Source organism: Mesocricetus auratus, unplaced genomic scaffold (genome assembly GCF_017639785.1).
Source record: "Mesocricetus auratus isolate SY011 unplaced genomic scaffold, BCM_Maur_2.0 Super-Scaffold_100042, whole genome shotgun sequence".
In the NCBI taxonomy this organism is placed as follows: Eukaryota; Metazoa; Chordata; class Mammalia; order Rodentia; family Cricetidae; genus Mesocricetus; species Mesocricetus auratus.
The window spans coordinates 9,029,322-9,101,410 of record NW_024429219.1 but is presented as its reverse complement, the minus strand read 5'-3'; the positions used below and the strand labels follow the sequence as shown (position 1 = coordinate 9,101,410).

The 72,089-nt window shown below is 41.8% G+C and overlaps 1 protein-coding gene across 2 annotated transcripts; it reads right to left on the bottom strand.

Annotated features, from left to right (window-relative positions):
* Nucleotides 1–50,262: 50,262 nt before the first annotated feature.
* LOC101841377 (arylacetamide deacetylase-like 4) lies at nt 50,263–68,067 on the bottom strand. 2 transcript variants are annotated; one of them, XM_040734859.1, is made up of 4 exons: nt 67,900–68,067; nt 54,484–54,700; nt 53,731–53,794; nt 50,263–51,082 (listed from the first exon to the last, which is right to left on the bottom strand). In XM_040734859.1, the coding sequence occupies exons 1-4, from the start codon at nt 68,065–68,067 to the stop codon at nt 50,308–50,310; spliced, it is 1,224 nt and encodes a 407-aa protein (XP_040590793.1). In that variant the 3' UTR covers nt 50,263–50,307. The 2 variants fall into 2 exon arrangements, with proteins under 2 accessions (XP_040590793.1, XP_040590794.1); XM_040734860.1 differs by having other exon boundaries at nt 54,529–54,700.
* Nucleotides 68,068–72,089: the final 4,022 nt, after the last annotated feature.

Sequence of the window (72,089 nt, the reverse complement as noted above, 5' to 3'; positions counted from 1 at the left end):
GAGTTTCTCTAGCACCACGTTTCTCCCTAACCCCATGGCTCCCTTTATCATGATATCATTTTCATTGCTCTCCCTCTCAATCCCTCCCCAACTTGGCCATCTTGATCCCTCATGTTCCTATCTCCATCCCCTCCCTTCTACCCCCTCCCAGTTTACCCAGGAAATCTTAAATATTTCCCCTTCCTGGGATTTTCCTTGCATGTCCCTTTTAGGGTCCTCTCTTTTACTTAGCTTCTTTGGGGTTATGGATTATAGCCTTGTTATCCTTTGCTTTACATGTAATATCCACTTATGAGTGAGTAAATACTGTGTTTGTCTTTTAGAGTCTGCGTTAGCTCACTCAGGATTTTCTTCTAGTTCCATCCCTTTGCCTCCAAATTTCATGATGACATTGTTTTTACCACTGAGTAATACTCAATTGTGTAAATGTACCCCATTTTCTTTATCCATTCTTCAGTTGAGAGACATCTAGGTTGTTTCCAGGTCTTACTATTAAGAATAATGCTGATGTGAACATAGTTGAGCAAATGTCCCTGTGGTGTGAATGCCCAGAGTGGTATTGATGGATCCTGCGGTAGGTTGATTTTCAATTTTCTGAGAATCTGCCATATTGATTTCCAAAGTGGCTGTACAAGCTTGCACTCCCACCAGCAGTGGAGGAGTGTTCCCCTTCAGACAACTTGGAAGAATTCAGTAGAGGTCAAGGGAGAAATTTCTGTATTCATTTATAGGGTAAAGCAATGCCAAACTAATTAGAAAGCTTGAAATGGACATAGTAGTGCACACATTTAATCCCAGCACTCTTGAGTTAGATAGAGTCAGGTGGATCTCTGAGTTCAAAGACATCCTGGTCTACATAGCAAGTTCCAGGACAGCCACGGCTACATAGAGAGACTATGTGTCAAAGGAAACAAAGGAAGAAATAAAGGAAGAAAGGAAGGAATGAAGGGATGGAAGGAGCCAAAAAGAAATAATTCTTTTATCTCACTTTCCTTGTTTGTCTACTTATTTTTATAATTTAATCTTCTATCTAATTATGTTCCTCTATGTATTACTAGAATAGGTGTACCATGCCTTGTATAGGTGCAATATAATTAATGGGACTTCTCTACTTACCATAAGAAGGATGAAACAATAAGTAGGCTTTCTATTGTTTTGTTCTTTTTAAAGATTTTTTTAAAAATTTAAATTAGAAACAAGGTTGCTTCCCATGTCAGTCCCAGTTCCCTCTCCTTCCCCTACCCCACAGCCTCCCACCAGCCCCCCCAGACCCTTACCCAATCCCCACTCCATTCCCCAGGGAGGGTGAGGCCCTCCATGGGGGATATACAGAGTCTGTCATTTCATTCAGGGCAGGGCCTAGGCCCTCCCCCAAGAGTCCAGGGTGAGAGATTATCCCTCATTGTGGGATGGGCACTCAAAGTTCATTTGGATGCCAGGGATAAATACTGATCTACTACCCAAGGTCCCATATATTGCCTAGGTCTCTTTACTGACATCCACATTCAGGGGGTCTGGATAAGTCCCATGCTGGCCTCCCAGCCATCAGTCTGTGATCCAAGAGCCCCCCTTGTTCAGGTCAGCTGTCTCTGTGGGTTAAACAAACCCAATCTTGACCCCTTTGCTCATCAGTCCTCCCTCTCTGTCACTGATTTCCAGGAGTTCAGTTCAGTGTTTAGCTGTGGTTGTCTGCCTCTGCTTCCATCATTGGTTGAAGGTTCTAGGATGGCAAAAACGTAAGCAGTAGAACTCATTATGAGGGAGGGGCATGTAAGGTAGTCTCTCCACTATTGCTTAGTTTGCCAGTTGGTGTCATCCTTGTAGATCTCTGGAAATCTCACTAGTGTCAGATCTCTCCTCTATTATGGTATCTCTCATCCTGCTCTTCCCTATTCTTCCCCTGACTAAACCTTCCTGCTCCCCCATTCTTTTGACTGGCCTGTTTGTTTAACCTGTCTGTACTTGGGAAATCATCTTTCAAGATAAAAGGCAATTCTTTCATTCCCCTGAAAGTTTATTGGTCTGATTGCTCTTTATATCAGTCTTCTCCACCCTCTGGTTTGTATGAAAAAAAAAGACCTCATAGCCAGAATTTCTTAAACCCTGACTGAAGCAGAAAACCTTACACTATTAAATATGTCATCTCAATCCATGGCTCCTTCCAGAACATGACCACGCTGATCATTTGATTTCATGGTGTTTCCTAACTTTACTATCAGAGATGATAAGAGACCCTCTGAATTAGAGCAGTCACCTACAACTTCATGCTCCCTGTCCATTGTTTTCTCTTGATGCCTCCATGGGACAGCATGAGTTTTAACAGATTCTGTGAGGTATGAAGGTGCCTATCCAGACACTCTCAATGTTGCTACACTTGAGAGACAATTTGGACTACCATTTCCCACATACAGCAGTTCAACTGGTTTCTGTATAAAGGTAGGGTAACTTTACAAGGGTCTTATCTCCCAGAATATCTTGACCAAGCCTATCAATGATGACAACCACATCCTCTATTTGTGAAGTTTATGAAAACATCAATATTTGGACTATTCAGAATTTGTATTACCTCACAATTATGAATCTTTAAAAGCTTATAAAGTGACTCTAGGCCCTTTAGAACATTAACCAAAACCTCAGACCATCAGTTACTGATCCCTCATTTGGGTCAATCTTAAAAGCTTTGTCCAGACACCTATTCAATTTTATGAGACTTTGTGCATCCTTCCAAGACACATTCTTTGCAGGGGATTTTAAGAAGCTATGGGCTATGTGTGTTTAGACTGCTGGAAAATCAGGGTCAGGGATGCTCACCTCTTAGAAAACCTCCATCAATATGTCAAACATGTTCCACTAGTCCTTGTCATCTCTCAGTTCAGTCAAATATACCATTAAATCCAAATGGCACAGTAAGTTAGCACACCCACTAAGGAAAACAGTATGGTGAGTCATCCAAAAAGTCAAAACTGCTGTGTAGTCCATCTGAATCAATCCTAGGACTACACCCAAGAGAAAGTAATTTAGCATATAACGAAAGATATATAACTAGGCATGTTAATTGAGGCAGTCTTCATGGTAGCTAAACTATGGAATCAGCATAGAAGCCTGTCAACAGATGAATACAAAAAAGTGATATGTCTGTATACAATGGATACCTACACAACCATAAAGGAAACTGTATGGAAAATGACAACATCATGTATATTGAAAAAGCCAGACAACGATAGGTATTGTCTGTTTTCTCTCAAGAAGAGGTAACCTAGATTGGTAGTAGCACTATACAGAAGAGAAAAGAGGAATATAAGGGGTGGAGAGAGAAGGCAGCATAGGGAGTTGGGGTAGTGGGGAAAGTAAATGCCACCAAATCACAATATATTAAAATTGAGATACATGTTAATTAAAGGTGATAAACAGGGAAAAATCTGCCTACATTCTCATTCTAAACCCTTCTATTTTTACCATATTTGGGCAACTGGCCAGGTCTGTCATGGGTTACCCCAACCTGGACACTTGTATCTTTGTAGACATGATTAGTAAGTAAATGCTAAAGATAATCAGCTGAAGATTTCCCCAGCCTCTGGAATGAGTTAAATCACAGTTGTTGAGGAAAGTTTGACAGAAGCCATGATAGTGCAGCTAGATGGTGGAGCATTAAGACAGCCCCTTCTCCCAGGGTTTTTCCTGTTTGTGTCTTCTTTGGAACAGAAGTACTGATGACTTTTGAGCCAGGCTCTTTGCAAGGATGAGAACCATCACTTGAAGCTATAGATGGTGCTTCTTAGAGTATAGTTACCACCCAGTATGACACATACCAGGGGAAAGGTTATGCAGGTGTATTTTCTTGCAAAAGATGGCAGTTCCCTGAGGTCTGGTTTTATCATCTGTGTTGCAAACATTCTACAGACTTCATCCTCTTTAGTATCTCTGTGTCCTCCCACTGGGACCTGAAAGTCAAGAAGACTGGTACCAGTCTATACTTCATTCTGACTACTGAGTTATAAGAAAATCCTAGAAATGGCCACCATGACTTCTCTATTCCAAGGATAGTTACAAATATGGGATGGTGTAACTCAGTAGTTTTCAAGAAGACTTAATATTTTAGCCATTTCAAGGTGGTTGACAAGCCCTTGACATGGTTCTCCTGTGTCACCTAGAACACAGTTTCTTGATGGAAGGGACAAGGAGAATATTGGAGATGGGGTTCTCTTCCTGACTCTGGTGTGTGTATTCCTCATGCCAGACACCTTAAGTTGATAACTTGCTAGCACTGGCTTCACAGCATGCAGTTTCTCCAACTCAAAGGTGTGGGTTCCCAAGCCAGATTGGAGACAGTAGAGCATTACCCATATGCTGGACATCTCTCAGACAGCACAGCAGGAGTGGGGCCACACCCTATCCAAATCAGGCTTAGGACTACTCAACTCCATAGAGACAAAGGCTACATCATGATAAAGTCAATCAAGCTTCTGGCCCCCACTAGCTTCTCAGAAATCATGTGATTGGCAGCCTGCTAATATGTTTGGAGAGCCTCTGCCCCTGCTGCAGCATCCCCCCCCCTTGACCTCTTTCCTCTCCTCAAGCTATGTATGCTAGTCCCTGTATTTCAATAAGCAAGCTGTCCTCCCAGTGTCCCTGGTCATTTACCTGTAGTACTCACTGTCACTTGAGACCCTGCCCCCCAGCTCCTCTGCATCCTGCTGCTTCAGGTGCACAATGACCTATTTGGTCAGGGGACATATACAAAGGTCCTGCTATAAATGGTTCCTTCAGTGTTTGGCTTCTGAAGTACACAATGATCCTTGGGCATCATTAGCTTCTCTTGGTACCACTTGGCCAGATTTGCAGCAGAGCAACAAGACGCTTTCCATGGTACATCTAATATTCAATTGCATGCTTTCAAGTTAGCTATGGTCATACGCTCCAACATATAGTTTTGGATACAGAAATTGTGTGTATGTTTCTCATATGTATGAATGCTTTTTGCTCACTGTCTTCTTTTTAGTCACTAATTACTTCAGCATCTAAAGTGGTATTTACAGCCTTCTAGGCCATATGATCCAATCAGCTCAAGATCATCAAAAGAGGAACAACTGTGAGGTTCAGTGGACTTTGTGATCATAGTATCAACCTGTTATTGTAGGGTACAAAGAAGAACAGACATAGACCTGAGATAATACTGCAAGAATGTGTCACTGACCCGCCCACACAAAGGCAGATGTTCCTGTCCTTACTAATTGAGACGGACAAAAGGACAGGTCAGTGTTCGCTTGCCAGTGACCTAATGCTGTGTTTACTTGTTCCCTTAAAGACACCCACCACAGCTGGAGAAGTTACTGAATGATTAATTTCAGGGTCACTGACAGTCATTTCCCAATATCTTCTTGGCTTCCCAACTGTTTTAGACAGGGCAATGAAAGCAGAATGAGAAACTCTTTTGAGTCTTATACAGAAACCTAGGTCTTGTTGCAGTCTATGGGGGTACAGTATTTATTCTTTACTGAACTGACAGGAAAAAGGCACAAGGACTTCCTCCTATGGCCCCTCCCACCACAATGACCCCTGCTCTATGATCAGAGAGCAAGTGAGTGGTTTCTACCTGTTCCCCGGTATACCTGTGCTGTATATCATTGTGGCACAGAGATGTAAGAATCATTTATGAGTGTTCCAGTGGGGTCATTTGAGGATAGATGTCAGCTGTGGACAAAACTTTAAGTTTACAAGGCTAATGTTAACAACGTTGGGTGTGGGTGAATATTTCCTTTTCTTCTGGGCATATCTGATCTGGAAAATGGCCTCCAATCTCCTCTGTCAAAGATTTTTTTTGACTTTTTGAGACAGGGTTTCTCTGTATTGTTTTGGAGGCTGTCCTGGAACTCCCTCTGTAGACCAGGCTGGCCTCGAACTGACAGCGATCTGCCTGCCTCTGCCTCCCGAGTGTTGGGATTAAAGGTGTGTGCCACCAACACCCGGCACTCTGTCAAAGATTTTAAGGTGGTCTTAAGAGACTGTAAGGTAGGTAAAGGCTCTTACTATCAAATATGATTACCTGAATTTCATCCCTAGGACCTATATAGCAGGAGAGAATGAACTCCTGTAGGTTGTCCTCTGACAGCCACACACCCCATTAACTAAAAAAGTAATAAAAGTTACATACATAATATACTATGTTATAATTATATACTTAGAGCAAAATTCAAGGCCATTCCTCCAGTGGACACAGCTTCTACTTTAATCTAGAGGCTTCAGAGTTGTGAACAAAATTGGGCTTTGGAATTGGGTGAGAAAGCATGGCTTCTGTCCTCAGTGACTCAAATTAAGCATCTGGCTGAGATGCTTTCCCTGTTATATGGATGAAGCAATTCTATAGTAAGCCACTCATCCATTTCATTCCTGTGATACCATGGTAGATAAGCAATGATCAGCCTTATAGGCACTGAAATGTTCTCATGGAAAGAACAGTTCTCCTGCCTGTGGTTAACTGTGCACCTTTGGGTCTACCACACTGGCATTTCATGAACCTTGTTGAATTCAGAAGATCTACATAAATATAGTTAATTCTCACTGTCATAATTGCACCAAGATGCATCATTAACTTCTGCATTTAAGCTCCTCCAGTGTCCTTCCTATAGCTGCAAGACTTAATAATTCTTTTAGGATTGTTACGGGATCAGTTGTCACTTGAGCAGAAAGGCAAATGACTGAATATTTCTTTTGCTCAAGAGTTTGAATAAACCAAGAAATCAGGTATCTTCATACCTGAAGGGACCTACATATTGTGGGGTGCTCCCCTCTGGACCCCAGATTAGACACGGACCACACCCAAACACCAGTTTCCACACACAAACCAAATGCAAAGAGATCTATCAAACAAGGCAAACAGACAAGGTGGTTGCATCTGTATCGGGCCGAAACAGCATCCGAAGTTTTGCAAGTGTTAATTTTAAGAGGAAAACAAGGAGGATGTGCTGGTAAGTTCTGATTGGGTGTTTTAATAAGGTTAGAACTCCATTTATGGAATTCTTAATTTGTCTAAGTAATAAAAACCCAGAGACAGATATAGAGGAAAATGCTGAGAGGTCAGAGAGAAGGAACAAGTCACTGCCACACCTTATCTCCTTCAAGTCTCAGCAGACAAAAGAGCAATTTCCTGTTTCTCCCTGCTTATATCCTGTTTCTGCCCAGCCATCTCATTTCTGTCTGTCTGTACAGACCTTCAGACCTCTATGGTTAGCTAGTAGCTCCATTACCTGACCTTCAAACAGGCTTTATTTGTACAAGCAAGATAACACCAGTTTAGTGAAAATAATGAATTTTGATGGCTGAACCTTGATGTTTTGATAGTTGGACCTTGGTGATCAGTCTCAGGAATGAGTCAGTGGCCAAATATGGGAATAGACCTTGGCGGTTAGCTTTAAGAATGCAATTTAACAGTTTTGCAAGGGGGGTGGGGGTAAAGGGCAAACTTGTCAGCACCAGTTTGCTAAGCTCAGGCCTGTGTTCGTCAGGCTTGGGCCTGCCAGAGCCCTTCAACACCTACCACAACCACCAGCTGCAGAATTCATTTGGCCTGTAAAGATTATGCTGTTCTGATCCAACTCAAACAGAGCGATTGTTGAGTCTTTTGTGAATACATGCTCAGTCATATCCCCCAAACCCAAGTCATACAGTCCTCTGGGTAACTCCTCCAGAGAACACATGGATTTGCTGAAAGCCAAATAGAAAATCTTTACTCTCACTCACAAGTAGCTGCATGAGGAACTCACCCAAATCATGCAGCCTCATTCTTGGCTTTTTAGGCACAAAAAACACATTCCGGTTTGACACACTTCAATTAGCAAGAATCATTAGTTACAAGTGGAGCTACAGAAGCCAAGAAAGCAAGATTAGTACATTCAGAGACTTTCCTACAACTGTGGACTATGATATATTAGGTCTTTTTTCTCATTTTCACAGGTGTTGGAGGTGTCTGAGCTCGGGTCTTAGATCAGAATGGTGACTCCAAGGTGGCATCAGTTGTGCTAAGATCTGGGGGCCTATCACACCATTGCTGATATTAATACCATAACAGTTATGTTCAAGCAGGAGGAAGAAATCACACTGCAATATGAACAAACACAGCTTAATAAAAACAAATTCAGCTTAATTAAAAAAGAAAACTTTAGACTAATTCAAAGGACAAAAGCAACCGATCCTTGACTGAGAAATAATGAACATGTCAAGGAACATGGGAAGGACATATGTAAATAACGGCTGCCATTCCTAGGTCTGTGATCTTAGATAGAGTGAGGGGCATGCTTCCATGGCTAGCTGTGTTTCAGAAGCATGGAGGTACTGTATTGGTACAATATTCTGGTGTGCAAATGACCTTCCCTAAAAATCAGCTGCCAGAGAACACATGGAGGCTCTGGGAGGTAGTCACCAGGGATATGAACTATTCAAAAGGACACTGGTAAGACAGGTCTGGAGGAAACCATAGTATGCAGAAAGGAGACACTGCAGAAGCCACATATTCTAGGAGCTGAACAGAGAGTAATGGTATCAGAAAAAAATATTTTTATCCTTTAGTGGCTTTCCAGTAGTCTCAGCTAGTAATCAAGGATCCATGTCTACTTCATGGACTGTGCAATGAAGATTGGCAGTGGGAATCAATACATATATGAGTGGTGAATATATCTCAGTAGATACACACAAAAATAAGAAGTAGGAGACAAATTTCACAGAACATCCGAGGTAACATCTGTGGTGATGTTCAGAGACTCAGGGGTCTATGGAAGTTTCCACTATCATATTCTTTAAGCTAGAAGAGAAGTTTCTGGATCTCATACCACTGAGAAGATTTGGTATGCCTCTTTATACTTTCTTTTGATTCATAGTTCTAATTCATCATGTTTTGGCTTACGGTATTTGAGGTAGTTCTCTTATACAAAATCTCTGTGACACTGAATTATCAAATTCTGAACCATGGTTTCTCAGGGAAACAAAGGGGTAAAAAAAAGCTTAGGCCACAATGTGTCTATCAATTTGCCAATGAAAATAGAGCTTTCCGTGTTTCTATTTAAAGAGTCCTTATCTAATGTATAATATGGATTTTTTCAATAATAGTTCACAGCACTGTAACATATGCCTGCAGGAAGCTCCCACAAAATATATATTTTCTCTGGTAAAGACCTTATAAACTTCTTTTACTTAGTAACAGCAGATAACAATTCAGTGCTACACTGAGGGGGTCCTTCTAAACAGAAAATTGATAAATAGAAAACCAGGTCACTAAACAAATCACAGAAGTTCCTTCCGCTGGCCTACTCTGGGATCTCCTGGCCTGGGGACTACAGGCAGGTCAACTTGCCCCCAGCTCACCAAGCAATCTCTAGTCTGCTGACAGTACCCTCCTAATTCAGCTCCCACCCACCAGGAGAGGGAGGGCCTCAGACCTGCTTGCATCCACTGTGAGACCCATCAGAGTATCGGATCCTCCTTGCACCCAGCAGAAGATAAACTTGGACCCATAACCACCAGGAGAGGAAGAGACCCACTTGTACCCACTGGAAGAAGACATGGGAAGACAACAATATAAGAATACATTCAGCAACAGAAAAACCAATATGATGCCACCAGACTCTAGGGACTCTACACCAGCAAGACCTGAACACGCCAACACAGATGAAGCAGAAGAGAATGACATTTAAAAAACTTCATGAAATTGATAGAGACCCTAAGAAAGGAAATAAGAAAATCATTTAAAGAAATGAAAGAAAAGACAGTTTATCCATAGAGTTCAACCTCTGATACACTCTGAGTGTATCCCTAGAATATGCTAGCAAATTCGTCTCCCAGTGTCACCATATTGGGAAGTGAGCCAAAATGAGAGGCCTTGAGGGCTCCACCTTAATGAATGGGTTGCTTCAATGATGAGAGCACTTGAAGCTGTTAATTGTATTTTGTCCTTTCATGTTCTCTCACATTTCCCATTTTTCTCATGAATAATGAATCATGATGGCTCTCACTGGATGGATAAGCCTTGGTAATTGATCTCACAGCCACCAAAATGATGGGCAATGAACTTATTCTTATACAGAACTCTGTGGGGTATTGTATGACAGCAGCACATCTTCTAAGACAGGCTACATGGCCACTGGGTCATCCATTGACGAGGCATTTTCCTTTCACTATGGACCAGTAGCAAACTGAAAAACTGTTTGCCAAAAGGAGAACACTTATGTGCAAAGAAGGGCTCTAGCCGTTCCAGAATCTTAGAGGCTGTACTGTGATTCTCTGTATGTATCATTGGAGCTGCTACATCACAAATCCAAGTGGGACAGGAGCTCTCACTACAGGGTTGGCTGTCTCCAGAGTCTTCTCTTATGTGGTCTACAGAACTTTTCAACTCAGAGTTTTCCGTTGGACTCTAAGATAGCTTCATGGTTGCTAAAATTAGCATTTGATAATTCCCTACCGCCTACAGTAATCTCAAAATTAATAACCATAGAGTTTTCACAGGAGGGTCCACACATGAAGAGCTGACCAGCCATATCTTGGAGTCACAACCAAACATGTTCCCAGCTGAGGGAGTTTGAACTGGGTGTCAGCTAGGAGCACTGGGCAGTCTATGGGGCCTCTGGCAGTGGAACCAGGATATATCCCTAGCGTACAAATGGACTTCAGGAGCCCAATTCCCATGGAGGGGTACTCTCTTAACCTACATACACAGGGGAGGGCCTAGGCCCTGTCGCAAATGACTTGAAAGATTTTGATGATCCCTCATGGAAGGCCTCATTCTCCCTGGAGAGTGGATGGGGAACGGGATGGGGGAGTCGGTGGGGGTCTTAGGAGGATAGGAGGGAGAGGGAACTAGGATTGATATATAAAATAAGATTGTTTCTAATTTAAATAAAATTCATAAAAATAAAAAGAAAGTGGTCACTCACATTTCCAAAAGGAATACACATTTACAGTTAGCCTAGGCTCATCCATGAGATGGAAAACACACAAGCATTAATAGCTAGTCCAAAAACTGGAGTAGACCCTTTCATTGTTTGGATCTTCATAGTCCGAGAACAATGTCAGGAGAATTGGTTCTTTTCTGTGTCTGACTTGAGTCTGAGGCCCTTGGATGGAGGCTGGCTTTCTCTCACAAAGGTAAGAGAGACATTCTCACTTCTAGAGACCCCTCCCTATGCAGCTTGTACGTAGCCCAGGATAGGCTGACAGCCCAGTAGCTTTGAACACTTCCAGCTAGAATGTTCTGAGTACAAGGATATCAGAAAAGAGGCCTTTGACTAGAGTCTGGGTTTGTCTTCTTAGGCTGAATCAAGTGGCCATTACATTGAGATCTAAGATGTCCTGAGTTGGACAAGGAAGAAATGGTTACTTGAAGTATTAATTAGTCTTGTCTATTGTCCCTTTCTTCCTCCAGTTTGACACCCATGATTTGTGGGGTCTCCTTTTTGAAGACATGAAAGTAGTAAGGACTCAGGGATCTCTGGTCCAAGATTTAATCTTAAAGCTGGCTTACAAAATGTTCAGTCAGGGTGGCTTCACCTTCTAGATTCTAGGGATCCATGTTAGTGCGCTTGTGCACTGTTTCAGCCAACCTGAAAGACAGAGGGGTTTGGAAGTCCCTCTATTATTTCCTGTAACTTATGATTAGTGAGTTTGATAATGGCCTTTTTCATATCCTCTAAAGTCAGGTCATCAGTTTCAGTGGGTCCTTTCCCCCACCCCACTCCCTATATCAATTGCCCAATATGACCAGCAGGACTCTGTGTAGGGCATGACAGTGGAATTGAACAAACCTGTAGCTGAGTTATGAGTATGAACGTCACCAGCCCAGGCTCAGAGTACGTTTCCCCACATATGCAGCAAGTGGTCAGAGTGGCACAGACATTCTGACAGGCTTAAAAGGCTTCAGAAAGTCCCTGAAACTGACCAGATACACTAGGCCCCTGTCTGTCTACTGCTGAGAGACACTCTCAGACTTGCTGCACAGTCTGAAATTAGTAGAGACAATCTGAGCTTCCTGGTAGAGGCTCAGACCAACTCCAACTGATCTGCTTGGAAAACACATCTTTGAGCCTATTCAGCTGCCTGCAGGTCATGCAGTGAGTTCTGGGGTTCCAGTTTTTGTGAGCTGTCACCCATGCTGATGGACTTTTGGTGATACGGCTATCTTAGAGTCACTCCTGCTCCCAAATAACCCAAATAAAATGCACCAGTCCATCAAGTTGGATCTTAGCATTATCCATACTTTGGTATGTTTTTGGTTCCCTGTCTGGGGTGAGCAGATGTTTCTTCACATCTAGTGTCACACGACAACGGCTAACCTCAACTTAAAAGACAAAGTATTCATTAGTGTTTAAGTCACTGATTTTGTGACACTATGTTGTAGCAGCCACAGGAAAGAAAAGATACTAAGCAGGTTCTCTATCAAGGCAGGGCTGGCTCCTACTAGCCAATGATGATCTATTTCCAGCAGAGACTTACACATAGCTCAAGGGCAGAACCTTTACCTGGAGAAAGCCATCCACAGCCCACAAGGTGGTAGTCTTTGCACTCATTATAACTAGGTCTAAGTGTGAACAAGTCACTTAACCAGCTTGGGGACTCAGCAATGGATGATCACATACCTTGGCAAGGACATGAGGTAGTAGGATAGGGTAAAAACGAGATCCAGAAGGCTTTAACATGAAGTCTTACCAAATCAGCATATATTAAAAACAAGCTGGCAAAGACAAAAGCTGAGCTACCACCTCTCTGTTGCCCCTGCCAGGGCTGACTAAATCCAGCTCACTGGGACAATTATAAAGGACTTCAGAAACTAACCTCCAGCTCATTACAAGGGTACCCCAGGGTGGAGGCTTCAGTTGATAACGAGTCTTGCGATACATGACGCTACATATAGAACTATATACAATTGAACAAGTAGAGGAGAACTTTTACTATGCAAATGAGTCAAACAGCCTGTGCTATACAAATAAAATCCAAATCTTGTGCTATGTGAAGTAAAAGCTCCAATCCTTAACACAGAAGGTCTTTGGAGCTGCTAAACCTCTCTTTCCTCCAGTTTGTGTCTTCCCTCAGAAGTGTGTCTTTTCCTAATAAATTCTCTTTGCTTCTGTTACAATTGTCTCTGGCCCATTCTTCATTCTAGAACTTGAGAACATGGAATTCCCCTGGAGGCATCTACTGAAACCTAATATCTCCTGACATCAGTTGGCAAGCCAAGCAAAGAAGTGAGATTTTTTTCTTTTAAATTCTTAAGATTCCTACACATTTCAGGTGCACATGAGAGAAACCACTCCAAATTGCAGGCATAATCCAGACAGTTAAACATTATAGGGCACCTACCACTTGAAGACTCCTGTGACAGGGATCATCTGGTCACAAGTCTAGGTTAGACGTTAACCCTACTGTAGGCAAGGAAATGTCCATGCATCAAGCACATTGTAAAAATCATATATTACCCATGTTCCACAGCAGTTCCTAGGAAATCACTGATAACCTAAAAGAAGCCAGGAATGCCTTCCTCCTCTCTGTGTTCTTCTTAAACAATCACTCTTTCTTGCTTCTCCCCTCCCCCTCCTCCCTTCCCACTTCCTCCTTTCTTCCCAGTTTTTTTCCATCCTTATTTCCTTCTGTCCCCACTTCCTTTCTTCCCTCCTTCTTTCCTTCCTTCTTTCACCAGTTCCTTTTAGTTTTCCTGGAGGTCCTTGAGAATGGTGACTAGACGGCAGGAAATGGGCAGTCCGGGCATTTGTTATTGGTGAGGTCCAGGAAGTATGGCATTAGGAATCACGGGAGTGTAGAGTCCGTTCAGATGACGCTGACCAGGGAAATGCAAGGGTCCCATTTCCGGTGTACGCCCAGCCACAGCTCTGCCACTTCACTGAGCTCCCCTGCAATACTTGGGCCTCGTGGGCCTTCCCCCCCATTCACATCATTCATTCCTCCTCAACTTTGCTTCCTGCTGCAACTCTGCACTGTCGTCTCCCATCTACTTTAGACGTTCTTTGTTCTTTCTTCTCACTGTAAGCAGCTCTAGTCTCTCGCAAGCAGTAAGGCACTTCCTTGAGCATGGATCCCAGGAAGAGAAAAGGTTGCCCATTTGTAGGGTCTGCAGGGAGCCCAGACCCATTTGCCTAGGCAAATCTATTATACAGAGCAAATGAAGTCCTGAGTGAATGTGCATTGATTGACGTGAGTACAGAGCCATGCTTCAGACCCAGGGGAGAGGCAGAGCCTTTCCCAGATGGGGCCCTGCGGGGATGGCAAAGCCTTCCTCTGGTCCATGTGTGGATATTCATGTGTGCAGAAAATGTCCACCTTATCTTTTCTTCCCACACTTATGTTTACAGCCTATAGACAGCTTCCCCACAGAGACTGCTCCTACTAAGATTAAAGCTGCCCTCTTGGTTCAGCTGTATATAACAACTCTGCCTCCTTGTTTATGTGTATGTGATAGTCCTACGTCCTTGTTCAACTGTATGGAAAAAACCCCACCTACCTGTTAAGCTGTGTGTAATCAACATGCTAAGCTTCTAGGACCCTGTGGCCTCTCCATAAGAGAGCCTGGTCCACCTGATCCAGCTTTTCTGTGTGATTGTGTTGGTCTTCTCATCATTCCCTCACCATTGAAGTCTGGTCAATCCCTGGAGCCATGCAGACTATAACACAAACCACTTCTCCTTCTTCAATGAACCTAGACACTTAAACCTTCTAACAGCCCTCAGGAGAAAAATCTTGTTTCATCAAGGTAAAATAAATATCTTCAGAGGCTCTCACAGTAGGGGCTTATAGCCCAGTGTCTCATGATCCTCAAAGAAATGACACTAACATTCTAACCCTCGAGTAGGATACTCTTGGCTTTTCAAAAATTTCCAACAGTGTGATGTTAGTGGGGAATAGCCCAACTCATCCTGCAGTCTAACCATCTTAACTCTGTACACCACCAAACTGGGGGATGCTCCAATCCATCAGGTCTTCTTGAAGATTCTGCGTATCTGGTGGAGGGATAACAACCCCATTCCAGAGACCCTCTCTTTTTGGCCTTCGCCATTTAGGAAATTCATTTCCTCAGCCTCCTTGCTACAGTGTATCCTCATCCTCAAAAGCTAAAGTCAGTCTGATTCTGACAGCCTGAAGAAAAAAATGAAAGGTTTACTATGACACTGGCTTCAATGTCATGAGTCATGAAAAAGGTTTGACCAAAATATAAGAACCCAGGCTTGGTCCTGAGTACTTGAACCTCTGTGGGAATGTAAAGGCTCTAGACTGGAAGCTTGGAGATACATGGCTCAAAATCGCTCAACCTTCCAATGCCAATCTGCCCAGTGTGAGTTCTCCCAGACCACTCTCAGTTCAGTATTACACTCCACAGCAGGGACCCATAGATTCAGGCTGATAACGAAAAGCCTCCTGGCAGCAATGGAAAGTCGCATTAAGAAATTCATCAACTATAATAAGCTCCAAGAGGCTACATAAGAAAGGGAAGAAAGCCCTGCCCACTTTCTCAACAGGTTAATCAGGACCTTCAGAAAATAAGGGCTTCCTCCTCTGCTCTTTATGTCTCGAAACTATGTCTGCATAGCAAGTGTCCCTTCCTACGTCACTTTTGCTTTCGTTACAACTCAAAAACATAGGTGTATGAACCTTCATCTTTGTCGTACAAAGAATGCACTCAAATTTCATGCAATTATCTCATGTCTGTTTGTGGCTATTGTTTTCAGGTTGTTTTGATGTCTGAAACATCACGGGGCAAAACCCCAGCCTCTTAGAATTAAGGCAACTGAGTAGTAGCAAAATCTGTAACTACTTCACTTTTACATTTATTGCACTTATTTTATGCAGAAAGTTCTATTGGGGGTCACACCCTGTGTGTGTGTGTATGTGTGTGTGTGTGTGTGTGTGTGTGCGCGTGTGTGAAAACAAGCATTTTAGGGTGATTTTAACCTGTAATTGTGGCATCGGGACATAGATATTGCCTGTCATGTGCACGTCTCTTTTGAAAAGTATTATTGTTTACAAGGTCTTGATTTTGGCCAGGTTAGTGCTAAAGAAAATTGTAGTCATTTCAAAAATTTTTAGATTTATTTCATGAGTGTGAATGTTTGGCTTGTATGTATGCACGCACACCACATGCATGATTGATGTCTGCTGAGGTCAGATGAGCACATCAGATTCCGTAGAACTGAAATCACAGATGGTTGTGAATGTCCACGGGATTATTAGTTACTGAATCCAGGTCCTCTGTAAGAGCAGCCGGTACTCTTCAGCACCGAGCCATCTTTCCAGCACCCAAGCCACTGTTTCATGCTTAGACACTGTCAGGAGGCAGGGTCACATCTCTGTGCTTTAACATGCTTACGTGCAGAGGGAGAAGCGAGTAACCGAAAGGAGGGGAAATGAAACGTTAAAGACAGAGGGGCCAGACTTCATCCAGCCTTTGGTTAAAGAAAAACTAGTCTTGAGGACTGTGAGCTTATTTTGCCTGGGTTCTGGGTACAGCTCCTGGTGCTTTTATTGAGAGATAGCTATTTTATTAAAAAGAATTGTGTTCTAAAGGACAATTAGACCCAAAGAAACCATCAAGTAATAGAAAGCTATAAAAGGTCACAAATGCAAAAAAGAAGTTTAAAGAAAAAAATAAATGTTTAAAGACAAGAGAGTACAGTGGAATGAGTCTTTTTGTCCTACATTTAAAGAATTGTTCCAAAATGGAAATAGGAAGACAGGAAGCCCAAACACGAAGTTTAAGAATGTAGTAAAAGGGCTGCACCACAGAAAAACCTACAAGAGGTAAAATGTCAAGATGGCGTGTATGTGTAATCACGTTTACTAGAATTAAAACACATCAGTAGCGCAAAGTTGGGGACTACTAAACAATTACTTCACAGTCAGCTTGCTCAAACATTTAGAGGCAACTTTGAAAAGAGATGGTGGACTCCAGAAGCCACAAACCAGCCTTTGAATTTGCCTTTTGGTGTTTTCACCAACAGAAATCAAATAGCAAGAGTCCAAAAGGAATGGGGCAAACAGTCACAGACAGAACACCAAACCCATTCAAAACCTTTAGCTCCAGGAATATCACAGTTATTTCCCCAAGAAAACAAGTACCTGCTACCTCAGAGAAACTCCAGGCAGAAAGGAATCCTAAAGGGACAAGCAAGCTACAGCATGGGAAGCCCGGGAACTGAGGAATAATTGACCTTAGTAGATGTCCTTACAACCCCACACCACCTGGTTCCCTCTTGAAATCATTCTATTGTGTTTTAGCACCGTCTCAGTATATGGCCATCAGGGTAGTTTTCTACAGCCCAAGAGATCTCATACCTAAACTCAAAAGTTGAAACAGAGTTCACAAGAGTGGGAAGACCTGATGGTCTTAGATGCCCTAACAGCAACCCAAGAGTGAAGCTGCCTGAGGAGACCCGATGGATCTGCCTGAGGCTCAAGAAAGGAATATTCTTTGAGGTCAGCAGATTACGGCAAATTCATAACAGTATTAAAAATGAAGAAATCTGGCATCTCACTTCCAAAAGCAAGCTACACAAGGACTACTCCCCCGGGACAATACATGGCCCTGGCTTCCTTGGTTCTTGATCTTTGGTGGGGGAATATGCATAGTTGGGTATAATCTTATAACTCTCGTTTGGATTTTAGGTTTCCCTTGTGAAATATGTGTCTTCTGTGGCATAGAATTTCTACCTTAACTCTTTCTGACACAGGGATTCCAGCCAATTCCTAATACAGGAGCGATAAAGCCCCATCTCCACCATGGACAGAATATGAAGAGAGTTCCCTGGTCTTTCAGTCAGACTCCATCACTCAACAGTATCTAAATAATTGCTGGGATACGGGTTATAGTCTTCTCACTCCCCTCACATGGAGTCACCATCAGAGGACCACTTGGTGTCAACCTGGCACTCTAATGCACCTCCTTATACTGTAACATTGCACCCCTGACACCCAAAAGTCTCATGTCCATCTCATGATGCAAAATGCATTCAGTCTATCAAAAGTCTCCATAGACTTAACACATGTAGCAATTTCAATGTCCTCTGAGATTCAAGGCAAACTTCTATCTGCAAACCCTTATAAAATTAAAAAATAAAACAAGTTTTTACTACCAAGATACAGTAGCAAAGAGTAAGCAGTCAGCACTCTTATCTTAGAAGGAAAGGATGAGGGCATAGAAAGGATGGATGGAATCAAATCAAGCCCCAAACCCAACAGGTAAAAATACTAAATTCTGCATCTTTAAGTCTAGGAACCTAGTAGTATGATATGAGCACCAAGGGACTTGGGAAGTGTCTCTCTTATGGCCTTGACAGCTGCAGGTCACATGGCCTCTCTTGGATGTTTCCACTCACTGCCTGTGCCTCTCCTTGGCATACACATTCAACATTCCTGGCAACTCCAACATTCTGGAGTCTCTATTTCATCTTCAGCCTCATTTACAACTTTACATTATCAACCTGTCATAATTTCCCTGTTTGGGATCCAAGCCTACCATACATTTCCCAGACTACCATGATCCCCTTTGAAATATGATTGGAAGCATGTTGTCATTTGTTCTTGGTGTACTTGCAAAACTCACATTCACTGAGTAACAGTAATAAACAGTGTGGTTGGATGCCACATCCAACCTAGTTATCATTGGTATCCTTTTTTATTTTGGTTTTTATGAGGTAACTTATTTCTGACGTTTTGCACATGTATGCAATGCATGCTGTGTTGGTTAGTTTTTTGTCGACTTGACATGAACTAGAGTCATTTGGGAAAGAGAAACTCAACTGAAAATGCCTCTATCACTTTGGCCTATAGACAAGTGTGTAGGGTATCTTCTTGATTAATGGTTGTTATGAGAGGGCCTAGTTCACTGATGGGAGTGACACCTCTGGGCAGGTGGTCCTGGATTGTATAAAAAATCAGGCTTCTTAGGGAGCAAGCCAAAAAACAACATTCCTTCATACTCTTTGCTTTAGTTCCGGCTTCCAGGCTCCTTCCTTCCTTGAGTGCCTGCCCCGATGATTGATTTCCTCAGTGACAGACTGTGGCCTGTAAGACAAAGCAAACCCTTTCCTGCTCAGGCTGTCTTGACTCAGGAGTGTCAATAATTTCATGTATTTGAGTTGACTAGAAATAAACAATGGTCGCATGGGGGTATTTTGGTCAGTGGAGTGATGCTTCTGAAATCCTAGGAGGTAGGTCCACTATCATTCATGAAATGAAGCATCCTAGCTCAGTGCTATCACAGACCCTGACAATGCAGTTCTGATTTCTCCATTTGTAGCCCCAGTTGGGAACACACAAAGGCACTGGGTGGTACTTTGTCCAAGATATCTCAACCCATTGTATGAGCATCTCTGGGGTAGTGTTTCTATACCAGGGTTGTTTACATGTCACCAAGTAATCCCAGAGTTGAGGGGAGCTTTCTAGATGGGTGTATGCACCTATAGCATTATTGAGGGATGTATAGACCTTTGCTGCTGTGGAGTACTCCATAACCAGCTGTGTACGTGGGTGGGCCCCTTACAGGGAAGAATGTTCCCAGATAAAGGTAGGTCTCATAGATGGATATGATATATTCATACTTGGTTTGTGACAAGGGGAATATAACACTGCCTCACCTATAACCTACAAAACAGCCATTGTTATTTTTTCCTACCAGGTGAGGGTGAGTAGCCTTCATCCCAGTGGTAATTCTGTGAGAAGGTTGTCATTAATTGTAAGCCAAATTTGATGTGCTCACCTGGATCCATTCACCCAAAATTTTAGCAATATTCATTCATAAATTAATCCTTTTATGCAGTCACTCACTTAATCCCTCTATCTGCTTATTCATTCATACATGAATTTAAAAAATTGAGCTGCACACAGAGAATCCATAACACCACAGGTCTTCCCTGATATCTTTGAGTTCCCATCCTTCATGAGAACAACAACAACAAAAAATCACAGAGCAGAACCATAAAACTTAGATGGGGATAAGTGCCCCCAAGACATTTAGCAAGGAAAATGCCATGTGGAGGTAGGAGTCCCAGGTCTGACCTGAGAGTGACAACGGGCGTCTTTAGGAAGATGCTGGAGAAGGCCACTCCAGAAGACCCATGAGAGGCAAAGGCAGGACAAGAGGGCACTTAATCCAAGTCAGAGGCAAGACACCTTTTTAACTTTTTTTAATTGATTTAAAAGTGTTTTGAGGGAGAATGGGAGAAGGAAAAACAAACAGAACTGGGCAACAAGAAAGAAGAGGGAAGATATAAAGGCAGATTATACCGTGAAGTAAGGACAAATGCAAACCAAGGAACCAATGAGATAAAGCGAGCAAAGAAACAATAAACCAGTGCAAAAACAAGTATTTAGGTGAGCTAAACATGTGAAAAGAGGCAATATTGTGTACAGTGAAAGAAACTGTAGCTCAACACTGCCGTAACCTGGTTCACACCCACCTTATGAAGTCTTCAGTTGAAAGAATACAAAAGATTAAAGCTTCCAACTAGTAACATGGCTAAGGTGCAAAAATTCCAACCCAGAAACATAATTTTTCAAATGGAACGTAATTTTTTAGAAGTTAATAACTCCAGCATAATTGTAAAAAAATATGGCATTGATATAGATGAGATTCCAGGAAAACATGTTACAATGATTATAAGAGTGATCAACAAAATCAAAAAGGGAATCAATAAGTACCCAAATAATTCCAAGCTAACATTCTACAGAGACATTTGCATATGCACGCTTATTGCTGCACTCTATGTAAGAGTTAGGAAATAGAACCTGCCTAGCTATCCATCAAGAGATGAATGGGAAAGGTTAGACATTTTCTCTCTGAGGGGAAAACTAAGGAAACATATGCTTTCTGGTGGTAACCTAAGAAACACAAGCACATGCTTTTCTAGTGGGAACCTTCTCTTTTACATCATCTTTAAAAATGTTCTCTGAGACTCTCTGTCTCCACACAACTACATATCTCCATATAGCCATTGCTATACATCTAATTTACCTCTACTTTCATAGGAAAAATAACCTGATTAAATCTTCAGAATGACCCTAGCAAGTAAATATGGCTATTCTCCTTTTTCCTCTATGGACACGAGAACCCTGCCACAGTCAGGGAGGACAGGATTCTCTATTCCAACCCACATTTCGCTTCCCACACATGAGTGGCCCTATGGAGGATCAGACAAGGTCAAAGATGTTGCTTTAGGAAACAGGACAACCAGGAAAGATCCAGAGAAGGCAATTGGAGCTCTCCCTGATGTCTCAGGCATCCATTGAGAATTGCCAAATCAATTGCTCTTAAAATTTTATGTCAATGTCATATTAATAACATTGTTATTAATAACACCAGTTATTTAAAACATACTAATAACATAAGATCTTATGTTTATTTTCCCCGGGAATAAATAAAAGTGTTAGGGGATGGACCAATTGGACTTGATAATTTAAAGTTCTTAGACTCTTCACTAGTGTGCTGGCTGATTTGGCAGAAGAACTGCAGTAGGTCCGGTAGCAAGAGAGCATCATGTGGTGGCAGCAATGATGGTAGAGGCACAAAGACCACTGGACACCTTGGCAGTGGGAGTCGCTGGCCCTTGGAAGCAGCCGGAAGCCTTAACAACAGAGAAAATACAACATGGCCATGACAGCAGCAGAGATGATGCTTCAAGAACGGAAGCAGCCAACAGAAGCAAAGACACATTGACAACAACAGCAGCAGGAAACAACATCAGACAATAGAGGAGAGAGGGGCAGTGGTGGCCACAACCTGGGAAATGACACAACAAAAGCAGCAACTGTCGCCTTAAGGACCAAGGGTTTTAGACACTTTAGCCTGGGAACTAGAGCATGGGTGTTGTCAAAGCCTGGAGGTGATAGCTTCACATATATACACAAGAGCTATTAACACTCAACACCATTGGATTAAAGGTCCAATTACCAGAAGCATTCATAAGGACAGTGACCCCTAGTTCTCTGTGCCACCATTCACTTCAGAAGAAAAGGGTTGTGAAGATGTGAAGGATCAGTTGGTAGAGCTCCTCTCCTACCCCAAGTTTCCCGCCCTAGTGGAAGAAAATGACCTCACAGAGATAACTGATAACACCACCACTCCCCGTCAGTAGAGACGAAGAGATTTCGTTTAGAATCAAGGTACCTTGCTTCCAGGAAAGGAAGGTCAGGAAGGGGAGAGAAAAAGAGGAAAGGGAAATTAGGGGGAGGGACAAGGAAGAGTGGGTAAGGAGGGGCTAAGGATGGAGGGAGGATTGGGTAAGGGGGGAAAGTAAGGATAGGTGGCTGGGAGGTTCAGCAGCTTAGCTCACAACAGCCCCCTGGCAGTCCCAAGCCTCTGTCTAGCTGAGCATCTCCACTTGACATTCTAGCACTGCTTCTCTGCCTCATGAGCCAGAACTCTGTACGTATCTGAAATCCACACGGAGGAATTCCCTTCAAGATTTCAGGGCAGGTGTTTGAATACTCTGCAATTCCATTCAGGGTATTTCAGAGATATAGGGTCCCATATTAGAATCTCAGGCACTGTGGCAGGCAGGTAGGAGGAAGTCTCTGGAGACACGGAAAGATGCTACCCTCACTATGCCACCAGAGAGGAGCAGAGATGCCGAGTGATTTGCTCTGGTCTCCCAACTTCAATGTATACCCATCCTGGGTAATGTCAAGGTCTGACGGGACCCCTGAAGTGGTAGCCATTGAAGTAGTAGAGTCTAACAGTGCAGTTTTCAATTTCTCCCACCTAGTTCTTTAAACTGTCCTGTGGACTCTGTTCTCAAACTAGGAGTGGCCCCCTGTGTTATCCATTCTTTCCAGGAACTCTTTATTTTCAAAAGACCAGAGCTGGGTCTTAAGTCATACTCTACATTGGTTCAAAGTGGTTTGTAGTTGGTGGGTCCAGGATTATTCTGTTGTTACAATGAACACCGTATCCAAAGTCAACATCATTTTGCTAAACGAAGAGACATTTTGAGTTCAGTATTTGTCATCTTTTCTTTTGTTCCCCATTTTCAATGTCCTGGAAAGCGTTCTTTTGACTTTCATTAATTTAACCCCACAAAGAGTACACAGAGGGTCACTTCTGATTTTACACTACCTGGGTTTCTTCACATCATGGTGTGCCCTTCCTAGTTCTCTGCTGCCTGGCTCCATATTGCTCCACAGGAGACTAGTACTCTGTGGTATTGTGCTCCCTCTGTCATGGTTCACCAGTACTTCCCAGGAAATGATCTATCTCTACACTTCTACTATTTTATAAGTACTGTGGCTATGTTTATGGGAACATGTACAAGAGTCAGGATCACTTTCTTTGGCCTAGAGTCACCAAGTCTGTGCCCCAGAATGCACCCTCACATAGATAAAACCACCCACTGTCTCAGGCCACTCACCCCACTGACAGAACCACTGAATCTGTCTCCTGGGTCAAGCAGTTGCACAGGTTGTGGTGACTATCTGTAAGAGGAACCCATGTGTTCAGAAGTGTGACAAGAGCCCATAACTTCCCACTATAGTCCCAGAAATAGCAGCTGATGTGGTAATAAGGTCCTCTCTGTGTCCCTATTCTTGATTCTTCTGAAGTGACCTTGCCAGATCTACCTGGGCAAGGTTAAGGTCAGAAATCATTCCCAAACCTCTGAGTATCAAGATTTGGTTTGGAATTCATGGTTCATGTTCGATAGCATTGAATTTTATACAATATGGGTAAACTAGAAACTTATAATGATTTGGGGAGTCTGAAATGTACATCACTAAGGACATATATGTTTGCAGAGCCAGCCCTGGAGTGCTAATAGGCTCACACATATTTGCATTCATGGGGAAGTAAATGATGATCAGTTGAGATGTTTATACTAGTATACAGTTCCATTAAGATTAGGGCCTGGGAATAAGTAGATATTCAGTAAATACCTGCTGAGCCATTCCTGCTTAAGATTTGGAAATATAACTATCTTGCAGTAGTGGATGGCAGCTTGGGGAAGACGGTCTTAGAGACTGATTACAATGAAGGGTGGACAAAAACAGGGAAGCTTTGGACAAGGGTGTGTACCACAGGCAAGATACACCCATAGTGAGGACACATCTTGGTAACATCTTCAGAACTTCTAAGGCTATCTCAGTCACCAGAAGGCAGTAAGTAACCCTCATCCCAGGAGCGATGTCTTTCAAGTCTGCACAAGCAATAAGCACAGAAGAACAAGTGAGCAGCCCAGGATGCCTGCTGTGTTGAGAAGTTTGCAGGTTAAAGCACAACAAGGGTAAGGAGAGACACAAGTGGCTAGGTAGGAGATGTGGCTAAGGACTTGGGGGAGGCTGAAGTGCACCAGTGACAAGCACTCGGTCCTTCTGATGGAAAGAGATGATTAAACTGAAGGATGATAACTGTATCAAGGAAACAACTTTTGGGTGCACAGATGATGTAGTGATCAAGAATGGATGGGTTTTCAACACAGTGACCTAGCTGATCTGGGGGAAGCATATGGACTTGGGGTCATTATGGTACAGATAATAATAGACAGTATTGCAAGTGAGAAGGAAAGGGAAGTGTCACACTCAGTTCTGGGAGAGTCCCAGTAGACATTGCTGCCAGAACATGGACTAAGACTAATACCTTATACAGGAAACATTGCTATGGAGACTTCAACACCATTGAATGTTATAATTGCCAAGCCCTCAATCCATTCTCCACGCCCCCAAAAAACTCCCTCCAACTTCTACTTGCTTTGACTCCCTCCCAAGAGGTCCTCATAGGACTATACACAAGACTCCAACTGCCATGAGGACCTTCCTCTCCCAACCACACAGAAGGTACTCACCCAGGCTACTACATATGGCTCCCCTTCCATGGCAGAAAATTATGCCTTGTTGGAGGTTGGAAAACACTGCCTTGGGCTGGAACAATCTCACAGGGATTGTTCCAAAGCGCATGTTTGTCATAACCAAATTATGGTTCTTCTTTATGACTAATAAATCATGAAAAATCTGCATGCACCTGGGTGTGGAGCAAATTCTCAGCCTCTCTAATTTATTTCCCTGTAGGAGCCAAAAAGAAGAATAAAAAAAATGATGATGGGGGAGTCGAGGGAAGCAGCTGTTCCTCCGGCAGCATCAGGTAAACAGGCCGGCTTCCTGGCCTGTGTTCCAGTGCCTGCAGATGGCCTGGGAACTGCACAGAGCTCCCAATCCCGGCGGGAGCCAAGCACCCCAGACTCCAGATCTTCTCTCCCACCAACGAGACCAGGAAACCAGAGGAGGCAGGGCGACCAGGGGAGTACCTGTTCTGGATCAGGTACAACAGGACCCAACATAGGGTCCAGAGGACCAGGTAGGAGGCTAAGCGCCCCAGATTCCTGTTCATCTTCTCCACCCACGGGACCAGCATTTGGACAAGGAATAGAAGAACCACCAGATTATTGGACTTGCTAGCACCCACCAAAAGGGAACTCTGGTCCCCAGACCAGTAAGGGGCTCTTTCTGCACCCACTAGAAGAAGAGATGGGAAAGAGACAATACAAAAACACAGTCAGCAACAGAAAAACAAATATGACACCGCCAGATTCTAGAGACTCCACACCAGCAAGACCCCAATATTCCAATGCAAACGAAGCAGAAGAGAACGACCTTAAAAGCACTTTCATGAAAATGATAGAGGCCCTAAAAGAGGATTAGGAAAATCCCTCAAAGAAATGGAAGAAAAAACAAACCAAAAAATGCAAGAATTGGAAGAAAAAACAAACCAAAAAATGTAAGAATTGGAAGAAAAAACAAACCAAAAAAGGCAGGAAATGGAAGAAGAAATGAAGCAAAAAATGCAAGAAATGGAAGAAAAAACAAAGCAAAAAATGCAAGAATTGGAAGAAGAAACATACCAAAAAAGGCAGGAAATGGAAGAAGAAACAAAGCAAAAAATGCAAGAAGTGGTAGAAAAAACAAAGCAAAAAATGGAAAAAATGGAAGAAGAAACAAACCAAAAAAGGCAGGAAATGGAAGAAGAAACAAAGCACAAAATGGGAGAAATGGAACAAAAAGCAAACCAAAAAATGCAAGAAATGGAAGAAAGAACAAACCAAAAAATTCATAATAGGCAACAAACGGATGAAAAGATAAACAGAAAATTGCAAGAAGCAATGCAAACACTGCAAGGGTTGAAAACTGAAATAGAGACATTAAAAAAACACAATCTGAAGAAAGGCAGAAAATAGAAAAGCTGGACAAACAGTCAGGCACTACCAATACAAGCATTACCAACAGAATAGAAGAGATGGAAGAGAGAATCTCAAGCGTTGAAGATACACTAGGAGAAATGGATTTATCAACCAAAGAAAACCTTAAATCCAACAAATCCTTAACACAAAACATCCAGGAAATATGGGACACCATGAAAAGACCAAACCTAAGAATAATAGGTATAGAAGAAGGAGAAGAAATCCACCTCAAAGGGGTAGAAGGCATATTCAACAAAATCATAGAAGAAAACTTTCCCAACCTTAAGAAAGACATGCCAATAAAGGTTCAAGAAGCCTACAGAACACCAAATAGAGTGGATCACAAAAAAATCCCCTCGCCACATAATAATCAAGGCCCCAAACATACAGAATAAAGAAAGAATATCAAGAGCAGCTAAGGAAAAGGTCAAGTAACATATAAAGGCAGACCTATCAGAATTACACCTGATTTCTCCATGGAAACTCTGAAAGCCAGAAGGTCCTGGATAGATATTCTACCTACACTAAGATACCATGGATGCCAGCCCAGACTACTATACCCGGCAAAGCTCTCAATCACTATAGATGGAGAAAACAAGATATTCCATGTCAAAACTAGATTCAAGCAATATGTGTCCACTAACCCAGCCCTACAGAAAATTTTGGAAGGAAAACTCCAACCCAAGGAAGCTAACTACAACCAGAAACACATAAGCATTAGAGAATCCCTCTCTACCAACAGCCAAAAGAACAAAGGGGTGAAATTCCACACATAATTCCACCAACAACAACGATCGCAAATCGAAGAAGGATGAGAAATCAATGGTCATTAATATCCCTCAATATTAATGGCCTTAATTCACCCATAAAAAGACACAGACTAGCAGATTGGATTCGAAGACAGAACCCTTCCTTCTGCTGCATACAAGAAACACACCTCACCCTCAAAGACAGACATTACCTGAGAGTTAAAGGTTGGGAAAATTTTTTTCAATCAAATGGACCCAAGAAACAAGCAGGGGTAGCAATCCTAATATCTAACAAACTAGACTTTAAAATAAAATCAATCAAAAGAGATGAAGGAGGTCATTACATATTCATCACAGGTGAAACCCACCAAGATGAAGTATCTATCCTGAACATCTATGCCCCAAATACAAAGGCATCCACGTTCGTTAAAGAAACATTATTAGAACTTAAATCTCATCTAAAGCCCCACACAGTTATAGTGGGAGATTTCAACACACCACTCTCACCACTAGACAGGAACACCAGACAGAAACTCAACAAAGAAGCAAAGGGTCTAATAGAAGTAATGACCCAACTGGGATGAACAGATATCTATAGAACATTTCATCCACATAAAAAAGAATATACCTTCTTCTCACCACCACATGGAACCTTCTCAAAAATCGACCACATACTTGGCAACATATCAAACCTCAGCAGCTACAAAAAAAATTGGAATAACTCCATGCATCTTATCAGACCACCATGCTTTAAAATTAGAATTCAACAACAACACAAATTGCAGAAAACCTACAAACTCATGGAAATTGAATAATGCTCAACTGCACCATCCCTGGGTCAAAGAGGAAATAAAAAAAGAAATTAAAGACTTCCTCGAATTCAATGAGAATGAAGACACAACATACCCAAACCTATGGGACACTTTGAAAGCAGTGCTACAGGGGAAGTTCATAGCACTAAGTGCTCACATGAAGAAACAGGAGAACAGTTATACCAGAGAATTAACATCACAGCTGAAAGCTCTAGAACACAAAGAAGCAAACTCCCCAGGAGGAGTAGACGCCAGGAAATAATCAAATTGAGGGCTGAAATCAATAAAGTAGAAACCAGGAAAACAATACAAAGAATCAATGCAACGAAGAGTTGGTTCTTTGAGAAAATCAACAAGATAGACAAACCTTTGTCCAAACTTACCAAACAGCAGAGAGTGAACACGCAAATTAACAAAATCAGAAATGAAAAGGGGGACATAACAACAGACTCTGAGGAAATCCAGAGAATCATTAGGTCATACTTTGAAAACCTGTACTCCACAAAATTCGAAAATTTAAAGGAAATGGATGACTTCCTGGACAGCTATCATTTGCCAAAACTAAATCAAGAACAGATAAGCAATTTAAATAGACCTATAACCCCTATGGAAATAGAAGCTGTCATCAAAAGTCTCCCAACCAAAAAAAGTCCAGGTCCAGATGGCCTCAGTGCAGAATTCTACCAGAAATTCAAAGAACAGCTTATACCAATTCTTCTCAAAGTGTTCCACACAATAGAAGCAGAAGGGTCTTTGCCAAACTCTTTCTATGAGGCTTCAATAACCTTGATCCCAAAGCCACACAAAGATACAACTAAGAAAGAGAACTTCAGACCAATATACCTCATGAACATTGATGCAAACATACTCAATAAAATGCTGGCAAATAGGATCCAAGAACACATCAAAACAATCATTCAACACGATCAAGTAGGTTTCATCCCAGGGATGCAGGGATGGTTCAACATAGGAAAATCCATCAACATAATCCACCATATAAACAAGCTGAAAAACAAAAATCACATGATCATCTCACTAGATGCTGAAAAAGCCTTTGACAAAATCCAACACCCCTTCATGATAAAGGTCTTGGAGAGATCTGGGATAACAGGGACATACTTAAACATAATAAAAGCTATATACAGTAAACCAACAGCCAACATCAAACTAAATGGACAGAAACTCAAGGCAATTCCTCTAAAATCAGGAACAAAACAAGGCTGTCCACTCTCTCCATACCTTTTCAAAATGGTACTTGAAGTTCTAGCTATTGCCATACGACAACAAAGGGGGATCAAGGGGATACAAATTGGGAAGGAAGAGGTCAAACTTTCACTGTTTGCAGACGATATGATAGTTTACATCAATGACCCAAAGAACTGTACCAGGGAACTCTTACAGCTGATTAACACCTTCAGCAAAGTGGCAGGCTACAAGATCAACTCAAGAAAATCAGTAGCCCTACTATATACAGATGATAAAAGGGCTGAAAGAGAAATCAGAGAAACATCACCCTTTACAATTGCCACGAACAACATAAAATACCTTGGGGTAACGCTAACCAAACAAGTGAAAGACCTGTATCGTAAGAACTTTGAATCTTTAAAGAAAGAAATTAAAGAAGCCCTCAGAAAATGGAACGATCTCCCATGCTCTTGGATAGGTAGGATCAATGTAGTAAAAATGGCAATCCTGCCAAAAGCAATCTACAGATTCAATGCAATCCCCATTAAAATCCCAGCACAATTCTTCACAGACCTTGAAAGAACAATAATCAATTTTGTATGGAAAAACAAAAGACCCAGGATAGCCAAAACAACCCTGTTCAACAAGGCAACGTCCAGAGGCATCACCATCCCTGACCTCAAGCTCTATTATAGAGCTATAGTCCTGAAAACAGCTTGGTACTGGCACAAAAATAGACAGGTAGACCAATGGAATCGAATTGAAAATCCGGGTATTAACCCACACACGTACAAACATCTGATCTTTGACAAAGAAGCTAAAAATATACAATGGAATAAAGAAAGCATCTTCAACAAATGGTGCTGGCATAATTGGAGACTGGCATGTAGAAGAATGCGGATCGATCCATGTTTATCGCCATGCACAAAACTTAAGTCCAAATGGATCAAAAACCTCAACATAAATCCAGCCACACTGAACCTCTTAGAAGAGAAAGTGGGTGGTACCCTTGAACGAATTGGTACAGGAGACAGCTTCCTGAACATAACACCAGTAGCACAGACAGTGAGATCAACAATTAATAAATGGGACCTCCTGAAACTGAGAAGCTTCTGTAAGGCAAAGGACACAGTCAGCAAGACAAAAAGGCAGCCCACAGAATGGGAAAAATATTCACTAATCCCACATCTGACAGAGGTCTGATCTCCAAAATTTACAGAGAACTCAAGAAGCAAATCTCCAAAACACCAAAGGACCCTATTAAAAAGTGGGCTGCAGAACTAAATAGAGAGTTTTCAATAGAGGAGTCTAAAATGGCTGAGAGGCACTTGAGAAAGTGCTCAACATCCTTAGCCATCCGGGAAATGCAAATCAAAACAACTCTGAGATACCATCTCACTCCTGTCAGAATGGCTAAAATCAAAAACACCAACGACAATTTATGCTGGAGAGGATGTGGTGAAAGGGTGACACTCCTCCATTGCTGGTGGGAGTGCCAACTGGTACAGCCACGTTGGAAATCAGGATGTAGATTCCTCAGAAAAATGGGAATAAACCTACCACAAGACCCAGCAACTCCACTCTTAGGCATATATCCAAAAGATGCCCATTCATACAACAAAGATGTCTGTTCCACTATGTTCATAGCAGCTTTATTTGTAATAGCTAGAACTTGGAAGCAACCTAGATGTCCCTCACCCGAAGAGTGGATAGAGAAAATGTGGTACATCTACACAATGGAGTACTATTCAGCAGGAAAAAATAATGGAATCATGAGATTTGCAGGCAAATGGATGACACTAGAAGAATCCATCCTGAATGAGGTAACCCAGTCACAAAAAGAGAAACATGGCATGTACTCTCTCATATATGGATTTTAGACATAGATCTGGGGAGTGCCAGCCTACAATCCTATGGCCAGAGAGTCTGGGAAACAGAAACTTCATTTAGTGGCTGATCGAAGAAGAAGCAGACTCCCTTGGTTAAGTACTGAGCTGAACTCAAGAAAGCCAGTAACAGAGAGGGAGGACTGATGATCAAAGGGATTAAGACTGGGCTGGTTTAACCCCCAGAAACAGCTGACCAGACAAAGGTTAACTCTTGAATCCCAGGCATCAGCCTGGGAATCCAGCATGGGACTGATCAAGACCCCCTGAATCTGGGTGTCAATGAGGAGGCCTAGGGAATCTATTGAGCCTTGGACAGCAGATCAGTACCCATCCCAAGTATACACACAGACTTTGGACTCCCATAGAACAATGTGAGGTGCACTCTCACCCTGAACTCTTGGGGAAGGGTCTATGCCCTGCCCTATATGGAATGGCAGACTATGGACACCCCCATGGAGGGCCTCACCCTCCCTGGGGGAATGAGGGGATAACGGGGGGGGGTTGGGGGGCGGGCACGGGAGGAGGGGAGGGAATGGGAGAGGGACCTGGAACTGACTTGCGAAGCAACCTCGTTTCTTATCTAAATTTAAACTGGAAAATAAAATAAAAAAGAAATAAAGTATTTAAACATTTAGGGAAAAAATCATGATGATGATGATGATGATGATGGATGAGGAGGAGGAAGAGGAAGAGAGTGAAGAAGAGGAGAAGGAGAAGGAGGAAGAGGAGGAGGAGGAGAAGAAGAAGAAGAGGAGGAGGAGGAGGAGGAGGAGGAGGAAGAAGAAGAAGAAGAAGAAGAAGAAGAAGAAGAAGAAGAAGAAGAAGAAGAAGAAGAAGAAGAAGAAGAAGAAGAAGAAAAGGAGGAGGAGGAGGAGGGGGAAGAGGAGGAGGAGGAAGAAGAAGAAGAAGAAGAGGAAGAGGAAGAGGAAGAAGAGAGGTTTAGGAGATTATAAGGTAGGCATGTAGATGTTGTCACCACTTAGCATTACTAAAATGAGTTCATTGCTTCCCTTCTGACTTCTGCACACACATTAGGCTCATATATTGACAACTGTCTGTGGATTCTGCTTAAGGAGAATATGGGTTTTCAGAGTTTCTGCCCAAATCATAGAGATTAGATAATGATATGATTGTGAATTTGTCTCAGCCAAAATTCATGTTGAAATTTTATTGTCACTGTGTTGAGATCACCTTTACATAATACAGATAAATAGATCATTGAAGTAGAGTGGAAGACCCAAATATAACCCTACATGGTCACGGCTATCTAATTTTCAGAAAAGGTGACAAAAAAGATACAAAGGTGGCAAATGGCTCTGGGAAAACTGAATATCCCCATATTGATGAATGGTTCTAGATTCCCATCTCACCTTGTATAAAAATCAGTTCCAAATTGGTCAAAGACTGTATTGTATGACCTGAAACTCTAGAAATAGTAGAAGAAACAGTGAAATAAGTGCTTCAAGATGCAGGTATAGGTAAAGACTTCTTGCATAACACTCCAGTCTCTCTGGAAATAAGGCCAACTAATGATAAATGGGTAGTCAAGAAATTAAAAGGCTTCCATAGACAAAGAAAAGTTTTAATTGGGTGAAGACTCAACCTATAGAATGGAAAATGAAAATCTTTGTTGGTAATGAATCTGATGAAAGATTAAATATCTAGTGTGTTTGTGTGTGTACATATACATCTATCACTCCAAAAGCTAAAACAGAAGAGATCAAGCCACCCAATCAGTAAGTGAGATAATAAAATGAATAGGTCACAAAACACAAGGTACAAATGAATAATAAACACACTGTCCTATTTTCTTTCTTGTTGCTGAGATAAGCAACTTAACCACAAGCAGCCTGGGGGAAGAAATGTTTTACTGGGCAAACAGGTTATAGTTCATCATCAAGGGAAGCCAAGCCAGGAACTCAAGACATGTATCTGGAAGCAGGAATTTAAGCAGAAACCATGGAGTAAAACTGCTCACTGGTTTGCCCCCCCTTGCTTAGTTACCTTCTCACATTTCTTAAAATACAAGTCTTTGGTATTGGATCACCACTTATAATATCAAAACACAAAAGAAATAAGTTTATTTGAAGACATCTGTCTTTTAAGTGGTGATTACATGATATCCACATGTATAGATAAAGGTCAGGATGGATGGAGTGAGATAGTTACTTCAGGAGGAGGCTCCTGGAGGGTGAGTTCTTGATCGAGAAGATAGAAATATTTATGTCTAGAACAAAACCCATTGTATATATCAGAGTGTTACAGTTTTGTGTGGGCTTGATTTTCCCAAGATGGGTTTCACATTTCCCACAGCTGCAAGCTAGATGTGATGCTATAGAAGGGAACCATCACACATTGGGAAGAGTATGGTGTTTCCATGTAACTTTGCAACCGGAGGCCCTCATTTGCCATTTCAGAACTCTAAACTGTCCCGTAAATCCTTGGGCTTGAAACAGCTTAACCTCTAGGTAAGTACTTGCAGATAACAATGAATAAGGGGTTGAGGTCAGAAGAGCAAGACTTGCTCATTCTAATAGGTATGGTCCACTGTGGAGAGAAATCTCAACAGCACAGGAACATGTTACTTTTTTAAAGTCACATATCAAAGCCTATTATTCCTTATCATATGCCAAATATTCCCTGCCTTGAAGATGAAGACTCTGATGTGCACAAAAGATAAGCAAAGGGCTTTTACAGCCGGTGAGAGCAGAACAGAGAAACTTATCAGGCAGCCTGGCTGCAGCTGCTTCGCACTCCTCTCCTCCCCTCCTTTGCAGCTGCCCTCTGACATGATTGCTTTTGAACTGTCTGGCTTCTACAGAACTTCAGCCAAGATTGGGACATCAAGTTTATTCAAACTGCTTGCTTCCCACGCAGGCCAAACTTTCTTTCCAAACCTACTGTACCTGTGGACAGGCCTTGTCCCTATCCCCAACAAAATATGCATCAGCACATAAATGATTTTATCAGCAAAGGGCACCTGCCCTCTGATCAGAACTATGCTAAGATATTGTCTATAGCTCTAAGGTGTTCACAACTATGCAACAAAACACCTAGAAGCAAGCAAATGGAAGGAGGTGGGAGACTGATGCTGAGAACAGCGTCAGACCCCCTGTGCCATAGGTCTGTCATAAATAGAACCTCAGAAAAGAATCTGGTAGATGAGTAGTGGTGCCTGCTTCCAATCCCGGCCCTCAGGAGGTGGGAGTCAAACAACACCCACTTCCAAATCATGAGACTCTTATCTCAAAAACTGAAAAAGGAGAGTTGGGGGTATAGCTAAGTGAATAGAGTGCTGACCTACCATGCATCAAGTCCTGGTCTGACTCTCAGAAGGGCATAAACCAAGCATGACAGTATACACTACTGACTGCAGCACTTGGCATGGGGGAACAGTGGCCAATCGGAGCCTCAGACCACTGGCTACACAGTGAGTTCAAGGCCATCCCAAGTTCAAGGTGACACTGTCTTTTTTTTAAGTAAGAACAAAGGAAAGAGGCAGGCAGGAAGAGAGATAAAGAGAGCAAGAAAGAGAAAGTGGAGGAGGGAGAGATAGAGGCAAACACACAGTTTCTTCATTTCTAAGAGATGACAATGTAGCTACCTCAGTCATGGGGGAATCTAGAAAGGGGAGAATAAAAGAAGAAAGGCAAGCTACACAAACGAACCCTGTTGTTTTAATATAAATCTGTATCTTATGATTTTATCAATAAAGACTCGAGAGTCGGAGGCTGGGGTGAAAACCTGCTGTCTCAGCTATCTGACCTCCCTTCTTTCCCAGCATCTCAGAGAGTTCTTTTTCATCATTACAATCCAAAAGGGACCACTGAACTCTAAGTCCCTCCCTTCTACTTCCTGTGTGTTTCTCTACCCATCTTCTGGACTCCCTCTTTACTCTCTAAGGCTACTTCCTGCCAACCAGTTGCTGGTTCAACCTCTTGACCTTAGGTTTTTGTCCATTTAATGAAACCTCAGGTTTCACAGTGTGATCAAATATTCCATAGCAGTACCCTGAAAACTGTGGTTCCCCCAAGGGTAGACTCACCGTAGTAACAATGTACAGCATCACCACGCAATGTAGAAACCTGAGCTTGACTGGATGCTGTCAGGAAGAGGGGGTTTCCACATTGAGAGAGTGCTGAATGACAGCCCATAAGAAGACTCCCAGGTTAAAGGCAGACAGGTTTACTATCAGCACCAGCCACAGGACAGTCATGCTCCTGCGCTCCCAAGATTCCAAGAAACTGCTGTCTGAGGTCCTAAGGAGCTGCCGTCCCAAAGGTCTTCCCTGGGAACAACTGACCCAGTTTTATAGCCTACCACCCCCACTAACTCCTTTCAGACCACACCTGACTCAGTGGCCTGATCTGCCTTCTGGGATATCCACACAGCTCAACAGGATCCAGAGGAACCTGCTTCCCAAGGAACAAAGGGACCAACAAAGTCAACCTAGATGTCCAAGATAGTTTGAAAGACAGGATGAGAAAGACAGGACTAGACAGGATGGGAGCTTTCACAGCATCTATCTGTTGAGACACCAAGGGAGAGGTCTTACATGAGAAGAGACACCCAATGCCTGACGCTTCACTGAGTACCAGGAGGCAGCACTCCTTCCGCACAAGTTTAGTTAAAGAATATAAAGTCGGCCAGGTGTTGGCGTCGCACTCTTTTAATCCCAGCTCTCGGGAGGCAGAGGCAGGTGGATCTCTGTGAGTTTGAGACTAGCCTGATCTTCAGACCCAGATTCAGGACAGGGTCCAAAACAATACAGAGAAACCCTGTCTTGAAAAAAACCAAACCAAACAAACAAAGAATATAAAGTAATCCAGTTTGTAAGTACTTGCTAAACTGCCATTGGAGCTCTGTCTTTTCTCATTTCTGACTATGTGGCATTGGATAGGCTCTCTGCTTTCTGAATGCATAATAGGGTGGAGGAGCCCAAACAGGGGTGAACTGTTTCTAGGCCAAGTCTAGGTGTGTCTTCAGGTAGCAGGAATGCTGAGACTTGAACAGCAATAGATAGTCTTGTACAGGCTATGTATTCCAAGTCTAGGGAAAATTTTATAAGAAAAGCACATAGACTAGTATTTCCATGTGTTTGTTAATTGGCATTTAAAAGAATATAACAGTCGGTGAAAGCACCTGCTATTGAGCATAATAATCTGAGTCCAATCCCCAGGATCTATTTGGTGGAGGGGGAAAACTCTACCAACACACATTGCCATCTGAACCTCCCTAAACACACCATAACATCTGTGTGCCTATATACATGCACACACAACACAATATAAGTAAACTAATATAATAAAAACTGAAGCACATAACATAAAATCTACTGTCAGAGCCATTTCTAAGTGTACAGTACAGCAGAGTTACCTGAATATGTCACATACAGTAGATCTCTTACAACAAAGATGTAGGAGTGAACCCCATAAAGCTATCTGCCCATGAGGGTGGGGACAAGTAAATTAGCACAGGTAGAGATAAAAGGAAGAGAAAGGAAAAAGGACCCTCTCTTTTGGAAGCCAGCCACGCTTCTAACTCCTAGCTTGTGTGACTCTCTCTCTCTGGTAAATAAGTATATTGTATCCCCTATAGCATTGGCTATCATCATTACCAAGAATTTGCATCCTTAGATTCCCCCTCTTCCCAATGCCCAGACAACCATGGTTCTACCCTGCAAAAGCTGCCTACCTTAGGTACTCCATAGATGGGCCCATGCAATGTTTCACGTTTTGTAATGACCTTAATCAAATTAACATATTGTTCTCAACTTTGCCAGTACTGCAGTGGACAACAAGACTTTTTCCTTTTAAAGTAATAGTCCACTACATACATGTGCCACACCTCCTTTATTAATTTTTCATTTCTGTGGGCATTTAAGATGAAAGCTAGGGCCCTGAACATATGAGGTGATTGCTCAACCACTGAACAACATTCCAGGTCCACGTGTTCTTTATCCATTTATCCACAGAGAGAAATTTATGTTGCCTCTACATTTTTGCTATGATGCATAATGTGATTACAGGCTCATGTATATGCAGATACTCACTTATTTAAAAATATTTTATTTGTCTATAATACATTTGTGTGCATAGATGGGTGTGTAAATTAGACAGAAAATCATATGCATTACGCCAGAGGAATCTTCATAAAATTATTCTCTCAGAAATGATGATACTTCCTCTACTGCCTTTTTTAAATTAATTTTATTTAAATTAAAAACATTCTTATTTTACACACCAATCCAAGTCCCCTTTCCCTCCTGTCCTCCCATGGACCTCACCAATCCCCCATCCCTCCTCACATCCATTCCTCAGGGAGGGTGAGGCCTCCCATGGGGATCATCAAAGTCTGTCATATCATTTGGGGCAGAGCCTAGGCCCTCCCCCGTGTATCTAGACTGAGAGAGTATCCCTCCATAGAGAATGGGATCCAAAGGCCCATTCATGAACTAGGGATAAATATTGGTTCCACTGCCAGAGGTCGCATAGACTTCCCAGGGCCCCCAACTGACACCCACACTCAGGGGACCTGGTTGCATCCTATGCTGGTTCCCTAGCTATCAGACTGGGGCTCATGAGCTCCCACTGGCCCAGGTTAGCTGTTTCTGGGTTTCCCCAGCATGGTCTTGACTCTTTGGTCATCACTACTCCCTCTCTACAACTGGATTCCAGAAGTTTGGCTCAGTGCTTAGCCGTGAATCTCTGCTTCCGCTTCCATTAACTAATGGATGAAGGCTCTATTATGGCATAAGGTAGTCAGTCATCAGTCTTATTATAGAGGAAGAGAATTTAAGGTAGCCTCTCCACTATTGCTTAGATTCTTAATTGGAGTCCTCCTTGTGAATCCCTGGAGATTTCCCTGTGCCAGATCTCTTGTTAAACCCACAATGGCTCTCTCTATTAAGATATTTTTCTTTACTCTCCTCTAATATTCCCCAATTGGACCTTGCTGATCCCTCATTTCTCCTCCCACCTCCCCTTCTCTTCTCTTTCTCCCGCCTCCCTCTCCTCCCCCAGTGCTCCCAATTTACTCAGGAGACATTGTCCCTTTCACCTTCTCAGGGGGTCCATGTATGTCTCCTTTTGGGTCCTCCTTGTTTCCCAGCTTCCCTGGGGTTGTTCATCGTAGTGTGGTCATCCTTTGCTCTATGTCGAATAGTCATATCTGAGTGGATACATACCATGTTTTTCTGTCTGTGTCTGGGTTACCTCACTCAGGATGGTTTCTTCTACTTTCATCCATTTGCCTACAAATTTCAAGATTTCATTGTTTTTTCCCAGAGTACTCCATTGTGTAAATATACCACATTTTTTCCATCCATTTTCAGTTTAGGGGCATCTAGACTGCTTCCAGGTTCTGGATATTACAAATAACACTGCTATGAACATAGTTGAACAGATGTCCTTGTGGTATGAATGTGCGTCATTTCAGTATATGCCTAAGAGTGGAATTGCTGGGTCTTGAGGTAGACTGATTCCCATTTTCCTGAGAAACCACCATACTGATTTCCAAAGTGGCTGCACAAGTTTGCATCCCCACCAGCAATGGAGGAGTGTTCCCCTTTCTCCACATCCTCTCCAGCATAAACTATTATTGGTGTTTCTTATTATAGTCATTCTGAAAGCAGTGATATGGTATCTCAGAGTTGTTTTGATTTGCATTTCCCTAGTGGCTAAGGATATTGAACACTTTCTTAAGTGTCTCTTAGCCATTTTAGACTCCTCTATTGAGAATTCTCTATTTAGTTCTGTACCCCACTTTTTAATGGGATCCTTTGGTGTTTTGGAGACTTGTTTCTTGAGTTCTTTGTAAATTTTGGAGATCAGCCTTCTGTCAGATGTGGGGTTAGTGAATATTTTTCCCATTCTGTGGGCTGCCTTTTTGTCTTGTTGACTGTGCCCTTTGCCTTACAGAAGCTTCTCAGATTTAGGAGGTCCCATTTATTAATTGTCAATCTTAGTGTCTGTGCTACTGGTGTTATGTCTAGGAAGCGTTATCCTGTGCCAATTTGTTCATGAGTACCTCCCACTTTCTGTTTTATAATAAAGTTTATTTAACTTTTTACACATATTACTCCCAGTTCTCCAAAACCCTCAACACTCCATTCCATCCCCCTCTGCTCCCCAGGGAGGGTAAGGCCTTCCATGGGGGATTTTCAAAGTCTGTCATATCATCCCAGGCAAGGCCTAGACCCTCCCCATGTGTCCAGGTTGAAAGAACCTCCCTCCATGTGGACTTGTCTCCCAAAGTCTATTTGTGTGCCAGGGATAAATACTGATCTACCATCCGAGGTCCCACAGATTGTCAAGGCCTCCTCTCTGAATTCTAGGTTTGGGGGTGTCTGGATCAGTCCCATGCTGGCCTCTCAGTGATCATTCTGTGGTCGATGTGTTCACCCTAGTTTAGGTCAGCTGCCTCTGTCGGTTTTACCAGCTGGACCTTGAATCCTTTGCTTGTCACTACTCTTTGCAACTGGGTTCCAGGAGTTCAGTTCAATGTTTAGCTGTGGGTGTCTGCCTCTGCTTCCATCAGCCACTGGATGAGGGCTCTGGGATGGCATATAAGGTAGTCATCAAACTCATAATCAGGGGAAGGCATTTAAGGTAGCCTTAATGACAGTTGGTATCATTCTTATAGATCTCTGAAAAATCTCATTAATGTCAGATCTGTCTTTGAACCTATGACTGCCTCTCTTATGGTATCTCTCATCCTGCTCTCCTCTATTCTTGCCCTGACTCAACCTTCCTGCTCCTCCATGTCCTCCTCTCCCCTCCTCTTCTCCCTCTTTCTTTATCCCATCTCCTTCTCCCTTCCTCTCCTCCCATGCTCCCATGCTCCCAATCTTCTCAGGAGATCTCCTCCCATTCCCCTCCTTTGAGTTACCATGAATATATCTTAGGGTCATCCCTGTCTCCCCAGACTCTTTGGTGGTGGGCTTGTAGGCTGACAAACCCCTGATCCATGTCTAAAATCCATATATGAGTGAGTACATACCATGTTTCTCTTTTTGTGACTGGATTACTTCACTCAGGATGGTTTCTTCCAGTGTCATCCATCTGCCTGCAAATTTCAAGATTGCATTTTCCCACTGAGTAGTACTCCATTGTGTAGATGTACCACATTTTCTCTACCCACTCTTCAGTTGAGGGGCATCTAGGTTGCTTCCAGGTTCTGGCTATTACAAATGATGCTGCTATGAGCATAGTTGAGCAGATGTCCTTATTGTAGAAATGTACATCTTTTGGGTATATGCCTAAGAGTGGAATTGCTAGATCTTGTGGTAGACTGATTCCCATTTTCCTGAGGAGTCTCCATACCAATCTCCAAAGTGGCTGTACAAGTTGGCACTCCCACCAGCAGTGGAGAAGTGTTCCTCTTTCTCCACATCCTCTCCAGCATAAACTGTCATTAGTGTTTTTGATTTTAGCCATTATGATGGAGTGAGATGGTATCTCAGAGGTGTTTTGATTTGCATTTCCCTAGTGGCTAAGGATGTTGAGCATTTTCTCAAGTGTCTCTCAGCCATTTTAGATTCCTTTACTTACAATTCTCTATTTAGATATGTACCCCACTTTTTAATTGGATCCTTTGGTGTTTTGGAAACTCGCTTCTTGAGTTCTTTATAAATTTTGGAGATCAACCCTCTGTCCGATGTGGGGTTGGTAAATATCTTTTCCCATTCTGTGGGCTGCCTTTTTGTCTTGTTGACTGTGCCCTTTGCCTTACAGAAGCTTCTCAGTTTCAGGCGGTCCCGTTTATTAATTGTCGATCTCAGTGTCTGTGCTACTGGTGTTATGTTCAGGAAGTGGTCTCCTGTACCAATTCATTCAAATGTATCTCCCACTTTCTCTTCTAAGAGGTTTCAGTGTAGGTGGATTGATGTTGAGGTCTTTGATCCATTTTGACTTAAGTTTTGTACATGGTGATAGGTATGGATCTATCTGCAGTCTTTTACATGCCAGCATCCAGTTATTCCAGCACCATTTGTTAAAGATGCTTTCTTTTTTCTATTGTATAGTTTTAGCTTCTTTGTCAAAGATCAGGTGTTCAAAAATGTATGAATTAATATCACAGTGTTCAATTCGATTCCAATTGGTCTACCTGTCTATTTTTGTGTCAATACCAATCTGATTTCAGGACTATTGTTGGGAGATGTCATTCTGTAAATATGTGTTTAATTGATGTAAATAAAGTACTGTTGTCCAACAGGGAAGCAAGATAGGTGGGACTAGGAGTCTAAGAGGATTCTGGGAAATGTAGTGAGGAGAGTCATCGAGATGTGATCCCTGGAGGAGAGAAAGCAAATCTGGCGCTCTCGGAAAAATAAGTCCATATAAAAATATATATTGGTGATTATGGGTCAATGATTAAGTTGGAGCTAGCCAATTAGAAACCATAGCAAAGGGCCAACAGCTTCATAATTAATATGGTGTTTTGTGTGTTATGTGGGGGCTGAAACTGCAGCAGGGCCCAGGAGATTGGCTGGAAGTCTGTGCCCTTTGCCTTACACAATGGTGTCACCATGTGGGGTATAAATTTCCACGTGGAATGACAAAAGCTTAAAAGGGATTTTAGAAACAAAAGAAGAGAGAGAAGCACGGCTTCTCAGTAGCAGCATTTTTCTTGGGTGAACTCTGTTTTGCTAGAGACAGACTTGCCAGCCAGCTCTGTCAGCAAACTTAATCCTGCCATCATGCAAGAACAGCAGTTAAGACAGCTGCAGTTTTGATTAGCAATGTTGTTTAACAGATAACAGACACATGGCCAGAAAAACAAAGATTTACAGTAAAGTCAGATTCAGATGAAGATAAACCTCTAAAGGTTTACAGTGTGTTTAAAAATACACGTAGGCTTGGGAAAGAAAAAGAAACAAAGTAAAGTGGTTTAAAAACACAGAGTGACTGGGCAATGGTGGCCCACATGCCTTTAATTCCAACACTCCAGAGGTAGAGATAAGCAGATTTCCACAGAGAAACCCTGTCTCAGAGAACAAAAAAATAAATAGAAGTAAAAGAAGTAGAGTAATAAAAAACATGTAAAAATGAAAAATATGCAGAGTTTGGATACTGTATTCTATTATGTTTTTCAGTTGTTCAATTACTAAGAAAGAAACAACTGCTAAAATGCACTTGATTATAAATGCTGCTAAATTAATCCAGCTTATATATTTTGAAAATGCTTTGACTTCTAAACTTAAATATAAGGACAGGTTACTTGGGAAAGGAATCTCTGCTTTTATTTCCATAGAAAAATGGAAAGCTGTGGATTCCTTCCAGGCTTCTGTGATTTGATGAAGCAAGACCTCCTAAAACAAGGTCCTGGGCAATCCAGCATCTGAAACAGCTGAGATGATGCAGTCTTGAAGACTACAAAAACAAGGACTTATATAGGTGTCTAAGTTTTGTCATGATCTCCATGTATATACAGTGACCCCTATCAGGAGGAAGCAGTTTAAAATGAACAATGCCCAATTTCCCAAATATTGTTTATAAATTTTTATTTTTACTTAAATGGGGTTGCTTATAATTGGTTAATGATCACAACCAATCTCTCTTTAAAGGTAAAAAGGTATTATGGTATGTAAATGTATACTTTGTATTGGAATGGATTTTCATTTATTGATATAAATTCAAGGTCAATTTTGTGATATGCATATTTCTCCTCTTGTTTAAGTATTGTGTTTATACTGATCCTTTAAAGCATAATATATAATTAAATACAGATTATAAATAGTTACCTACAATAGTCAAAACTTATAGTTAGATAAGTTAAGTTTTCTAGATGTGCAGAGATATATTTAAGATACATAGTCTTCAAACCTTTCAAAGATGTTCAGAAAATAGCATTTAAAATGGTTTAGGGTTTCTCTTGACAATGAGAAATGTCTGCTCCTAGCGCATCAATTACATCTGAGAGGAAGATGGGCACCAAAGAAACTCATTATGGAGTTTGCTTTCAACATGGCAAGATTATCCATTCGGGCAAGAAAGTGTTCTTGCCTGAACTGTTTGACTGCTGCTGTATAATCTGGACATGCAGGACCCACGGGACAGTTACTACTGAATTTGGAAAGCCCAAAAGGATTCCTACTTCATGGAAGAGTCTGATGGACTTTCTGTGGGACACAGAAAAATGACTGACAGTCTGCCAGTGCAGATGGACAGTTTGAAATTTCCTGCTTTGCTGAAAAGTTTGCCAGACCACTGGCCTATCAGCTGAAGATGGATGCCCCAACATTACAGAGGAACTTCGGGTGACTGTCTCTGTCAATTCTAGTGTTTATATATTATCTATCTGTGATCTTTGATGGAGTTGAAGGAAGTTGTAATTATAGTTTTCCTTAGGATAAAAGATAAGTTGTATATAAGACTTTAGACTCACACAGATAGGAAAGATAATAAATACTTTCTTTAAATCTTACTAAATGCTAATGGGCTAAATATTGTAACTATAGTTCTTCCTTGATAACTGTTCTGTTATATATAATTTGACTATGGGACTGATGGAAGCAGAGACAGATACTCACAACTGAACACTGAACTGACCCCCTGGAACCCAATGACAGAGATGGAGGAGTGATGAGCAATGCTCAGGAGATCTTGCCTCATTCTACTTCTCTGGGATATCATGCATATCTCTCTTGGGAGCCTCCTTGTTTCCCAGACTCACTGGCAATGGGATTGTAGGGTGACACTCCGCTGATCCCTGTCTAAAATCCATATATGAGTGAGTACATACCATGTTTGTCTTTTGGTGATTGGGTTACCTCACTCAGAATGGTTTCTTCAAGTGCCATCCATTTGTCTGCAACTTTCAAGATAGGTGGGACTAGGAGTCCAGGAGGATTCTGGGAAGGAGAAACACAAGAGAGTCAACATGTAACGCCATGGGGTAGGAAGCCCGGAACTATTCTCTAGTAAGAAACATAATTAGATTAACAATTATGGGGTAATTACTTAAGTCAGAGCTAGCCAGTAAGAAACAAGCAAGGCCAATAGCTTCATAATTAATATAGCCTCCTGTGTGTTTATTTGGGACTGATGCGGCTCTAGAACCAGGCTGGCGGGAAGGCTCTTCTCAAAGGAAAAAGCTTCTCTTTACACCTGGTGGGTATGGGTCCAAGGTGCTCTTCTGGTGGGTGCAAGCAGGTACAACACTCTGATGGGTCCCAGGGTGGGTGCAGTCGGGTCTGAGACACTCCCTCTCCCAGTGTGTGGGAGCTGAATTAGCACAGTCCTATCAGCAGCCTCGAGGTTGCTTGGTGAGCTGGGGGGAGTCAACCTGCCTACAGTCCCCAGGCTAGGAGATCCCAAAGAGGAAGGAAGTTGGGACCAAAGGTAGTGGGGCTCTCCTCTGCCCTCTGCTCTCTGCCCTCTGCCCTCTGCCCTGAGTGGGGGTTGTGAGTAGACTGTCACTCTCAGCCAGCTGCTAGTTGCTTGGTCCTCTAGGGGCAGGGGCAAGTTGACCTGGATTCAGTCCCCAGGCCAGGAAATTCTAGAGCCATTTCCATGTTCTATGGAGTGAATTTTGCATGTCAATTTATCATTATTGTTTCCAATGGAATGAATCCTTTTGGCTAATCTCTGATCATCAGTTTGTAAAGTTTGCATCACACCAATAAGATTCTCATTCTTAGCACTGTTGGCAAATAAATTTTAAAGATGTGATATGAATTGCCAGACTAATAGCAACCATAGATTAGAATGTATATGTCCCAGGTAGGTCATATAACTCATGGATACACAACTAGGTAGATAGCTTCTGCGGTCTTCTGTTCTGCCCCAAGGATAAATAGAACCAGAATTCCAATCTCTAACCACCCCATGAAAAAAAAGAGAAAGACTGTCCCTTCTTTCCTTTAAAGGGGGTTGTGAATATCCACTATAACATACAAAATGAGAGAAAGGTAAAAAGCCTTGAGGCAAATCATAGATTAATAGAAACAGGCTAATTTAAGTTATATTAGCTAGTGGGACAAGCATAAGATGAGGGCAAATATTTATAACTAATAATAAGTCTTTATGTCATGATTTGTGAACTGGTTGCTAGACCAAAAGAAAGCTTGATACAGACAATGGAATTTAAGAGCTGCATCTTACTCCCTTAGAAAATGTACTTTTCATGCCTCGGTAGTCTCCAGAACTGTCCTCATTGCTTTGGCTCCAAGGACCTGTTTCTTGGTTGAGAGAGAGATCTGCTTTCATTTCAGGAGTGCCTTCCCTACGGCTTTCCCTCTCCTCCTCTGCTTCTTTGAGGTATTTCAAAATTAGTAGACATAATATGCTGGTGCATCTGGTCCTATCCCTGAAGAGTTAGAACTGATTCTTTGTCCCTGCCTTCTGAAGCAGCTACTGAAGTGTCAGCATAACTTGGTATACACAAGGTGTCCTCTTCAAAGAAACCATTAAGCTACAGTTAGCACAGCACACTGGGACATTTCAGACCTAATAAGAGGCTACAGCCCTACCATTGTCCTGGTGGGCATAACACACTTAAAAGGCTCCAGTCCTGGGTGTCACTCATAGAAGTACAGTATGCATGGGAAGATGGGAAGTTCCACTTCTGCCTGCCCTGTCCCCTCAGTCACAGTGTTATACTCTTGCCCTGATAGAGCATAAGTTAGTGTTTTTTTTAAACCCAGCCACCAAGTTCCAGATGCACAAGTCCTAATGTAAAATAAACCCCACAAATAATATGAAAAAAAACAAGTCAATATAATTCCTCCAAACATTACTAATTACACAGTGATGGTCTCCTTTGAAGGTGACTTAGTTGCAACTAAGGAAAGGACTTAGAAGAATTATGTGTGTGCTCAGGAAAGTCTAAGAAAATAAACTCTTGAAGTAGTCCTGAGGGGACACAAGTAGATGAATTAAACAAGGAAGATGGCACATGATATGGTAGAGTAATTCAATAAAATGGAAGAAATATTTATGAACAACCAAACTGAACTGATGGAAACTAAAAACATAAGTCAAAATTTAAAGGTCTGTGGAAAGTTTCTTCAAGAGAATGAATCAAGGGGGAAAGGATAGAATATTTGAGCTCAGTGTCAAGGTGGAGTAATTGGAACACTCAAAGGACCAAGATAAATTAATAAAAATGTATGACATGGAATAGCAAGATATTCAGGACACTAAAGATAGAAACTTTAAAATAGTTGGGATATGAGGGTGTGAGAGCAGAACTGACCCTGCTCCTTGCTGTCTGATACATGGGTGACCTACCCAGGGCAGTGCTGCACAGCTCCCCTGTGGGTGGCGATGGGGGAAAGCTGGCAGGCTGACAAACCCAGCGATCACCCAGGCATAGAATCAGGACTACAAGATAGTCCACCCCAACACCCACCTCAGCTATGAACTGCTGGAGCAAATAAAGGGACTGGTCCTGCAGACCCAAAGCTACGGGGTCTCCATGATACAAGGCAACAATAGGATATCTGAGAGGAACCCCAGTGAGGGCCTAGTATCAAGGGTGCAGCAGAAACCAGGGGCCCAAAGCAGACCAATGACTCACTGCAACAAGTAAAGATGTTTGGTCTAAAGGGTAACTGTGTAACTGACTGGGCCACGCTATAGCTTCCACACTGAGAGTTTTTTAAAGTTTTTTTTTTTTTGCTTGTTCGGTTTTTTTGTTAGTTTTAATTTTAAATTTTGTTTTGTGGGGGAAGGTTTCAAGGGCAGGTAGGGGGAAGTGAGGGGACCGGGAGATGAGTGGGATCATGATGCATGATGTGACATCCACAAGGAATCAATAACATGTTTTAAAAAGTAGTTGAGATAGAAAAGGCTGAGGAATTGCTTTCTGAACATAGAGATAATAATTGTAATGAAATCATAGTAGAAAAGGCCCCTAACTTAAAGATACAGGAGTAGTTTAAAACGTCAAACAGGGAGACCAGAAAAGAACATCCCCTTGCCATACTATTACTAAACAACTAAATATTTAAGCATTGGAAGTGGCAGAAAAGAAGAACAAGTTACATATCAATGCAGGCCTGTCAGAGTAACATCAGATTTCACATCAGAAACTATAAAAGTCAGGAGGAATTAGAATGATGTTCTTCAAGTTTTGAATTACAACAACTACCAAATCTAACTATTATATCATAGATATAGATATGGATTATCAGTTGTTGTAATTCAAAAACTTGATTATCAGTCATAATTGAAGGAGAAGGCAAAACTTTCCGTGATAAAAACAGGCTTAATGAATTCATGGCCATTTCACAATCTCTACAGGATACTTGAAGGAATTCTTCAGACTGGACAGAAAGACAAACACATTCTTATAGCCACATGGAAGACCAAATCATGCCAGAATAAAAGTTGAGCATGGAGGAATTAAAAAGAACCAATACCTACATAGCCAACAAGATGATAGTAACTAATACTCATCTTTCAATAATAACTCTTAACTATTTATGGTCTTTCCACTCAGTGGACTTCCTCTTCACTTACCTGATTATTTCCATTTCTCTAAAGAAGACTTTTAGTTTTGTGGGGTCTCATTTGTCAGTTGTTTGTCTTAATTACTGAGCAAATGGGGTCTTCCTCAGAAATTCCTTTACTGCAACTCCATTTTGTAGAGCACTATGACTACGGTACTACCCACGTTTTAATCTAGACATTTCAGCATTTTAGGTTTCACATTAAGACCTTTGTTCTGCTTGGAGTTTTTTTTACATGTTGATAGATGTGGTTCACTTCTTATATATGTGGACACCTGGTTTTCAAGTACCATTTGTTGAAGATGCCATCTTACATTTGGTAAATATTATTGGCATATTTGACAAAAGTAGATGGTTGTAGATGATACCCATGATTGGGTTTTCTACTTTGTTCTATTGATCAATTCCGGAGTTTTTTGCCAATCACATACTCTTTACATTGCTATAGCTCTGTAATATAGCTTGAAATCTGGTATTCTAATTCCTCCAACCTTGTTCTTTTGCTTATAGTTCCTTTGACGATCTGGAGTCTTTTGTGGTTCCATATTAACTTTAGGGTGGTTTATTCTGTTTTGTGAAGACTGTCATAGAGATTTTGCTTGGGATTGCATTGAATCTGTAACTTGCTTTTGGTAGGATGGTAATTTCTACAAAATTCATTCTATCACACACTGAGTGTGAGAAGTCTATCTCCTAGTGTTTTTTTCAGTCTCTACATTCAGAAACTTAAAGTTTTAATAGTAAAGATTTTTCACATCCTTGATTGGATTTATTCTTAGATATTTTTGAGACTGCTGTGAATGGGAGTGTTCCTACTATATCTTCCTCATTATGATTTTTATTACTATATAAAAGAACTATGGCAATAAAAACCGTGATACTGGCATAAAAACAGACAGGAAAATCCAGGGAACAGAATAGATGACTCAGACATGAACCCATACATATGCAATCACTTGGTTTTTGACAAAGATGCTAAAAACACTCACCAGAGAAAAGATAAGCCTCTTCAACAAATGATGCCCAAAAACTGGTACCCACATGTAGAAGAATGAAACTAGGCTCTTCTTCCTCCACTTGCAGAAAAATCAACTCTCAGTGGATCAAAAATATTAATATAGGACCCGAAACTCATGGAGAAATTGGAAAGATGCTTCAAGATGCAGGCATAGGAAACGACTTATCAATAGGGACCCAAGGGCTCGGCAAAGAAGGACAAGTATTAGCATAGGGAACCTCCTACAATTAAAATGCTTGTGTGCAGCAAAAGAAACTGTTAATCAAGTGAAGAGGCCACCTACAGAGAGTGAGAACAATCTTTGCCAAATGATAGAAATGTAAAATGTAAACCTGATAAATATCTAGGAAATACAAAGAACTAAAAATAAATAAATTATAGATAGATAGATAGATAGATAGATAGATAGATAGATAGATAGATAGATAGATAGATAAAACCCCAAACAAGGAAACAATTTAAAAAATGGATTGGGGATCTTAAAACAAAACAGGATTCTTCAAGGAGAAAATACAAAGGCCAACAAGTAATCATGAAAGTGTTCAACATCTTGAGACATCAGGAACAGGAAAATTAAAATCATACTGAATTTCCATCTTACTCTTGCATAAACAGCTGTCATCAAAAATATTTTTTAAAGTAACAAATACCCAAGAGGATGTGAGAGGTCAAGAACACTTACTGCCAGTAGGAGTATAAGTCGGTACATCCGTGAAAGAAATCCCTAAATATCCAAATGACCCACATATGCCATTCCTTGGCATCTACCCAAAAGACTCCACAGTTGCCTACAAAGATACCTACACATCCAAGTTAATAGCTCTTGTATTCATAGTAGTGTAGAAATGGGATCATGCAAGATGCTCATAAATAGATGAATGGGTAATGAAAGTGTGATACACATACATAATAGAATGTTTTTATTACTTTATTTATTTACTGTGTGTCTGGGGGTGGGACACCTGTCACGGCACATGTGTGGAGGTCAGAAGGCTTTTGGAGGAGTTGGTTTTCTTCTTCCACCATGTGGAATCAAACTTGGGTTATTATGCTTGGTGGCAAGTTCCTTTACCCTTTAATCCATCTCACCAGCCTTAAGTGATGGACTTTAATTCAGACATAAAGGAGAATAGAGTGATAAAACATTTTAAATTGCTATAAGTGAAAATATAATTGACTTAAGCCAGGATCCAAAAGACAAAAACCATATGTTGTCTTTCCTACGTGGGGTTTTAGAATATGTGTGTGTGTGAGAGAGAGAGAGAGACAGAGACAGAGACAGAGAGACAGAGAGACAGAGAGAGACAGAGAGACAGAGAGACAGAGACAGAGAGACAGAGTGTGTACATGGGAGAGTGAGAGAGGGCAGATGATTTAAAAATCTTAAAAAGAATCACAGGAGAGGGAAAAGGGGGCTTTTAGGGAAAATTTGCCCCCTAATTAAATCTCAAAAATTGTATCTCTGATTTATCAAAAACTCAAAAAGCCATGACTAAATTAGTATCTATTATGAGATACCTTTAGTTCTAGATTATGCCTGTTAGAATTCCTTTTTAAATTTATGTCCAGGTGTAGTTCCTTTTCCGGTGTTATTGAAAATGTGGTATTCTATTTCTGCAGAATTCTCACATTTAAATGTATACATTAAGTTTCATTTTTATTTTGATCTCAGTGTCTTTCATCTTTCATTAGTTGCTATTTCAAAAATTTAAGTCTCCTAACAAAAAAACTATGCAGAAGTCCCAGACATATATCCTCACTTTGATGTTCCTGTCACCTGAATGGCAGTAGTAGATAATACTGTAAGATGTAACACTGGATGGTTAGCACTAGAGACACATATACTGAGGTCTCTTTCCTATAAAGCCACTGATTCTTTGCTTTCCACTTCATCCTACACAATGTAAGCATCTCCTCCCAGAACAAAACACAATTCAACAAATTCCACAGCAAGCGAAAATTTTATTTTATTACACTCAGATATCAGGGTGTTTTCATATGTTCTTTATGTAACTGATGACAGTGTTTACTATTTTCATGGAGCAGGGGAAAGAGAAAAACTTCTTATCAAACAAAAGGATGCATCCATGGAAGCCGTCCTCCACATGGTACCAGGTCACAGGGACCCCATGGTCTTCCAAGCGCTTCTTGTAGAGCAAGGCATCATCCCGGAGGATGTCATTCTCACAGCTCACTAGGAATACCTCAGGAAGCTGAGCAAAGATCTTATCATCTGCTAAGATAGGTGAAATGTGTACATCAAAAATTTGTTTTGTTTCCAGATAGGCAACCTCATTAAAACATCCAAGAAACTCAGGTTCTGAGTCTGAACTCCAGAACTGTCTGGGGATGTTGTCAGAGCTGAGCCATTTCCTGTATTTTTCCCACTTGTCCAGAGGTATGACAGCACCTGTCAAAATGGCATCTTTCCAAGAGTGATCAATGGCCAGGTATTTACACAAACACATAAGCATAATGTCTCTGGTAAGGAATGGCACATTTTTATTCTGTTGATGAGATGGTAAGCGGAAATTAATGGTCTGGACTATTGGAGTAATCAGAACTTGAGCCCGGACCTGGGGGAGACTAGGGCTACTGACCAAGACCTGGATGGTAGTGGCCACAGCCCAACCCCCAATACTCTCTCCACAGAGTATCACCCGAGATGGGTCCACCCCATATTTTTCCAGGCCCTTCAGGAACTGTATGGCGGCATTCAGGCAATCCTTGAAAATGACAGGGTAATGATAGTCAGGAAGCTTGCGGTACCTAAAGAGCAAACACATCATGTCTGTTTACAAAGGAGGAACTAGAAGCAACTTCAATTACCATCCTCTGCTCTCAAATGGGACCAAACCTGACTCAACCCTAAGTAAGCCTGACAACCCTCATTTTCCTTACATGGACATGAGGAACATACCCAGAGTCAGGGAGGCCACAATTCTCCAATCCTACCCACACCATGCTTCTCATAGATGAGTGAACCACACACAGAATGAGGTGAGTTCAAAGTTGTTGCCTTTAGAAACCAATTGGCCACCAAAGACCCAGAAAAGTCATTTGGAACTACTGCCATTTCCACTGACTAAGATTAGAGGGAATGCCCCTCCCAATGTACTGGGCACATGTTGATCCTTGTTAAAACTATAGTTAGAAACCCTTCAAGTTGATATTGATGCTAGTACTAAGGTCTGTTCATAAACGTTCCTTCTGGTGTTTAGTTTCCTGTAGTGAAGTTAAAAGTATGATAATGGGTAGTTTTACTTCCTAACTAAGAGCTCTTGGAACTCTCCCTTGTTGCCATGGTTGTCATGAAGAAGTGAATAATAGTCAAATAGCCAGCTGAACTGTTCTTGTGCCTACTCTAGGCACTTTGAACAACACACACACACACACACACACACACACACACCTTGAGGAAACTACACAACAACCCCATAGACACTTGCCACTAACTCACAACCCTAGCTCTTACATTGGAAACCCAGCCAAAACTGTCTTAAACAGTTTGCACCAGACTTTCCCTGTCACTTTTCAACAAAGCCAGAGGAGAGGCCCTGACCCAATAGCCTAATGGGAGGACTCTTTGGACTGATGCAAGAACAATGAAATTATTCTCATGAATATAATTATTCATTTGCATGAAGGTCTGCTAAGATGGGAACACATATACATTTTAAAAGCTACATATGACAGTAGAATGAGAAATGTCCACAGGGACTCATATATTTAAACACCTGGTCTCGGTGGTGGTGTTTGGGATGGTTATAACCTTTAGTGATATGCCTAGTCTTATTGTACCTTGTTATGCTGTGTTCAGTTGGCATCTCTGGGACGGCTACTCTTTTCTGAAGGGAAAGGGAGGAACAGTGAATCTGGGAGAGAAAAGAGGTGGCAAGGGGAACTGGGAGGAGAGGTGGGAGGGGAAGTTGAGACCAGGATTTATTGTATGAGAGAAAAATAAAGAAACAGAGAAAAAAGTCATTATGTGTCATTATCAGAGATGATAGACCATTCCATCAGACTCTGGAAAGGCAGTAGGGCTGAGGAAAACAAAGAGAGTAGAGGACAGATGATGGGGGATGTTCTTATGTATGCTGTGAGTATATGTTTCTCTTACTGGATGATTAATAAAGCTGTTTGAACAATGGACAGGCAGGATGTAGCCAGATAGGAAATATAGGCAGGACTACCAGACTAGGAGAATTTCTGGGAGAAGGAACATGGAGAGTGAGTCATTAGAGATGCCATGTAGTTGCTGAGGAAGCAAGAGGCCCAAGCATCACCAGTAATCCAAGCTCACATGGAGATACACAGATTAATAGAAATTGGTTAATAATTAAGAGAGAGCTAGCCAATAAGAAGCTGAGCCATCAGCCAAACAGTTTGTAATTAATATAAGCCTCTGTGTGTTTATTTGGGACTAAATGGCAGTGGGACCTGGCAGGACAGAAACTTCCAACTACAGTCAGACTCAAGAGATATCAGAGGGTAATAAAGATTGTATTAGCAACCTGGATATAGGATATCCCTGTTATAGTTTGACAAAGAATCTAGCTATTTTCTGCCCATATTCAGAGAACTTAAATGAGTCTAAAATTTAAGGCTATAGATTAATTTCATAGGAGGAGGAAATTTGAAGACAGCATAACATTGTGCCAATGGAATAGTTATTACTGGTTACTCTCATGGTCTCCATTGAAAAACACCAAGTGGCGCAGAAAAAAATACAAAGTGTACAGCTTAAAGAGGAAAGGAGAACCAAGAAACGTAATGTGATGGAAGGAATGGTGTAATTTTTATCAGACTGGCACCATTAAGAAATGACCTCTTACTCTGCAAGCAATGAGAAAGGTACTGGAGCGTAGGTGGGGGCTGGGACCTCGTGCAACTAAGCTTTCAACATGTCAAAGACAGCTTAAGAAATTCTCTGCTTTACAAAGCAACTGCACACAAAATCTGCTTCCAATGCGATATTTAAGAGGACATGTGTCCACCATGCCCAGTGAAAGGTCTTTTTGTTTTAATTAGTTTAACTTCACAGAGAAACATTACTCTATAGTAAGTTTTTTTAATCAAGGATTTATGCTACCCAAGTTCCTCAAATCATATTCTTTCCTTCAGGTTGACTTACTATATGGTTAAGTGATTCTGTAGATGGGAAAGGTAAACTTTAATCTCATGTTCACATATTCTCATATTGCCACAGTTCATTCATGTACTGCAAGGTAATGGACATTTTTCCAAGCTTCTGTTGTTTTGAACATGGTATGCCCATGTATATGGGACCATGTACAAGAGAATCAGCATCCCTGGACTCCTTTTGCTTAGCTCTAGTTAAAAAAACACACACACACTACAAATGCTGCCTCCTATGCATAAGTCATTAGCTGTCCCAGGACTCTCAGGCCACTCACCCCACTGACAGCAACACGGAGTCTGTCTCCTGGACCAGGAAACTGCACAAGCTATGGTACATGTCTGCAAGAGAAGGTCCAGTGTTGAACAGATGTTTCAAGAACACAGCACTTCTCATCACAGCCCATGAACAGCAGCTATCATAGTGGACATGGCTGGCATCCCTCTCTGAGGTTAGAGAATGTCAATTGCTTCAGCATGTCAAGAGCAAGGAGAGGCAAAGGTGACCAAATGTGAGAGATACTGAGGTGCCTGAGAAAGAGTGAAGTGTAGCCATGACAGCGTCTAAGGTGTGCTTTTAAGGACCCTTCTCTCCGAGAGACAAGACTTGATGGGAAGGTGGAAAATGGAGCCAGTCCACCCCTTTGTGGAGGCAGAGCTGGAGAGATGAATGTTTTCACAACAGTGATCCAGCCGAGCTGATGGGCGCTTGTGAGCATGAGGCCATCATGAAAAGACAGGAATAACCAGTGCTGTAAGTGGGAAAAAGAGGGAGTCACACTCAGTGCCAAAATAGCTCCGCTCAGACACTGCTGTCCCAACCTGGACATAGACTAATATAGAAAATATTGCCATGGAGGCTACAACCCTGCTGGCTGATGTGAACCCCAATCTTTCCATCTACATTCTCTAACACAAGTTCTTACTTCCACTTGTTTTGACTTCCCCCCAAGAGGTCCTCATGGGAATGTGTACAAGATTCTACCTGTCATGGGAACCTTCTTCTCCCATCCCATATAGAAGTTACTTACCCAGGCTACCACAGACAGCACCCCCTCCATGGTAGAAGATGATGCCTCTCCGGAGTTTGGAAGACACTGCCTTGGGCTGGAACAGTCTCACAGGGATTGACCCAAAATGCATGTTGGTTACCACCAAGGTAGGGTTCTTCTTTATGGCACCTATATCACTAATAAACTGAACAAATCTGAGCATAGGGCAAATTCTCAGCTTCTCTAGTATATTTCCCTGTTGGAGAGAAAGAAAGGAAAATGAAAGAATGACCATAATGAATTAAAAGGCAGGAAGGTAGATGCTGCAGCTGCTTAGCATTGTTCAGACATAGTCAACATTTCTCCCTTGCCTCCTACATGGGCAGCAGTCTCATGGGCACACAACTGGCTTTGCACTGTTTCATATGAGTTCAGCAGTTCATGCTTCTCTTCCCAAAAGGTCCTCATTAGGTGATGACGCTGCTAGGACCCAAGTATTTCCTTCCCTTCAAATTCATGTCATTGCCATTGTCAGTGTTAAAAGATGGATGAGGTGACATGGTATCTCCATGTGTGGATTAAGTCCACAATGGAGGGAAAGGAATCATTACCTCTGGAGTAGACTCCTGAGGAGTGAGTTTGGCTGGAATTTTCTGTTTCATGAACACAGGAACACTTATCTTTCTACCAAGGGATGACACAACAAATTCCCATTGACACCTTGTTCTTGGGTTTTCCAGGAAAACCCTATAAGATAAACTACCTCCTATTGTCTATAAATCACCCAGTTTCTGATATTGTTAGAGCAGCAGAAAAAAATAAGACTTCTCCTGAAGGTAAGCTGGCTTACTGCTGAGGGACAAGAAGTAATTAATGACAAAGTTGAGTGTCCCAAAAAAATAGCCTTAACTTTGGTGTCCCAGTTAGTTGACAAGTGATACATCCAAGAGTTGCCTGAGAATAGATTAAGTTGATAGACTGCCAGACGAGATTGTCCTGAGGAGATGGCTGTGTGGGATTGTCTTGATCAATTGTTAATTGATGTAGGACAGTTAACCCCACTATAAGCATCACCATTTCCTGGCCAGATGGTCCTGAGCTGTATTAGAAAGCTAGAAAAGCATGAGCTTTTGAGCAAGCCACCAAGCAGTGTTCCTCCATAGTTTCTGCTTCAAATTCCTGTTTGAGTTCCTCCCCTGGCTTTAATGATCAACTTTAGTGACCTTGAGCTATAGCCTGAAATAAATATTTTCCTGCCCTAAATCATTTATGGCCAGAATGTTTCATCACAGCAATAGAAAGGAAACCAGAACATGGATTGTCTTTTGCTCTCTGAATGACTGTATCCAGCTTGAGATGGTGAAGATGGTTTTCCAGCCATGTCAACAGTCACTGTTACCCACAGTTTTGGGTTATAGAGGGTGCTTAGCCTGTGTATGTCATTAAAAGAAGGAAGTAACCTGATAAATTAGGGCTGTGATATGTTATCCACAGCAGGGATGAAGACATGTACACATTTCCAAAATGGGTTGTTTTATTTATTTTGGGAAAGAGGTGATGCACATGTAAGGCCATCAGAGGACAGTTTATAATCAGTCCTCTCTTTCCCCAGTGTGGGTCTCAGGATTAAACTCAGTTCATGATGTCTCGTGACAAGAGCTTTTGTCCAATGAGTCAATTCACTGACAATTCCAGTGTGATTTTAAGCTAATATGTTGATTCTGATAGATCTTTGCTAAAATAAACCTTAGCCGTATTTCAGGAAACATTACAGGATCTCACAGTGTATGTGCTAAATGCTTCACAGTCGCTGGGTTGTATCCTCTATGGACTTCATACGTACAGTATTTCTTTATCATAAGGAGAACAGCATGGTGGGCTAACAGCAAAGGTTATGGTAGCTGGTACTTACCAGGTACTCTAATGTATCAGTACCAGCCCAAGTAGTTTCAATTATCAACTTGCTTGACCCTTATAAGTCAAGCACAAGAATTTTCTCTGTGACAGAAGGGGAAACTGAGGCATGTCAATGTTAAAGTGTCTTCTTGTTCAGAGTTGCTCAATAAGATGTAACTGACCCCACCTATCACCTGCTCCTTCAATCTTCTGGGGGCCGCTCCTGGCATCAACAGAACCCACCCACACAGGAAAGACTACCTGGCTTCAGAGAGGAAAGAGGCAAGTCCTGCCAGACCCCATCCTCCACTATCCCCATACCTGTGTGCCTGGTTTCAGGGAGACCAGTGGAGACAGAGAGACCACACCTGCACCCACTAGAAGAAGGTATGGGAAAACAACACTGTAAGAACACACTCAGCAATGGAAACACCAATTTGACTCCACCAGAATCTAGAGACCCCACGCCAGCAAGTCCTGAAAAGCACAACATAGATGAAGCAGAAGAGACAGACCTTAACAATTATTTTATGAAGATGATAGAGACACTCAAAGAGGAAGCAAGAAAATCCCTTAAAGAACTAGAAGAAAAAACAAACAAAAAATACATAAAATGGAGGAAAAGACAACCAAAAAATCCAAAAAATAAACAAATCTCTTAAAGAATCTAAAGAGATCCTAGAAAAAAAACAACCAAACAAATGAAGTAAACAACTCAAACAGTTGAAGGCTTGAGATCTGAAATAGAACCATTAAGGAAAACACAGAATGAAGGGATGCTAGAAATAGAAAAGTTGGGTAAATGATCAGGAATTACCGATGTAAGTATAACCAATAGAATACAAGAGATGGAAGAGAGAATCTCAAGTGTTGAAGACTCAATAGAGGACATACAGTCATCAACCAAAGAAAATCTCAAGTCCAACAAATCCTTAACACAAAATATCCAGTAAATATGGGACACCGTGAAGAAGCCAAACCTGAGAATAATAGAAGAAAACTCCCCTAACCTAAAGAAGGTTATACCTATGAACATACAAGTATCTAACAGGACACCAAATAGGCTAGACCAAAAAAATAAGTCCCCTCACCACATAATACTCAAAACATCAAACCTACAGAATAAAGAGAAAATATTAAGAGCAGCCAAAGAAAAATCCAAGTAACACATAAAGGCAGATCTAACCAAATTACATTTCTCAATGGAAAATATGAAAGCCAGAAGATCCTACAAATGCTAAGGAAACAAGGATGCCAGCCCAGACTACTGTATCAAGCAAATCTTTTAATTGCCATAGATGGAGAAAACAAAACATTCCATGACAAAGCCAGATTTGCACAATACATATCCATGAATCCAGCCCTTCAGAAAGTACTGGAAGGAAAACCACAACCCAACAAAGATAAATACACTCACAAAAAAATAGGCAAAAGACAAACACCAAAAGAAAAAGAGAGGAAAACCTACACACAGTAACACCACCACCAATAAATAAAAAACGAACAAGAATCAACAATCAATGGTCATTAATATCCCTCAATGTCAATGGTCTCCACATGCCTATAAAAAGACACAGACTAACAGAATGGATACAAAGACAGAACCTATCCTTCTGGTGCATACAGGAAACATATCTCAAGATCAAAGATAGACATTACCTCAGAGTAAAGGGCTGGGAAAAGATTTTCCAATCAAACGGACCCAAGAAACAACCTAGTGTGGCAATCCTAGTATCTAACAAATTAGACTTCAATTAAAATCAGTCAAAGGGATGAAGAGTCCATCAAGATAAAGTCTCAGTTCTGAACATCTATGCCCCAAATACAAAGGCACCCACATTTGTGAAAGAAACATTACTAAAACTCAAATTGTACATTAAATCTTACACACTAGTAGTAGGAGACTTCAACACTCTGCTCTCACCACTAAACAGGACCTCCAGACAGAAACTTAACAAAGAAACAAAGAACTAACCGAAGTTATGATCCAACTGGATTTAACAGACATCTATAGAACATTCCATCCAAACACAAAACAATACCTTCTTCTTAGCACCACATGGAACCTTCTCTAAGATCGACCAAACAATCAGAAACATAGCAAACCACCACAGATACAAAAAAATTGGAATAATCCTCTGTATCTTATCAGACCACAAAGCATTAAAATTAGAATTCAACAACAACACAAAATGCAGAAACCCTACAAACTCATGGAAATTGAACAATGCGCAATTGCACCACCCCTGGGTCAAAGAAGAAATAAAAAAGAAATTAAAGACTTCCTGGAATTCAATGAGAATGAAGATACAACATACCCAAACTTATGGGACACTCTGAACGCAGTGCTGAGAGGAAAGTCCATAGCACTAAGTGCCCACATGAAGAAACTGGAGAACAATCACACTAGAGAATTAATGCCAAAATTGAAAGCTCTATAGCAAAAAGAAGCAAACTCACCCAGGAGGAGCAGATGCCAGGAAATAATCAAATTGAGGGCTGAAATCGATCAAATAGAAACCAGGAAAACATTGCAAAGAATCAATGAGGCAAAGAGTTGGTTCTTTGAGAAAATTAACAAGATAGACAAACCTTTGTCCAAACTAACCAAAAGGCAGAAAGAGAGAGCATGCTAATTAACAAAATCAGAAATGAAAAGGGGGGACATAACAACGGGCACTGAGGAAATGCAGGGAATCATCAGGTCATACTTTGAAAACCTGGACTCCACAAAATTCAAAAATTTAAAGGAAATGGACAATTTCCTGGACAGATATCACTTACCAAAACTAAATAAAAAAACAGATAAGCAATCTAAACAGACGTATAACCCTTAATGAAATAGAAACAGTCATCAGAAGTCTCCCAACCGAAAAAGCCCAGGCCCAAATGGCTTCAGTGCAGAATTCTATCAGAAATTCAAAGACGAACTAATTCTAATATTCCTCAAAGCGTTCCACACAATAGAAGCAGGAGGTTTGCTGCCAAACTCTTTTTATGAGGCTACAATTACCTTGGTACCCAAGGAACACAAAGACACAACTAAGAGAACTACAGACCAGTTTTCCTCATGAACATTGATACTAAAATACTGAATAAAATACTAACAAACCGAATCCAAGAACACATCAGAAAAATCATCCATCATGATCAAGTAGAGTTCATCCCAGGGATGCATGGATCGTTCAACAGACAAAAGTCTATCAACATAGTCCACCGTATAAACAAACTGCAAAGGAAAAAAACACATGATCATCTCACTAGATGCTGAAAAAGCCTCTGACAAAATTCAACACCCCTTCATGATAAAGGCCCTGGAGATATCAGGGATAACAGAAACATAGATGAACATAATAAAAGCAATATACAGTAAACCAACGGCTAACATCAAACTAAATCGAGAGAACTCAACGCAATTCCTCTCAGATCAGGAACAAGACAAGGCTGTCCACTATCTCCATATCTCTTCAATATTGTACTTGAATTTCTAGCTAGAGCAATAAGACAACAAAAGAAGATCAAGGGGACACAAATTGGAAAGGAAGGAGTCAAACTTTTCACTATTTGCAAATGATATGATAGTTTACATAAGTGACCCAAAAAACTCTGCAAGGGAACTCCCACAGCTGATAAACTCCTTCATCAAAGTGGCAGGATACAAGGTTAATGCAAAAAAGGCAGTAGCCCTGTTATAAACAGATGATAAATGGGCTGAGAAATAAATCAGAGAAACATCACTCTTTACAACAGCCACAAGCAGCATTAAATATCTGGGGATAGTGCTAACCAAACAAGTGAAAGACATGTATAGCAGACACTTTAAGTCTCTAAAGAAAGAAATTAAAGAAGATACCAGAAAATAGGAAGATCTGCCATGCTCTTAGATTGGTAGGAACAACATAATAATAATGGCAATCTTGTCAAAAGCAATCTACAGATTCAATGCAATCTCCATCAAAATACCGGCACAATTCTTCACAGACCTTGCAAGAACAATAATCAACTTTATATGGAAAAACAAAAGACCCAGGACAATCAAAACAACCCTGTACAATAAAGGAACTTCCAGAGGCATCACCATCCCTGACTTCAAGCTCTAGTACAGAGATATAGTCCTGAAAACAGCTTGGCATTGGCACAGAAATAGACAGGTAGACCAATGGAACTGAATTGAAAACCCTGATTTTAACCCACACACCTATGAACACTAGATTTTTGACATAGAAGCTAAAATTATACAATGGAAAAAAGAAAGCATCTTCAACAAATGTTGCTGGTGTAACTGGATGCTGGCATGTAGAAGACTGCAGATAGATCCATGTCTATTGCCATGCAAAAAACTTAAGTCCAAATGAATCAAAGACATCAACATAAATCCAGAGGTACTCTTGAACAAATTGGTACAGGAGACCCCTTCCTGAACATAACACCAGTAGCACAGACACTGAAATCGACAATTAACAAATGGGAACTTCTGAAACTAAGAAGCTTCTATAAGGCAAAGGACACAGTCAACAAGACAAAAAGGCAGCCCACAGAATGGGAAAACATTTTCACTATCCCCACATCTGTCAGAGGGCTGATTGCCAAAATTTACAAAGAACTCAAGAATCAAGTCTCCAAAACACCAAAGGATCCAATTAAAAGGTGGGGTACAGAACTAAATAGAGAATTCTCAATAGAGGAGTCTAAAATGGTTGAGAGACACTTGAGAAAGTGCTCACCATCCTTAGCCTTCAGGGAAATGCAAACCAAAACAACTCTGAGATATCTCAGTCCTGTCAGAATGGCTAAAATAAAAAACACCAATGACAATTTATGTTGGTGTGGATGTGGAGAGAGGGGAACACTCCTCCACTGCTGGTGGGAGTGCCAACTCGTACGGTCACTTTGGAAATCAGTATGGAGATTCCTCAGGAAAGTGGGAATCAGCCTGCCACAAGACTCAACAGTTCCACTCTTAGGCATATATTCAAAAGATGCAAACTCATACAACAAGGGCATCTGTCCCACTATGTTCTTAGCAGCATTATTTGTAATAACCAGAACTTGGAAGCAACCTAGATGCCCCTCAACTAAAGAGTGGATAGAGAAATTGTGGTTCATTTACACAATGCAGTACTATTCAGCATAAAAAAAATGGAATCTTGAAATTTGCAGGTAAATGGACAGCACTAGAAGAAACCATCCTGATTGAGGTAACCCAGTCAAAAAAAGACAAATATGGTATGTACTCACTCATGTATGGATTTTAGGCCTAAAACAGGGGAGTGTCAATCTACAACTCCACTGACAGAGAGTCTGGGGAACAGGAAAGAACCTAAGAGAGATGTGCATGGTACCCCAGAGAAGAGGAATGAGGCTGATTGTGATCAGGGGAGAGGGAATGGGAAAAAGAAAGCGGGAGAAGAGGAAGAGAGAGGAAGTCATGGGGGAGCAAGAAGGTTGAGTTGGGGGAGTAGGAGAGAACAGGATGAGAAATGCCATAATAGAAGGAGTCATTATAGGTTTGAAGAGAGATCTGGGGCCAGTGAGATCTCTAGCGATCTACAAGGATGACACCAACTGGCAAACTAAGCAATAGTGGAGAGGCTACCTTAAATGCCCATCCCTGATAATGAGTTTAACGACTACCTTATATGCCATCCTAGAACCTTCATCCAGTGATTGATGGAAGCAGAGGTGAACACCCACAGCTAAACACTGAACTGAACTCCTGGAACCCAGTGAAAAAGATGGGGAAGTGAAGAGCAAACGGGTAAAGATTGGGCTAGTGAAAACAGCAGTAACAGCTGACCTGAACAAGGGGGAGCTCTTGGACCCCAAACCGACAGCTGGGAGGCCAGCATGGGACTGATCCACACCCCCATAATGTATGTGGGTGTCACTGAAGAGACTTGGACAACCCATGGGTCCCTGGGCAGCAGATCAGTATTTATCCCTGGCATACAAATGGACTTTGTGTGTCCTTACCACAAAGAGGGATGCTATCTCAGCCAGAACCATTCCCTGAACGAAATGACAGACTCTGGATATCTCCTATGTGGAAGAGAGTGGGGGGTAGGGTGAGAGTCTGGGGGAGCTGGTAAAGAGGTGTGAAAGGAGGGGAGGGAGAGGGAGCTTGTAAAGCAAGCTTTTTCTAAAAAATGTAATAAAAATAATAAAAAAGATGTAACTGATGAATTGGAAAGAATTTGGGGATGGAATCAAACAGGTGTGATTTCAAGTCTGAGCTCTACTGCCAGATAACTGGAAAACCCTGGACATTATTGCTCTTCAACCTCCCTTGTTTGAAAATGAGAAACTGATGTCCATGACCTAAGGAGGAGCTGCGGACTCAGAAGACCTTACAGAAGGTCTCAAAGGACCAGCTCTAGCTGTTGGATGAGTGAACTTGTTTTAGTCCAGAATCCAGCAGGATGCCCCAGTGTATTTCCTTCATGGACAGATTTCCCAATGGGGGACTCAAAGAAGTGTTTTCCTGCTAGAACTGAAAGAAAATGTGGCAGCCTACAAAGCAGAGGTGACCTATCTCCCACCCAAACCCCCATGCTCTATGCTGAATTCACCAGGGCTACCAATAACTCATCTCTGAATACCTTGGCATCAATTTGCTTCTTCTTGGCCTAGGTTAGCCCTATCTCAGTATGTTTCCCATACCCCGTGACTCATCTAACCATCCATCCTTCCCTGGGAGACTTTTATGTGGCCCATGCATATGGCTTCAAATGACTTAAGTATCCAAATTTGTGGATCATATTCTTGAAAAAGGCACCCTTTCTTGTAGGAGTAGCTACTTCCTCCTCTGCTGCCTTCACTATAGTACCAGACTTTCATAGACATCATGTAAGACTTTTTATTACAAGTATATAAACATCTGCGCATCTCTCTCCCCCATACTAGAGGTCTCTGCTGGAAACAATCACATTCCAGTGGGCCCTTAGTCTCTGCCTCTAGAATAATAAACCCTTGTTCAGGAAGTTTGGATAATGCAATGTCCAGTACAGCTCTCTAAAGCTAACACTATCCAAAGATGTGACACATGTCTTAAATGTATATTGTTTTGTATAGACGTCTTCCATGGCATAAAATTAGGGCAGATGTGGAGTTCCAGGTAAGATAATTACCTAATATTTATTTGCTGATTTTTATTATATCAGTATAACTGTATCATTATTGTATTAAAAATATACAATATCTCAGGAATGTCTATGGTCCAAGCCTCAGAGAGATCCTAGAACATTCTTAGAAACAATGGTCTTTAAAATCAATCTTGTTTCTTCTCTCTCTCTCTCTCTCTCTCTCTCTCTCTCTCTCTCTCTCTCTCTCTCTCTCTCACTCTGTGTGTATCTGTGTATACATATATATTATGTATACATTAGCGATGGGTTCAAGCCCACTATGTCACACATTCCAGACAAGGGTTCCAGCTCTGAACTGTACCATGCAATTCTTTACATTTTGTAGTAGGGTTGGATCCATTCACAGCAACCTTCAACTCAGTGACAACTTCGGGAAATGCTGAATCCTTGTCTCTAGGGACTTGTAAGACACTAGAGGTGTTTGACTGGGTCCTTCACACCCAGATCCTTGTAGCTTGTTTTCAGTGCTTGTTTACTCTTCTTATCACTCCTGTGAAACTACACCTCTGGTGATACATTGTTTATGATTGATTAGAGCTTGCCTGAAGATTCAGAAAGCAATGTCAGTCACAAGCCATAGAAGCCAGGCACACACCTTTAATTCCAGCAGCCAGAAGCTAGGAGGTGGTGGTACACACTTTTAAACCTAGGACTCAGGATTAAGAGATAGACAGATCTCTGTGAGTTCAAGGCCACCCAGATCTACACAAGAGTGAAACAGTTTAGAAGAGAATTATAGCTCATGCCTTTTTGTTGTTGTTGTTTTGTTTCTGGTTTTTTTGTTGTTTTGTTTTGTTTTATGAGACAGGGTTTCTCTGTTTTGTTTTGGAGGCTGTCGGTCCAGCCCAGCCTCGAACTCACAGAGATCCACCTGCCTCTGCCTCCCGAGTGCTTGGATTAAAGGCGTGCGCCACCACCACCTCGCTTATAGCTCGCACCTTCAATTCCAACATTAGGAAAGTATATAAGACAGAAGCAAGGTCTCAGAGAGGCATCCATTCTCTAGATACACTAAAGACAGGAACATTCGTTCTCCAGCCGCACTGAGGAGAGGTGACAGTTTGAGAGTTGGTGAAGAGCTCGTGAGTAGATCAGCCTTTTGAGCCTGAGCTACAGGTCAGAGCTAGTGACCAGCTGCTTTGCTTTTCTGATATTCAGCTTGAAGCTTGAACTCTAATATCTGTCTCTTGGTTATTTATTTATTTGTGTTACACTAGGACTCAGGATTAAGAGGTAGACAGATTTCTGTCAGTTCAAGACCACCATGACTGACACAAGAGTGAAGAGTAACAGAGCTCATGCCTTTAATTTTAGCGTTAGGGAGGTGTGTAAGAGTCTCAGATCTGGCTTTCATTCTCCAGCCACACTGAAGACAGGAAAGCGTTCATTCTCCAGCCACACTGAAGACTGAAGACAGGAAAGCGTTCGTTCTCCAGCCACACTGAAGACAGGAAAGCGTTCATTCTCCAGCCACATTGAGGAGAGGAAGACATTGAAGTCTCAGGATTCTCCAGCCACACTGAGGAGAGGCGGCAGCCTGAGATTTAGTGAAGAGCTCATGAATCAGCCCTTTCAGCCTACGCTTGAGGTGAGAGCTCATGTCTGGCTGCTTTGCTTTTCTGATCTTCAGCTTGAAGTTTGAATCCCAACATCAGTCTCTGGGTCATTTATTTATCATGTTACAGATCCCCTCCCTTCTTTCTTTTTACTTTTTGCCTCTTTGATACAGGGATTCATATGGCCCAGGCTATTCTCGTACTCATTATGTAGCTATGGCTGACCTTAACTCATTACCTTTTTTTTTCTGCTTATAAATGCTGGGGTCAAAAGCTTGTACTGTGCCTAGTCTAAAATATCTCCACTTTTTTGTTTTCCAGAAACAAAAGAAAATTGGAGACTGTTGGGAGCGATCATTGTTATTTAAAAACCTCTTGTAAATATTGTCAGTCTTTTTTAAGAATAGTCTGTCCCCTCCCCAGCTTCCTAATAAATAGAACCTGGGCTCACAGGAATAGCTGATAGCAGTCTACAGTTAGGTTACTCAACCCTCCTCCTTGTAATTAGGCTACTTAGCACTAACACCTCTTCATTTCTGCTGCTTAGCCTCAGTGGTAGTCTGCCAGCACCCCTCATATGTGACCAAAAACACACTCCTGGATATGTGAACAAAGACACTCCTCAGACTATTACTAGGCACTGACCCCTCCCATATTGTCCGGCAACCCTCTACCTCATTTTCCCATATTTAAGCCTGTATGAAGCTCGCATTAAAAGCAGCTCGATCAGCCATGTTGTTCTGCTGCCCACCTCTCTCTTGTCTCTTGTCTCATTCATTCCAGGTTCCCGTGGGCTCGAACCCATTGTGCCCTGCTGGCCAGGGCAGGAGACTACAAAGCTAATTCCTCTGGCATCTGGCTCTCAAGCTCATGTTTGTATGGGAGCAAGAACAGGATCTGATTTGACAACTGTAGACTCTTTACAGGTTTCTTTCTTCTCCTTAAACCTCTTACTCCTCCCTTTTCTGTGTCTTCAGACATAAGTGTCTTAAAACACCTAGATTTCTTCCTGTAACCCTCCCTCTTGGACAGCATGCCCTGGGGGCTTTCTGACGGACAGAAGAGGCAGGGTCCTGCTAAGCTAAGGACATCCTGGTGAACCTAACCTAGATCATCAGTGCATCTTCTGTGAAAACCTGTAACAGCTGTCAACTGTGAGTATTTAGCTTAGTGACTATTCTTTGTTTTCTATTTACATTTTGGAGAATTTCATACTTGTGTACTGTATTAATATCATTTATATCATTTCTACCTCCATTCACTGTTCCCCTTCACTCCCTCTCAAATTCATGATCTCCTCTTCTTTGTTATTGTTATACATACACACACACACTCACACACACACACACACACACACACGTATATGAAACCTACTTGGTCCATTTAGTATTGTTGTTATGTGCATGTGTTTGGGCTGACCACTTGGAATTAGATGACCTATAGTAGACCTTGCCCTGGAGAAACTAATTCTCCCTCTCTATGAAGCCATTGATTACTCTATGAAGCTCTTCATCTGAGGTTGAGGCCCTGTGAAATTTCTCCAACCCACATCACCACGACAACTGGTATTGTCACTGTGCAGGTCTTATTTAGGCAGCTGTATCTCATCAGCCATAGCTGAGATTTTACAGGTGCAGCTCCCCTGTTGAGTCCAGAAGATGCTATCTTGCAGCAAGCACCCTGGTTCTCAGGCTCTTACAAGATGATCAAAATTTAGAGAATTGGGGCCTATTCTTAAAGGGAAAAACTAATGGTTAGAAAGATCCACGAGTTTGGGAGTTATTTGGAGATTCGAGGCCCACATTTGTGGTTCTGGGGCTCTAGCCTAGCCTGAAATTCTTAGTCTTGTTTATTTCTCCAGCATGGTCCATTTTTCCTCGTGAAAAATCACCCATAGTACAGAAACACACAGTTCTACCACTTATCAGAGTCTATGGAGACATATGGCCAGAAGCCTAATGCTTTCACCTACCTGATGAGAAAGAAGCCATTGTCCCACGAGGATTCTGAGACATGGGTTAAACAAGAGGCTCACAGCCAGTGAGAGCAGAGCAGAAAGGCTCATGAGCAGGCATGGCTAAGTGCTTCCCACGCCTTTCCTTCCCACATCTTCCCTCTCAACACCCCCTGGGGTAATAACTGTTAACTACTTGACCACGACAAGTATCCCTCCAGTATGGGAGCACTAGGACTTTTTCAAATCGCCTGTCTCCCATATTCTTTTCATACGTGCTGCACCTGTTAGCAGGTGCTAATCTCTGAGCCTAATCTTGAGTCCCAAACCTGGCACAGAGCTCAACTGTTTGGGGCAGCCAGGCTGAAAGCCTGACTGACTATCACAGGCATGATCCGGTCTGCAAACAATGCCTGCCCTGTGCTCAGGACAGAGTGGAACATGTTAATCTCTGGTCTCAAGGTCTCTCGGATCTAATGCAAAGAAAGAGTACCTGGAGACAGGCAAATGGGAATGCAAGCTGTGGCTGAAGGTGTTAGTAGAACCTCTCAGACAGTGAGCCCTTGGTGGGCAGAAACTCCATCTGAAATTCATTTGCAGTCTCCAGAAAAGAGCCCAGTAGACACGTGTGGTGATGCAGTCTATAATTCCATCCCTTGGGAGGTGGGAGCAGCGGGCTCAAGGCCAAATTGGACTATATCATGAGGCCTTATCTCAAAGGGAAAAGAAGTTGAGGATGGAAGGATAGAAGAAAAATGAGTGAGTGAAACAAAGGAGGCAGGGTAAGAAAGAGGAAACATAGGAAACTCCTCAGATTCTGTCTAGTGGGAATCCAGAGAAAGGAGAGAGGCAAATGAAAAGAGAAGAAAGAGTAAGATACAAAACGCATGCCCAGGAGCAAACTCACCAAGCCAACCATGAGAAGCGTCATACAATGCATAACCCTGAATTTGATCGGATGCTGTAAGGAGGAAGGAACTTCTGCTGTGAGAAAATGCTTAGCCACAGCCCATACAAAGAGTCCCAGTAAGAATGTGGGCAGCCCCGCTAGCAGTAGCAGCCATAGAACAGCCATGGTTCTGAGGCCCTTAGGAGCTGCTATCCTGAAGAACTGACTTGGAAAACTGTGAGAGGAACAGCTAACCTGATTTTATATATTGCTTCTTCCAACCCATTGCTTCAAGTTGACCTGTACCCTGGGTAGCCACATAAGCCAGCCAAAGAGAACAGAGGTACTTGTTTCCTGAGGAACAAAAAAGCATAGTAAATCATGTCTGGTCCACAAAGGTGGATTTAAGAAGTAGGTCTCACCAACTGGCAAGCTAAGCAATAGTGTAGAGACCACCTCGAATTACCATTCCTGACAATGAACTTGATATCTATAACCATCCTGGAGCCTTCATCCAGTGACTGATGGAAGCAGAGGCAAACACCCACAGTTAAACCCTGAAGAGAATCCAAGCAACCCAGCGACAGAGAGAGAGGAGCGATGAGCAAATTGGCAAAGAATGGGCTGGCAAAACCAGCAGAGACAGCTGATCTGAACAGGGGAGAGCTCTTGGACCCCAGACAGACAGCTGGGAGGCCAGCATGGGACCGATCCAGACCCCCTGAATGTGAGAGTCAGTGAGGAGGCCTGGGCTACCTATGGGGTCCTGAGCAGTGGATCAGTGTTTACCCCTCGAATACTAACAGACATCGTGTGTCCATAACACAAAGAAGGTTGTTCTCTCTGCCTGGTCTCTTAGGGGGAGTGCCTAGACCCTACCCTGAGTGAAATGACAGACTCTAGATATCCCCTATGTGGAAGGAATTGGCAATAGGGTGGGAGGATGGGGGGGGATGGTGGGGGGTGCGGGAGGAGGGGAGGGAGAGGGAACTGGAATTGACATGTAAAACAAGCTATTTAAAATTAAAATAATAAAAAATATTTAAAAAATAAGTGGGTCTCCCACAGCATTATGAGACTCTTAGGCATCCCAGCAACTGGGGATTGTAGGAAGAGGTCTGACATGAGTTATACAGTCTTAATGTCCTGACCCTTCAATTGTATCACGTGAGAAGCGCCCCCTTGCACACCAGAGTCTATCTAGGGTGGGCAACACACATCTCATTCTAAACTCTTTGGTTCACTACCTTCCCACTATTCAGTCCCCCAATCCAGGATGCAGAGATTTGCAGAGAATTTTCTGGTTAAAAAAGTATCAACTTAGAGTCCTTCCAGACCCCACCCTCTGGCATGCCCAACTTCAGGTGAGCTTGGGTCCTCCTGGGACCCCTCCTCTGCCCATAGCCCACTCCCTCAATCTTTTTTGGGCCCACTCCTGGCATCGAGAGGACCCGCCCACACAGGAAAGATGCCAATCCTTCCAGACCCCACCCTCTGGTGTACCCAGCATCAGGTGAGTTTGGGTCCTCCTGGCATCCCTCCCCTGCCCGTCACTCACTCCCTCAATTTTCCAGGGCCCATTCCTGGCACCAAGAGGACATGCCCACACAAGAAAGACGTTAGTCTTTCCAGACCCTACCCCAGTGTGCCCAACTTCAGATGATCTTGGGTCCTCTTAGGGACCCCTCCCTCGCCCATCACCCACTCCCACAATCTTCCAGAGGCTGTTCCGGGCATTGAGAGGACCTGCCCTCACAGGAAAGACATCAGTCCTTACAGACCCAACAAGCAGCTCTCCCCACACCTGCATGGTCAGCCCCAGGTGACCTTGGGTCCTCCTGGGAACCCTGCCCTGACCACCACCCACTCCCTCAACTTCCAGGGGCCTGCTCCAGGCATCAAGAGGACTCACCCACACAGGAAAGACATAAGCCCTTCCAGACTCCACCCTCCGGCGTGCCCAGCTTCAGCTTCGGGAAAGGAGACAAGTGGAGAGAGAAAGACCCCACCTGCACCCACTGGAAGAAGAGATGGGAAGAAGACAGAATAGCAACTCACACAGCAATAGAAAGACCAATATGACTCCACCAGAATATAGAGACCCCATGCCAGCAAGTCCTCAAAAGCACAACATAGATGAGGCAGAAGAGACAGACCTTAAAAATTATTTTATGAAGATGATAGATACCCTCAAAGAGGAAATGAGGAAATCCCTTAAAGAAATAGAAGAAAAAACAAATGAAAAAATACATGAAAAGAGGGAAAGATGAACCAAAAAATCAAGAAATAAATATCTTAAAGAATCTAAAGAGTACCAACAAAAAAACAACCAGACAAATGAAGGAAACAACTCAAACAGTTGAAGGCTTGAGATCTGAAATAGAAACAATAAAAAAAACACAGAATGAGGGGATGCTGGAAATAGAAAAGCTGGGTAAATGATTAGGAACTACAGATGCAAGTATCACCAATAGAATACAAGAGATGGGAGAATCTCAGGTGTTGAAGACTCATTAGAGGATATACAGTCATCAACCAAAGAAAATCTCAAATCCAACAAATCCCTAACACAATGTATCCAGGAAATATGGGACACTGTGAAGAAGCCAAACCTGAGAATAATAGATATAGAGGAAGGTGAAAAATACAGCTCAAAGATACAGAAAACATATTCAACACAATCATAGAAGAAAATGTCCCTAACCTAAAGAAGGATATGCCTATGAAAATACAAGAATCTTACAGAACACCAAACAGGATAGACCAGAAAAAGAAGTCCCCTCACCACATAATACTCAAAACATCAAACCTACAGAATAAAGAGAAAATATTAAGAGAAGCTAAAGAAAAAGTCCAAGTACCATATAAAGGCAGACCTATCCAAATTACACCCGACTTCTCAATGGAAACTATGAAAGCCAGAAGATCCTGAAAAGATGTCCTACAAATGCTAAGGGAACAACGATGCCAGCCCAGACTACTATATCCAGCAAATCTTTCAATTGCCATAGATGGAGAAAACAAAATATTTCATAACAAAGCCAGATTTACATAATACGTATCCATGAATCAAGCCCTTCAGAAAGTACTGGAAGGAAACCTCAACCCAACAAAGATAAATAAACTCACAAAGACATAGGCAATAGATAATCCCACTTTACCAAACACCAAAAGAAAAGGGGAGGAGAACCTACAAAAAATTACAACACCACCAATAAATCAAAAACAAACAAGAATCATCAATCGTCATTAATATCCCTCAATGTCAACGGTCTCAACGTGCCTATAAAAACACACAGACTAACAGAATAGCTATGAAGACAGAACCCATCCTTCTGCTGCATACAAGAAACATATCTCAACATCAATGACAGACGTTACCTCAGAGTAAATGGTTGGGAAAAGATTTTCCAATCAAATGGACCCAAGAAACAATCTGTTGTAGCAATCCTAGTATCTAACAAAATAGACTTCAATTAAAATCAATAAAAAGAGATGAAGAAGGACATTTCATATTCATCACAGGAAAAGTCCATCAAGATGAAGTCTCAATTATGAACATGTATGCCCCAAATACAAAGGCACACAGACATCTATAGAACATTCCATCTGAACACAAAGGGATATACCTTCTCTCGGCGTCACATGGAACCTTCTCTAAAATCGACCACATAATTGGAAATATAGCAAACCTCCACAGATACAAGAAAATTGGAGTAACCCCTGGTATTTTATCAGACCACCAAGCATTAAAATTACAATTCAACAATAACACAAATCACAGAAACCCCACAAACTCATGGAAATTGAACAATGCACAACCCCACCATTCCTGGGTCAAGGAAGAAATAAAAAAAGAAGTTAAAGACTTCCTGGAATTCAATGAGAATGAAGATACAACATACCCAAACTTATGGGACACTCTGAAAGAAGTGCTGAGAGGAAAGTCCATAGCACTAAGAAACTGGAGAACAATCACCCTAGAGAATTAATAGCACAGCTGAATGCTCTAGAACAAAAAGAAGCAAACTCACCCAGGAGGAGTAGACACCAGGAAATAATCAAATTGAGGACTGAAATCAATCAAATAGAAACCAGGAAAACATTGCAAAGAATCAATGAGGCAAAGAGTTGGTTCTTTGAGAAAATCAACAAGATAGACAAACCTTTGTCCAAACTAACCAAAAGGCAGAGAGAGAACATGCTAA

What these genes read in the sequence shown, in the direction of transcription:
- LOC101841377 (XM_040734859.1), bottom strand. Translation starts at nt 68,067, where the DNA reads ATGGCTGTTCTATGGCTGCTACTGCTAGCGGGGCTGCCCACATTCTTA. An exon ending in TGCTGTCTGTGGTAGCCTGG is followed by an intron (nt 53,795 to 54,483) that starts GTAAGTAACTTC and finishes CTTCTCTTGCAG; the next exon opens with ACATGTACCATAGCTTGTGC. An exon ending in TCCGTGTTGCTGTCAGTGGG is followed by an intron (nt 51,083 to 53,730) that starts GTGAGTGGCCTG and finishes TTTGCTCTTTAG; the next exon opens with GTACCGCAAGCTTCCTGACT.